The sequence below is a fragment of the Dermacentor variabilis genome, chromosome 1 (assembly GCF_050947875.1).
Source record: "Dermacentor variabilis isolate Ectoservices chromosome 1, ASM5094787v1, whole genome shotgun sequence".
NCBI lineage: Eukaryota > Metazoa > Arthropoda > Arachnida > Ixodida > Ixodidae > Dermacentor > Dermacentor variabilis.
In genome coordinates, this window is record NC_134568.1 from 230,892,547 (window position 1) to 230,964,635 (window position 72,089).

Below are 72,089 nucleotides of genomic sequence, written 5' to 3' on the forward strand. Positions count from 1 at the left end.
ATTGAATAGAGCAGGGGAAAGAACTGAGCCCTGGGGTGTCCCACATCCTACAAGGCGAATCGTACCGGATCGATGCGGTCCCATTGCTACGGTGGCTGTGCGATCTCGAAGAAATGCGCGGATATAGTTGTACATACGAATTCCACAGTGTGAAAGTGCAACATTGCTAAGGATGAGGTCATGTTCAACATTATCGAATGCCCCTTTTAGGTCTAAGGCGATGAGTGCTCTCGTTTGGGCGGACGACGGAGGTCCTATGACTTCCTCCCGCAATTGTAAAAGCACATCTTTGGCAGACAGATGAGCCCGATATCCGAATTGAGAGTTAGAAAAGAATGATTTTTCTTGGAGGAAGGGCTGCAGACGCCGCAAAAGTACATGCTCCATGAGCTTACCAATGCAGGATGTTAGGGAGATGGGTCGTAAGTTTTCAACCTTAACAGGCTTGCCCGGTTTGGGGATCAGTGTGATGTCGGCGTGTCGCCATGCTTGGGGAAGCATGCCCTTGCGCCAGCAATCATTGAAGATATGGGTGAGGTGGTTAATATCCGCATCACCGAGGTTACGAAGGGTGGCGAATCGGATGTGGTCGGCTCCCGGAGCCGTGTTGCGGCGTAGGTCTTGTACCACCCGCACCTCGTCAGATGTGATGTCTGCATCGAGCAATTCGTTCGCCTCGCCTACATAAGGACAGTCAGGGTACTGCGGCGGCGGGCCTGTGGGTATGAAATGCTTCTCTAGCTCTCTGAGGAGTGTCGAGACATCGTCCCTGTATTCGTGCATTAGGATGTGCAGCTGTTGAAATGTTTTTCTCTTTGTTGTGGTGGGATCTGTGAGTGAGCGACGAATCGACCACGTTTTTGCTGTGCTCAATGTGCCTGTGAGGCGATCGCAAAATCCTCGCCAGTTATTCCTCGTAAGGATCTCTGCATACTCCTGAGATTCCCGTGTAATTTGATCTATACGTTTCCTAAGTTTGCGGTTGAGGCGTTGTCGTTTCCATCGTCGTGTCAACCCTCTGCGGGCGTTCCAAAGATGAAGTAAATGCGGGTCTATGTCTGGTACTCGGTTGTGGTGCGCAGTGTGCTCGTGGTAGCCTCTAGATCTTGTGCGAGAGTGTCAAGCCAGCGTTCGTACCCTTGGCGCTCAGGTGGGTCCTGGCGAAGTTCCCTGAATTTCGCCCAATCCGTTATACGCGCGTTTCGCTCGGGCCTGCGCGCACCCCGTAATGACAAGGCGGTCGCCACAATGTAATGGTCACTACCAAGGTGCTCCTCTAAAGGCCCGTGCGCAACGACTGGGCCAGTATTGCGCACGAAGGTAAGGTCAGGGCAGGTGTCACGAGATACGCTGTTGCCCATCCGAGTGGGGTGCTCTGGGTCGGTAAGCAGTGTGTATCTCATGTTACAGATGGCATTCCATAAGCGGGTCCCTTTAGCCTGCGATTTAACGTAACCCCATGCAGTATGCGGAGCGTTAAAGTCGCCGGCCACCACACAAACCCGTCCAAACCTACCAAATTCTGTTAGTAGGTGCTGAAAACAGTGCGTTCGCGAACGGGGGGAACTGTATGCATTGAGTATAAACAGACTCTCGCTGCGTTTACCTTGCGTAATTATTTTCAATATTTGGTGAGGAATGTCAATGTTAGTGGTGCGTCCCGTGCAGTCCAAGGCCCCAGCGCGCCTCTTCTTTAGGGCCCGTGGAAGGAGGCTGCTGTCGGTCCTTCACCGCCGGCAGAGTCTAGGGATGCCTGAAGCCCTCGCAGCTGGTCCAGCTGGAGTCGCAAACCTGGCACAAGCAGCTGAGCGCCTCGTAGTACTCATACGAGCGCAGCTCGTCCCTTTCGTCGAGGTCCTCGGGGTCGCAGAAGCGCAGCTGCGCGCGCACCAGCTTGCCCGAGCCGTATGTGCAGACCGGGTGGAAGGACTTCTTGAACGGGAACCGCCAGTCAGCAATCTGCGAGGGTATAACTGCATTAGTCAGTGGACGAGTCTCGGCACAAGGTACATGAAAACGCGTCATCGGTTAACGCGTTATTAATTGTTTTTTTTTCTTCTTCAAGGTATTTATTTAAGGGCACCAATTCAATTACGCTTACTGGAATATAAACAAACGAGATAATGGCAGCCTCTTCAATTTGTTCAGAAACAAGAGCACGTAGTACAAGGAGCCTCACAAAGACAGAGAGAGAGAAACACACACACAGAAATGAATGAGAGGATAGGCAAGGAGGTCGATCGGACGAGCGTCCTTAAAGGGAAAATAAAGAGAAAGGAGGAATAGAAAGAGGAAAGGAGGGAGCTGAGAACTGCGCGGAGGACACAAACACGCACCCGCACGCACGCACACGCACGCACACACAGGAGGCGTCGTACTATGGACAAGTACACTTAAGTGCTCCAATAGTTTCCTCGCAAATAAAAACAGAAGTTGCACTCTGGTTTATGGGCCATCCCAATACTGTAAGAATAAGCGCTTGTAATCACTACTCCCAACCATAGGCAGTGCTTCCCGATGACAGATTCTATTCATCCTTGGAAGATTCTGTTCAGGCAACGGCCACGCTTCACAGAAAACACTAAATTGCTCGTAAGAATAAACGCCTTGCCATGCAGAATGCCACTCTGGACTAAGTTCAGTTGGATCATGCGCACGCTTTAGTTGGAGAATAATTTGACTGAATTTGCCTTGCTGAGGAAGCTATAGATTCGCCGTTTTGGTCCAACATGTGTGTTTTCCAAAAGCTATGCATTTCTGTAAGTGAGGACATGTAAAACAGTACATTGTCACACCTATAGTTGGCACCATATATCGCACGCAATGAAGGTTTAAGTCAGTCTTTTTGAATAACTCGTAGAAGCACATCTCAGGATAACCTGGAAGTTCCGCAACTTATTCAGCACTGGTAAAGGTTTCATTCACATCGCAGTCGAAAATTACTGGATCTCAAGCGGTGATGCAATATGTTAACAACGCAATATATCAATTCAATGCAGAACCTTCAACAACGCAATATGTCATTAAACACCTTCTCGATATCAAAAATATAAACTAGGTTATTAGGGGGGGGGGGTGCCCAGAGATTCAGGGTTGCACTTACTTCCTCCTACCAAAATCAGGAGGCTCGAATAAAATCTTTCTGTTAAATTTCAACTAGACCATAAAGCGCCTTCATCGGAACCAAGGTAAGAGCCCTTGAGCAGCCTGACAGTGAACCGTATTAAATATATTGTTTGCGGCCCAAATTGTCAGTAGTTGGTTAAATAAAGAGGGAGACTTCCGCGCATGTGTTATACAGAATCAAGACACAGAGGAAAACACTCTTAAGGACACCTAAGTAGTAAAAGGGGCGGAGCATGGAGCTTAGCAAATCTGGCGGGTGGCACATTTCAATATCTGAAGTTAATGATAACTATAGCGATGATTTCATTGTGTCACAAGTGAAATACAAGTCCCCCCTACCAAAGTAACACTAGGACTTCAAGTACAGTGCTCAACACACATTTTTAATCATGGAATATAAATGCAGAACAACGTTATAGACATTCATAAACATAAATCGCGCAATTTGAAAAGTGAGATTTTACTGCGGCTATTCGTGATAAATACTGTATCGTTAGACACCTTGTTTCGGCCTCAGAAAACGGTATATTTCTGGATCCTCTTCGAAAGTTCGAGTTATGGAAAAAAAGGACGTCGAATTAAGATTGTGACCGCATGCACGTGATTCGCAGCAGAGTCGCTGTTTTCATGCGATATAGACCGATTACGAGGAGGGCGTCTCAAAACTGGAGGTAGATAAGAGAGTGGCGCGCGGAGGCGCGCTGAGGTCTGCAGTCTCGTCTGATCCTCTGCCGTCCTAAACTTACTCCTTTTCGTTAGTATCCGTTTCAGTAAAGAGTCCCGTTATCTGTCGCACGCATTCCATCTCTTCTCCAAGTTTACTTCTTTCTGTTAATTTCATCTGAATAAACTTGCTCGGATTAGTTCTCTAATCCTTGCCTCTCAGATTTCCGGAATGCACACTGATAGAGATCGTGGACGCAACTCTCAGCGAAGACGTTTCTTAAGCTGTACCACGGTTACAATTTAGTTAACGCGCAACGACCAGGTGTGAGTGTCTGAAAAATGCCTACGGCAGTAAAAAATCACCGACGTTTACATACTCCCTAATGCGAAATTGGAGCGCAGCTGTATACGTGTTTTAATTTCGCGCTATATTGGCGGACAATCTGGCTCGTGCGGCAAGTTGCAAACGGAGCAAGGTGTGGCGCAAGCTCCAATCTGGAGATCGCGAGAGGCAGCGCGTGGGTGATGCGTGGATGCGATTGACAGCAGCCGCCGCAGAAAGGACTCTCAGACGACGCAGGCTACTCTGGCGCCATCGCGTAGCCATCGTAGCCACTCAGCGCTTTTCTTCTCTAGCTTTGGCCATACCCTCCTCCTCCGCTTTTCTGTTCACTTCTTTCATCCCCCGCTACGCTCGGTGTTCGCTCTTTCACCCTTCGCTATGTTCATTCGCTCGGTTACGCCGACGCTCACCGCAGGAACGGTCGGCTGCGCTCTAAAGAAAGTACACTTCGCGTGTGCGCGTTTGTGTATGTATGTGTGTCTACACAAGGATGGGACTCTACCTTTTCTCAATTATCGTATCAGGCACCTCCCTGTGGCCGTGCTTACCTTAACCTTCACCATATAGCACAAAATAAATATGCAGATCCCACACACTGTGAGGATCACGTTGACCTCCCTGTCATTCTCATATCACTTCTCTACATGTTACCCGAATCATTTTTCAGGTAGCTGGCAATTCATCATGGTTCGGAGTCGAAGACGGCGTCGGGCGCACCACAAACTGGACGTTGTTCTTGAGATTATGGCAGTGTTCACAGTCAGATGCCTGCTGCTGTCGCAGTAAATGAGTTCAGAGCTATGCAGGAATGGCTGAATTCTGTTAATTTTTTTAGGACTGCTTTAGAAGGTGTTCAATGAACGCATGGATCAATAAATTACTAGAGGAATTTGAAGGCTTCTAAAAGCTGTCGCATACCCGCCGTGGTTGCTCAGTGGCTATGGTGTTGGGCTGCTGAGCACAAGGTCGCGGGATCGAATCCCCGCCACGGCGGCCGCATTTCGATGGGGGCGAAATGCGAGAATACCCGTGTACTTAGATTTAGGTGCACGTTAAAGAACCCCAGGTGGTCGAAATTTCCGGAGTGCTCCACTACGGCGTGCCTCATAATAAGAAAGTGGTTTTGGCACGTAAAACCCTATAATTTTTTTTGAGCCGTCGCGTAGTCCGTGAAGAGAGGATCCAGCGATGTGCTCTCGAACGAGTGTCAGAAAGGTTAGCTAAACTTCGTGCAAATTCTCGAATGAGAGAATACGTTTCGACAGCAGGAACTTTTTAATACCGGTTTAAGTTTATCATGGCTGAAATATGCGGTTTCATGGCAAGAGCATCTCCGCGGTGGTATTCGTTGTTTGGAACACTTCTGTGAAGGAAAAAAAAAATGGTAACTACAAAATGTGGACAGCCACAAGAATGGCCAGCCCCTGCGTTTTCTTTTCTTCTTCACGCGCGACGAGTAACCACAAGGTCGACTTCATTGCTAACGACCACGCAACTATTTTCAAGAGCACCTGAGCTCCATTAGGGTGGCACGTCTGGTGGAGGGGCGAAATCACTTCCCCAGCACTCAACCAGCCGTTCACAAAGAGAACATGGAAGGAGGTGTATAGGGCCCGCAAGGTGCCCGAGGAAAGTGACACGCGTTTTTCTTTCTTTCGTTGACGTTTTCTTGAAGCCACTTTGCGAAATTACAGTCCTCTTCGAAGAAAACTTGAGCCCATTACCTTTTCTTCATTTTTCTTTTTTTCCCGGTTTTGAGCCTCCCCCGAGGATCCAGTCCTTGTTTGAGCACTGGCTAAGCTTTCGTATGTATATAGTTCTCGAAAAGCCGTGCTCTTTCAACGCAAAGCAGTTCAACGTCGCAATAATACGTGAAGCAATCGACGTGTTTAGAACATGTCTTGCAGTTGATTTTCTTTTGTATCTCCTGCCCTTCTATCCTCACACAGGAAACTCATAAACTTGTCCGCGTCACCCAAATGGCAGCCTCAAGTAATCGTCTGCTTCACTTCAGCCTTCGGCTTCCACATCTGTACATTTTCCCCACAAAAATTACTAGAGAGAACTGTGGCGCTGCGATCGTTCAGCTATCATGAGAATGGTGGGTTTGCCTATAGTCTTCGCGCTTGAGGCATGACGCGTGACGCGTTCTTGTGACTCTATTCATTACACTTTCTCTGTCCTTACTATCCAAAATGTTCATGCACTCATCTTTTTCTAAATGCGCGAAGGCAATGAACTCTACGCACGTGCATATTCGCTGCGAATTGGTCCATTTAAGAAGCCCATAACGCCATATTTAGTTGAATACGATTACGTGCTTAGTCACAAAGCCCTTTGAAGCTAGAAGGACAAAGTTTAGACAAATCCATGCATACTACACCCACCATTCGCACCCTGCGTGACTGACTCGCTGTGTTTCCAGTTCAGCTCCTCTGAACACTAGCGCCAGATTTCCCTCTAGTATGATCGTTGTAGGAAGCTGGATGCCCACGTCTTCTGCGTCGTCTCAGTCTCGTTCTGCTTCCGCTGCGCAGTACTGCGGACGCGACGCAATTCCAAGCTGCTGCAGCGTTCTCAGTCCCCAGGTACCGAGCGCTAACGTCACTGCGTATATACCGTACCCAACCAAAAACTGTGCAACGTCGCTGGGAAGCACTGGCTCAGGGGCTACGGCGTTCTGCTTCTGCCCACGAGGTCGCAGGCGTCAATTCCGGCCGAGGCGGCCGCTATTCGATAGAACGGAATGCCAAGACGCTAGTGTAATTACGTTCAGGTCCGCGTTAAAGAGTTCCAGGTGGTTGAAATATATCCGGAGCACACCCCCCTCCCATCTACGTGTCCCTCATTAACCACTAAATATAGATTCGGGATGTTAAAGCGCCATAGTTTGGATTTTAATTTGGCAAACACCTGTCTGGTGATGCCGGCGCCCTTGGAAGGCATTCGTGTACGTTAGCATTGCTGATCGAAGCGTTCAGTGATAAATGTACTCATCAATTCGCTGATAAAAGTACTGTCTAAGAAGTTCTCAATTTTGGTCCAGTAGCTGCAGTATTTCCCTGAGAATTGATCAATTTTAGAATCTGTGACTGGCGATCATGTCATGTCTTCGACTTGTTGCATGAAAATACCGAGGAGTGGAATCTTGCAGATTGGGGGAACTGCACAATAAAATATTTAGCGATAACATTTTATGCTTGCCTTCTGATAGTGCGTGGGGAGAGGGGGTAACTTAGTGACGTTCCCCCGTTATTATTATCGGCCTATCAAAGGTAAACTGCAGGACGAAGGCCTCTCTCACCAATCTCCAATTAACCCTGTCTTGCTCGCGAGCTCACCCCATGTTATGCCCGCAAATTTCCTAATTTGGGCACACCACCTAACTCCCTCCCTTCCTCAACTGCGCTTCCCGTGTCTAGAATAGACCAACATTTATCTATGGCACGTTGCCTTCTTCAACTCCATCTCTTCTACTAAATCCCAAATAAATAATCGGCTTCTACAGTTTGACCTGCAATCCACACTATATATTCCTGTCTCTTAGCGCTACGCCTGTGATTTCTCATTCCATTTCTTGTCGCGTGATCCTTAACTTCATCTCCAACTTTTGTTAACCTCGAAGTTTTTGCTTCAAATGTTAGTACCGTTTTTATTTATTTATTTATTTATTTATTTATTTATTTATTTATTTATTTCACGATAACCCTAAAGGCCCTCTAGGGAGGGTATTACATAGGGTAAAGGTTACATCGGTGAGGCAAAGAACAGTGCGTAAATGTAAATACAATACAAAAACAAAACTGGGACAAAATTAATTACAGTGCATCAACGTATGAACACAGAAAAAAACGAAAAATAAAAAATAAAAATAATTATTAGTTCAGCAACTTTAAATGATTTGCACAAGCTATGACAACGTCGCGGAGGCTTTGGTTATCGGCGCATGAAAAAAAGACAGTTTACAAGTCAGAGAGTGAAACGTTATGTATTATAGGTATGCATGGTACTGCGTAGAGCGTCTGTAAATTTCGAGGCGTTTGTTTCCGTGGCAATGTGCGATGGCAGATTATTCCACTCTATCGCGGTGCGAGGTATAAATGACTGACCAAATGTGAGGGAACGACAAATGATGTATTTGACTTTGCAAGAATGATCCCGACACGGAAAAATGGCTGAGGATTCCCACATGAACTCGTTATGAAGAGATACGTGATAGTAAAGCTTATGGAATAGTGTTAAACGAGATATATTACGACGAAGGGACAAGGCTTCAAGCTCGGCGCGATTCTTTAATGCTGTTACACTGGTTTCTCGTGAATAATATGAAAAGGTGAAGCGTACAGCACGGTTTTGCAGGGCTTCTAAGTCAGTTATTAGGCATGTCTGATGGGGATCCCATATGGCTGACGCGTACTCTATTTTAGGGCGTATTAGTGTTGTGTATGCCAATTAGCGTAAGTGCACGGGAGCATGTGTGAGGTTATGTTTAAGGAAACCAAGCGAACAATTTGCAGATGCGAGGATAAGGTTAATGTGATTATTCCAAGTCAAGTTAGGGGTTAGGTGTACGCCAAGATATTTGTAGCTGGAAACTTGTTCAACAAGGCTGTCGTTTAAGATGTAAGATGTTGAAGTTCGGGGTGCCTGATTAGTAAAAGACATGAATTTAGTTTTAGCAAGATTTAGAGGCATTAGCCAGGTTGAACACCATACGTTTATTGCGCTTAGGTCAGAATGAAGAATGTCATGATCACAGTTAGAGCGAATATTACGATATATATGACGCAGTCATCAGCAAATATTCTGATATTGGATTTGATACTGTCTGGTAGATCATTAATATAAATTAGAAAAAGTAGGAGCACCCACCAATGACTACACTTTTCCACAGTAACGTCCTGCTTTCTCCGGTATTGTCTGCTAACTCCTTCAGAAACAACCATGCCAGCGGATTCATCTTGAGAACAACGCACCAACAAACAAGAGACAAAGCGAAGCGAACATCGGCGTCTCTTGTCCGTTCGTGTGTTGTTCCCAAGATGAATGTTTGCGAAATTGTCCAGGTTTTGCTTTATCTACGTGCTAGCGGATGTGTGCACCATGGGAGTGCATAAATCACGCGCTTTTCTTCTGAACACGCATGACGTCATCGCATTATAACTGTACATCACAACACGTGACGCCACTGCTCAAGGCAATCCAAAGGTTTTCGATGGATGTGTAGGGATTTCTGAATGCTTTGGGCAGCGATGTTTCACCTTCCGCTGACAGTCGCCATAATAGCAAATGCATTATTTGTTCTTCATTCTTTGGCTTCGGATCAGTTTAGGCGCGCTTACGTTTTCGGTTCGCAAGTCACGTTTCATCACCCAATAATCGGTGGCCTCGTTAACGTGAAGGGGAGCTATACGACATCATGAAGTGCCTATGGCCTGTAAAATGCAGTATCAATCTCTCTTGTATATCCCAGCTAACATTAGCCAAGCCGATAAACAGAAAAAAAAAAATTTAAAAACACGCTGCAAGACACGATCTCAAGACACACGGCGTTCAGTCGTTGCAATTCTGACAAACTAACGCATATATTTTATAATTGTATGTTGTGCTTTTTTACATTTTGTTTCGTTGAGCAGCTTGGTCGACGTTAGCTGGGACACACGGCATATCTGACGAACGTTTTCGCTTCTTAGCCTCTGTTTCGTAGTTAGTCTGCTGAATACTTAGACTTGACATATAGACATGAGAATGGTGAGAACTCCGCATGCGTGATGTCTTTGGGGCTCGGAAGAGTGCGGGGTGCAATTTTCCTGCGGATTTTGTCTTTGTATATTCCAGTGACTACTATAGTGACTATCTCATTTACTCTGTTTAATTAACTCCGCTCCAAATTTTCTGAATTTGCGACGTTTCTTCTTATCTAACAAAATTATTTTAATTATTATTACTAGTATAAGAAATGGAGTTGCCGTCACCATTATAGGGTGACTAAAACTGTTTAGTTTCGTTTAATGACCGAGTATGAAAGACACTGAAATGTGAACAAAGGTATTGACGAATCTCAGTAATTAACTAAGCGATGTCACTCTATCAATCAATTTATCGACTTACATATTTATTTCAACCAGTGGGTGGAAGAAAATCTCTTATATATGTAGCTTCACGAGGCCCCGCCCCTTTTTAAGGCTGTTGTGCAGTGTGCAATACTGCATGGTACATTTCACAGCTGCCTGTGCAAGGTACCATACTAAAGAAGCAAAACATAGCTTCAAGACAATTCTCATGGTTGAGGGGCTACGGCATTCAGCTTATGAGCCTAAAGTCGTGGGTACAATTTGCGGCGGCAGCGTACGTGCTCTAATCGGCCGGGGCGGAATGTGTCAGAATGCAAACAATCACCTGCAACGAGTATTAGGTGCACGTTAAGAAACATTTCACCTAGTCAAAGTCAACCTTGAGTCCCCTACTATATAAGGTGCCTCTGTGTTGCTTTATAACGCTAACTAGTATTAGTCGGTCAGTTATATTGGGGGCATTTCATAAGCACTTCTTCATTGTCTGCACATGATCATCACATCGGGTTCTTCGTCTTCATCGCTTGTGGGGACTCATCTTGAGATTGATCTGTGCCTTGAGTGTGATCGGTCCCCCATGTCTTTGGGGCATATTAAAGGTCGTGCTAACTGCTACGCCACACGTGGTGGAGGTTGCTCCTCGGTCCCCCGTCCTCCGTTCGCCCGCTCTGCCTCGTGGAACTTCGCTCAGGTCGCCGTTTGGGCCAGCTGTCCGCTAGCATGCCGCAGGACGAGCCAAAGAGCACTTCTACAACTAGCCTGGCGCAGCCTATCCATCTTGGATCGTCAGAGGGCCCCAGCGCGATCCCCATCCGTTCGCTGGTCTTCGCTGTGAAGATGTGGAGGATTGGCTTGACAACTACGACCGGGTGAGTTCTGCTAACCATTGGGACGAGGCTCTGAAGGTGCGCCACGTATCCTTCTATCTCACGAACATAGCGAATGCTTGATTTTTCAACAACGAGATCGACTTCACCGACTGGAGTACTTTCAAACAGTAGCTCCGACAAGTTTTTGGCACTCCGGCGGTTCGTTCCACCCTCGCGAAGAAGACACTCGACACTCGCAAGCAAAAACTTGGCTAGTCCTCGTATATAGAGGATGTCCTCACTCTTTGTCGCCGCGCCAACGCTTCCATGACAGAATCAGAGTACGCCACGTACTCAAAGGCGTCGGGACTATCACCTTCTATGCGTTAGTCATCAAGGACCCGGCTTCCGTCGTTGATGTTGTAGCTACGTGCCAGCGCCTTGACGAACACGAATCTGTACGATTTCTGCCGGACAACCCTGAAAACAACCCTGCCGCCGATCCCTCGTTGCGCGCAGTGCTCTGCGCAATCATACGAGAAGAGCTGCAGTCTGTTGGCTTCTCGGCAGGTCGGATTCCTTCCCACGCCTCTAGTACCATTTTACGTGACGTCAAGGAGGAGTTGATGTCCATGGCTGGTGCTGCGTGTACAGAGCCTCTAGCCCGTAGGCCCCCACCAACATACGGGCACATAGCCGCGGTTACCCCCGCCATCGTTCCATTGATGCCTCCAAAACCGACACCTGCCCTGGCCACTTGGTTTCGATGTCTCCCAACGCACCTAACCAGCCTAACTATCCGCCATAGCACCCGGTTCGATCTATGTGGATATCGAGTCTGCATCGCACGTTGCTGTCACAAGCATCGGCAAGCCGAGCGTCGCGGATTTGACACTTACGAACCGGACGACTTTTCTGGGTGTTTTCCTCTGTGTGCCGGCCGCTCTCCATCGGCACCTGCAACGTCCGAGACGGCTCCTAGCTGCCGTCCTGCCAGACGCCGCTCGCCGTCACACCTTCGTCACTCTACGTCACCCCTTCGACCAGCCTCTAAATTCGCCGACCGTCACCTAGAAAACTAATTAGGCAGCTTTTGGAGGAAAAGCTGCATTGCACTACAGGACGCATTCCTCAAGCGCGACTGCATAACATGCTATCTGTTTTAGTAGAAGGAGTACACGTGGAAGCATGAATAGACACTGGTGCTAGTTTGTCAATTATTCATCGTGATCTGTGTTCGCGACTACGGAAAGTGATCACTCCCTATGAGGGACCTACACTACTCGCTGCTCAGGGGGACGCCATTCGACCTTCCGCCATGTGCACTGCTCATGTCTACATTGACGGACCTCTGAATTGTACATATGTACAATTCGCAGTGCTAAGTTCGTGTGCCTAGCAGCTGATATTAGGATAAAATTTTCTTTCTACAGAGTCCAGTTCCATCAGCTGCCGGCAACGTGTTCTCCCCATGACCGACACCGCCTGTTCGGTTCATGCACATCACGCACCACTTCAGTTGCTTGCTGCAGAAGACACCGAGCTACCTCCTTGCCATCAGCGCATTGTTGCAATCACCTCCGATGTCATTGACTGTGGTGACGTGCTCGTACAAGCATATGCACGCTGTCTCAAAAAGAGGGATAGCCTTTGCATCAGGGCTGGTCCGGTTTGACAATGGCTCCGGATTGGTCTGCACTACAAACCCGACATCCGAAAAAATTATCATTCCTGAGGACACTACATTGACTTTTGTCGCTAAATCAAAGCCTCTCTCTATTGTTTCCGTTGAAGCGGGTTTCTCTGAAGCTGCATTTAATGTAAAGTGCTATGATGCTTAGCGCTCGTTTTATTGTTTCTGCCTGCCCACCACTTTGCGCTAAGCGCTATAGTCAGAATGCAGTGCATGTCTCCGGTAATTCAGCATTTCGTGTATCTTAACATGTTTACGGACAAGCTAAAACTCGCTAATATTATGCCACGAATAATACATATCTAAATTGAAAGGGAAAAACTGAAATTGATGTGAGAGCAGCACAGAGCTACAAAGAAAACTCATCCGGGTTTCTCAGAAAGCTTCACAGCTGGTCCGGGTATCAAACCCTATACATTTCCGTGATGTCCCATCTCAGCTAACCAGTTGCCTAGGAGATCGCAGGGCGATGGTGAATTACTCGATAAACCGAAGAGCGCAGGGAAAGTGAATATAGCAGATCAGTTCTGCGGAAATCGGCAAAGTTGACGAAGTTTTATGAAACGGTTATTGCGAAGTTCCGGAGAACTTAATTTAAACACGTTTAAACTATAAACACATCGAGTTTCATATATAAAAAGAAAAGTTGTCCACAGAGGGGGGGAGAAATAGAGCAGTACGTCATACCAGAATGTTAAGGTAAAAGAATAAAGAAAGTTAGGATACATTGCTGAAAGTATGGATATTCAGAGATCAGTCATAAATTACTCATTGCTTTGGTGCGGTAGGAAACGAGTGATTAGATTGTGCATAACCGAACAGATATTATGCGCCTTTTATTGAGTGCCGCCTTCGTTTTCACTTTTACCAAATTAGATATGAGCGCGTTCACAACTTCGTCTGACGCATTAACATTGGAATGGATTGTCACAGTCGCGGCCTACGTCCCAATAGTTGTCGCCCCTAAGTGAAGAGAGGCTTGGATAGGCCTCGATACGCCGAGCTTAATGTCACGCGTTCAGGATGGCGCAGTTGATAGGGCCGATCTGTTTTTGAGCTGTATCGGTAGTTTTTCGTGTCACTCTACAATTTTCTCACTGACACTGTTAATCTAATTATATTATTTCAGAAGTTGATTAATTAATTAAGGCTAATTATCTAATTGGTTGCAATGAGAAAACATAATTTGATTATTTCCAAGCGACGGAAAACAACATTACCTTTGTTCTGTCCAGCTACGTGGTATTTGCATATTTTTAAACTTTGGCTAGAGTTAGCTGGGACACCCTGTAGAAGTTGTGAGTTTTACAATGCATAAACACAACCATTACGTAAAATTACGCGTTCTATATGATGAAAGTAAACGCAGTTGTGTGCGCATAGTTGTTATTTGTATGCAATTTATTTAACGAAATCACTAGAGCTTTGCTTCACTGCTCCAACATGCGTCTTTGAATCTGAATAATTCTTTCTTTCATTTTTTTATTTATCTTTATTTTATCTGCACGCTTTGCTCAGACTTTGCCAACTTAGATCACATGCTCTGGTGGTGCCCCACATCACGCGGCGACGAAGACGTTACGTCGTCCAAGTGGGAGGCTGCCCTACGCAGTCCCGATTTTGAAGCCCAACTATGGGCATGTACAAGGGGCCCGCGACGTGGCGGAGAGGCTAGGTCCTTCTGTCCCGACGTGGGAGCGGCCCGCTACGTGCTAGTGCGCGTCCCGATGGACCATAATAAAGTTTTTCCATCCATCCATTTCACTCTGATCATTTGGAATGACGCTAAACTTCCAGCTCTCATAAAAGCCCATTCTTTTTCTCTCACTCGCACCTTGGGCAACTTCAGTCTGGCGCAGCCCAAACATAAAGCCCAAGTAATTTTCTTCGCATCACGATTGTTGACACCTTTCAATTCGAATCTCTTTAGAGTGAAAAATTCAAAGCGAAGAGCAATATCGCGCTTGCTGTCACCGGTTTGAGGCTGTGCCCATCAACTGACAGTGGACGATGTTGCTATCGGTAAGCAAGCGACCAGTCACGCTTGCATAACGGTACTCAAGCCACGTTCCACTTTACGGCCGTTTACGTAAAGTACGCTGCTTCGCGGCCTGTTCCCGCTGTTTTCCCGTCGTGACGTCCACCTCGGACGCTGTTTGATCGTTCCCGCCTGCAACTGGAAACGGCAGCCAAGAATCGCAATCCCAGGAGGTTGCTTTCAACTAAAAAGAAACACATTCAGTTCAGATTGACAAATTCTTTCAATTTTCTTTAGTTTTAGTGGTAAGAGGTTGATTACTAGAAGAGAAAATTAGGGTCAGTCTTCCTTTTTTTTTTTTACTTCGTACCCAAACTCGGCGCCGGTACGCCGGTGCAATGTGAGAAATTTGAAAATATTTTTTTTCCTACTTGAGTCTCGTGGCGTCGTAAAGACCTCGCAACTTCCTACCTTTGGTCCTTGGCACCGTTAGGATACAATGTCGTTCATCTTTACTGATAAAAATATAACTATATGCCCAAGTAGACGCCATAAAAAAAACCATGACATCACGGCGCGCTAGGTGCGATAACCTCAAGGTGGTGTCACCACCTGCTTTCGGCACTGCGTCTTTTCTCTTACCAGGTCTACTCACAGTAAGCTCTTTCTGTTTTATTGCGTTCGCATTCTTATTGTACTTCACGCGCAGGTTATTTATCTGTGTTTGTATCTAACCATTTTCCCGCCTGATTAGCTAGTCCGTGGTCGAATGGGTAGCACGTCGCGCTGCTGTGCTGAGGGAACAGGGTTCGAAACCAACCGTTGGACTAACTTGGATCACTATGTTGTACATACGTGCCACTCTTCAACGAGGGTACCGTTGTTCGACGAAACTTTTTGACGCCGACTTGGAGCACTGGACAGGTGCCACTCGGCCTGCGCTGGTATTCAATGAGCCTCTTCGATGCCTACTTGGGTAACTGCCGGTAGGTGTGCGTCGCTGTTCAATGAACGTTTCTGACATAAACTTGGGTAATTATACAAGCCACTGGAATTCTGCTGCTCTACAATGACGAAAAACATCCCTTAAATTTTTTTCCGGTGCGTAACGGAATCGAACCCACGTCAGAAGTGTTCCTCAAGGAGAGCAACCCGACGCTTTAGCAGGCTGCACCGCAAGTGCGCTGGGTATGTGCGCCGCTTTTTAAAGTGAAAGCTTTACTGGCCGCGCACTTGCGATTTCGCCGTGGTGGTGCTCCGAGGAGGCACATGACGTCACAACGCGCGCCTCGCCGCGGATATTTCTCTCTCCCTAGTCACTACTGCGCATGCGCCACTAGTGGCACCGAGCCACAGGTGTTCCGACGCTGCGCAGCGCCGCGCCTCTCCGCCGTCGCCGTTTGGTATGACGTCACACCGCGTTCCGCGTCATTGCGCTCGATTCCGCTCGCTTCGCCAGTTGCGTCGCATGCCTGATAACATGTCGGAGGATTGAAAAGGAGAGCTTGCGTGCGCCGCAACCACAATTGAGGCGGCAGTATGGACGGCGACAATTCTGATAAGCAGGAGGAGACCTGGCATCGACATCGAAACGAGATGAAGAGGAAACGAATCGACCAGGAAACAGACGAACAGCGCGCCGAACGACTGGATAAACGTCGCGACATAGCTAGACAACCAGACTAACCTGGATTTGCAATCAAGATTAACCAAGGCTAACCATGCTATGCCTTAGCTTTCGCTACGTATATCCTGGCATAGCCGAGCTAAGCCACTGCCAATTTTTCAATGCACGCCTACCACGCCAACGCTTTAGCGAGTTGCGCCGTGAATGCACACTGGGTGTATGCGGCTATTTAATGAACCACATACCAACTTCGGTCACCGATTATGAGCCACTGAGTGTTGTTGCGCTTCAGGGGCGATCCCACCGTTAGCAACCAGTTTGTTGCGTTTGTAGGCGATCCCACCGCTAGCAACCTGTTTCTTGCGTACTCCAGGGTAGCGTACCGTACTGCTGCCGAGAAGTAGCGGCGCCTGCCTATCGAAGCTCGACCGACATTACTTATTGGGTAGCGTGGCGTTGTCGGCGGGCTGCAGGCATCCGGTAGACCATGGCGACCGAGCAAGGGCGAGACGATTTGCTAGTGCGAAACTTGCACGGTTATTCAAAGGTAGTTGAAAGAAAATAAGAAAAGCATGAAGTCTTAAGTATGAAGTATGAAGTCTCAAGTAAGAAGTATCTCAAAGTACATTTCGGAGCCCCTTAAATAGCTCTCTACAAGTGTAAGCGGGATCTTGCGTCCATCGATGACACGTGACAGGCACGGAGAGAGGGCCCCTCCTCCTGCAATACCAAACACGGGTAGGAGAGGTCGATCCTCTCAGCGAGGAATCCGGTCGGGTGAACGACCCCTCCGGTGCACGTGGGCTCCGGTGCAGGGAAGGTCGGGTGAATGACCCCTCCGGTGCACGTGGGCTCTTGTTCAGAGAAGGTCGGGTGAATGACTCCTCCGGTGCACGTGGGCTCTTGTTCAGGGAAGGTCGGGTGAATGACCTGTCGCCACGTGGTGTCAGACGCCAACCCTAACAGCATCTCCGGCGGGGAAGGAAGATCCCGACGTGTAGGGGCCAGCAGCCGCTGTACGAGGGATCGGCGTTTCGGTATCAGGATTCCCCGTGGAGGTCACGAACCCTTCGTTCGTCAAAAGGTAGATTCCGGGGAGTGGTCTTCCGTCCTTGGTGGCGCTCTTGACTTTTCTCCTTGGTCCGGTCCGGTGAAATTGGTCTTTGCCAGCAGGCCTCGCGACTTTTCGTCTCCTGCGAGGGCAAGCAATCACCCCAGAACAGTGCCGGACCCACAACCACAAAGCAGCGAGCACACGGCCACTCTCCCCCAAGACACACCCGGCTTTTAACAAAAAAAGAAAACCCGCTACATCTTTCCCATTTCCTACGCGCGTCCTTCCCCCCTTAACACTAAAAACAGCCATTCCTTGAAAGCGTTAAGACGTGGTTATTAAAATCAGCTAACAATCGGCTTCACTTCGGAAAACCATATGAATGCACGAAAAATATGCCACGGAAACCCGGATGAGCACGAGGCTTTCGATACACTAGGGGCAACGACTTAAACCGTCGGCATTGCCGTTAAGCTTACCCTTCTTGTAGCGAATATCGAAGGTGTACTGTTGCAGAGCCAAGCTCCAGCGCAGAAGACGACCGTTTTTCGTAGACATGGACTGCAGCCATGTGAGGGGACAGTGGTCAGTCTCTATTGTGAATCTTGAGCCAGCGATATAGCAAGCTGGCTCCGGTACCGCCCAAACTACGCAGGCGCATTGCTTTTCTGATGCACTGTATGCTTCCTCACGAACTGAAAGCTTTCTACTGGCGTACAGTACAGGGTGTTCGTTCTCGTCATCTTTCTTTTGACAGAGCACCACCCCCATACCCCTGTCACTGGCATCACACTGAAGAATAAATGGCTTAGAGTAGTCGGGCGCGTTCAACACTGGCTGACTCGTTAGTGCGTTCTTCAGCATACTAAAAGCCTTTTCTTTCGCGTCATCCCACTTTACAGTTTGTGGTTCTGTTTTTCTGAGAGCACCCGTTAAAGGACTCGCAATCTCGGAATACCGCGGAATATATCATTGGTAATAACCAGCCAAGCCAATGAATGATCTGATGTCTCGCTTGGTGCGTGGTTGCGGGAAGTTGTCTATCGCGGTCAGTTTAACCTCGGAAGGCCGACGATGGCCTTGCCCTATTACATGACCTAGATAAGCTACCTCCGCGCGCCCTAATTGGCATTTGGGAGCCTTAACAGTTAAGTTGGCCTCTCGTAGCCGACACAACACGGTTCGCAGGTGTTGCATATGGTCCGCTCATGATGAAGAAAAGATAGCTATGTCATCGAGATAGGGAAGTGCAAAGTCCTCCATTCCTCGTAGCACCTGGTCCATAAGGCTAGAGAAGCAATATGGCGCATTCTTTAATCCAAAACTCAGGACTTTCGGACGAAAGGTTCCCATCGGGGAAATAAACGCTGCAAGCCTGCTTGCCCTCTCGGTCAATGGAACCTGCCAATACCCTCTGACTAAATCGAGCGTAGAGATGAAATTAGCACTGCTCACTTTCTCAAGCCTTTCCTCGATATGCGGTATTGGATAAGTCTGGTCCTTCGTGATTAAATTGAGCCTGCGGTAGTCGATACATGGCCGCGGCTTTTTTCCTGGGACCTGAACCAAGATAAGAGGCGAGGTCTAATCACTCTCTCCTGGCTCGATTACACCTAGCTCTAACATCTTGTTTATTTCAGCGGTCATGACTTCACGTTGACGAGGCGAAACGCGATAAGCTTTCGAACGAACAGGGTCCGACTAGGTTAACTCGATATCGTGAACGATCGCGGTCGTCCTGCCCGGTGTGTCTGAAAATACGTCTTTAAATTGAAACACGAGTTCCCTCAGTTCGGCCCTCTGAATGGGATCCAACTCCGCCTGTTCCACTAACTTATCAATGGTCTCGTCAATGTCTTTTGTCTCCGTCACTGCTGGTAACTCTGGAAAGTCGACAGGCATTTCCTCAGATTGTTTATTCAAAGAGGGTTTCACGTTCATTCGCTTTTCCCCAACTTCAAAGCGTCGCGTGCGAGCCGTCCTGTCATAGTAATGGTCAGCATTGTTTTGTGCTTTACGCATTTCCTGCTCGGCAATCATTGTGGCAGGGCTTACGTTCAATAACTTGCTGCATTCTGCTTCTCGCGACATTTCAGGCTTCGCTGCTTTCCTGGTTTTTTCATTAGCTGGCGTACTTTCCGCCTCATCCCCTATAGGGCTATCCTGTTCAGTACTAGTTGACCAATCAGCTGTCAAACCGGTTTCTTTCACCACTGGACTTTCATCCACTGCTTTAGCGGCGAGCTCATTTGCCTTGGAACGAGTTAGAGCTTGCACTGTTCCCTCACTAAACCCGATTCCCTTGCGTCGTAGCAAATCCTCTGATTTGTTAGAAAACAAATACGGATACTGCGGCGGAACATGTGCCGAGACGGCGGCTTCAGTGTCCAGTACTCCGAAAGGGCCTTCAATACGAATTTTGGCCACCGGGAGACAAACACTGGAGGCCTCTACGGCTTGCCTTACGAAGCACATTCCCCCGTGAACTGGCCTGCCTCTACGTACGACGGATGCACTACGTCCATTGTGGCTGCCGAGTCGCGAAGCACTCTACACGGTTTGCCGTTTACCACGAGGTCTCGAATGTACGGTTCGAGCAAGTTCAGATTCTCTGCGTTACTACTTAGTGACATTAACACTAGTTTGGTATTTCTGCATCCCACGGAGATATGCCCCGTTTGCCGGCAGTTGTAGCAAACTACTGGTTTCTTGGCCTCGAAAGCCTTTTTCTTTTGCTTTTCTGCCCTCTGTTCGGGTGACTCCTTTTCTCCTTCGCTGTCCTCGTCACTACTTTTCCCTGAATCTGATCTTTCCTTTGTTTTATACCGACTCGACTTTGACCATCGTTTTGGCTTGTCAGGTCTGCATTTATTCATCTCCTCCTTAGGAGCTTCGCTGCCTTCGTCCGCACGGCGAGTTACGTACTCCTCAGCGAGATCGGCCGCTCTCGTAACAGTGTCTACGCCTGGCCTATCCTGAACCCAATACTTGATGTTTACTGGCAGCCGTCGGTAGAACTGTTCTAAGGCAACGCACTGCATTGTCCTTTCGGCGTCGCCGAGTGCACCCTCTTCTCTGAGCCATTCCTTCAGGTTTACCTCTAAGGTGTACGCAAAATTTGAATATGACTCACTCTTGGTCTTCTCGACTTCTCTGAACTTTCGCCTGAATGCTTCCGCTGATAATCTATACTTTTTAAGCACGTTCGCTTTGACTTCATCGAAGTCCTCTGCTTCTTCTTTCCCCATGCGGGCGATAATATCAGCTACCTCACGTGGCAGTAACGTAAGCAAGCGTTGCGGCCACGTGTTTCTCGCGAATTTTGCCTTCTCACACGTGCGCTCAAACTGTACCAGAAAAAGACCTATGTCCCCTCCTACTGCGTAGGGTGCCATCAAGTCTGTCATTCTGCGCTCGCTTTCACGTGCCTCTGTGCTAGGTCTTTCGCTATTTTGTGCTTTCAGAAGCTCAACCTCTAGGCGCTTCATTTCGAGGTCGCGCTCTTCTTTTGCCTCACGTGCAGCCCGCTCGCGCTCCTCTTTTTCCTCTAGGCGCTTACGCTCTTCTTTGGCCTCACGTGCTGCCCGTTCGCGCTCCTCTTTTTCCTCTAGGCGCTTACGCTCTCCTTCTTTTTCTTTAATGCTCTCGAGGCATTCCGTCAGTTCCTCGTCGTCTGCCCCGGTCGCTTCGATCGCCTCAATGATCTCCGGCTTTCTCTTTGATTCGGCAATTTGGAGGCCCAACTCTTTGGCCAAGCTCAACAATTCCGGCTTCTTTAGGGCCTTCAAGTTCATGGCTGCCCTTAGTGCTGCTGAACCTTCACGCTATACAACCTTGACGTACTCAAACTTCCGTCAACGGTTTAAAGAAAAATCACTGCAATGTACTTTCCAAAAAATACGTAAAAGCCAAGTGATATCTCAGTGAAGAAAAGCCGTGCACTCACCATATGCAGTCATGATCCGGACACCTTCTTTCCGAACGTTGTTGCCAGGACGAAGAAGCTACGATCTCGTAGTTGTCGTCCAAGTTGGGGCCTCCAGGATTTCGTATCCCAATCGCTGCCAGCCAGTTTGTTGCGCTTCAGGGGCGATCCCACCGTTAGCAACCAGTTTGCTACGTTTGTAGGCGATCCCACCGCTAGCAACCTGTTTCTTGCGTACTCCAGCGTAGCGTACCGTACTGCTGCCGAGAAGTAGCGACGCCTGCCTATCGAAGCTCGACCGACATTACTTATTGGGTAGCGTGGCGTTGTCGGCGGGCTGCAGGCATCCGGTAGACCATGGCGACCGAGCAAGGGCGAGACGATTTGCTAGTGCGAAACTTGCACGGTTTATTCAAAGGTAGTTGAAAGAAAATAAGAAAAGCATGAAGTCTTAAGTATGAAGTCTCAAGTAAGAAGTATCTCAAAGTACATTTCGGAGCCCCTTAAATAGCTCTCTACAAGTGTGGGCGGGATCTTGCGTCCATCGATGACACGTGACAGGCACGGAGAAAGGGCCCCTCCTCCTGCAATACCAAACACGGGTAGGAGAGGTCGATCCTCTCAGCGACGAATCCGGTCGGGTGAACGACCCCTCCGGTGCACGTGGGCTCCGGTGCAGGGAAGGTCGGGTGAATGACCCCTCCGGTGCACGTGGGCTCTTGTTCAGAGAAGGTCGGGTGAATGACTCCTCCGGTGCACGTGGGCTCTTTTTCAGGGAAGGTCGGGTGAATGGCCTGTCGCCACGTGGTGTCAGACGCCAACCCTAACAGTGTGCGGCAAGCGAGGGAACCATTCTCAGCGTTCGCAGGCACCGGCGCGCCACGCTTCTCGGCTTGAAGGCTACGCGCGGACCATAGAGTAACTTAGTATACGACAAGAGCGGACACTCCCAATAGGCGCCTGCGGCCGACTTTGGCTCTCAGCGCACCAAGCGGAATCGGCGAAATGCACCAGCTTCCAAGATAGTCGCGCACGCTGCCGAATCTCGGTGGCTCCAATTTCAGTTTCGTTTCTTGTTTTATTTGGGGGGGGGACCCATACCTTTGCTTAAATCGCGTGATTTCATGCAGGCGCTTGTGCCGCTGTTTATATGTTGTGACGACGAGCGCGCAAAGGTGTTTCACTCATGTTAGTTTCATTTAAATTCATATTTGCTGTTTCAAGCTGTAACTTAGCGCAACATTCATGCGAACTGTTGAGGAAGTAGAACTTTTTCGTTTATGATATTGTACGTCTAGTAACTGACGCCAAAAGGTGTATCCTAAATAAATGTGCCGTGTTCCTTAAATTTAAATGAACTTGCTGCACAGTCAAGAACACGAAAATAGCAGACAACTATTTATTGCAGCAAGATTGTAAGAGGCAGATACATGAAAACGGGAAGAAACAGCGAAATGCAAGTAATACGGGTGTCACACGGCGCACTTTTAAACGCGATCAAGCCCAATCCGATTTGAATTTCTCAGTCACGATTGGTTCTTTTGCGCAAGCTGCGCGATGGCGCCAATATTAGTAGCGAATTTCAATCCGGATCGGACTTGTTCGCGATCGAAAGTGGTCGTGTGACACCGGTAAATGGAGAATAGTCGGAAACGAATGGCGTGATGGCAATAACTTTGCACGAGCAAAACACATAGAAGACGTGTTGCAACTATCCAGATAATGAAAAAGAAAACTACAAATAGACGACAGCAATTAATTTGCTTAAAATGGGATTGTTTTAGAAGGGAAAAAAATATGACGTTTTTTTCTTGTACTTCTGCGAAGGAGGGTGAATTAGGACAGCAAAATTATGTAAATGGTAGCGTGCCGAAATAAAATGGCTGCAAAAATAATTGAGCACGCACCGACATCTTCATCTCGAATGTGTAAGCCAGTGTGCCGTCATTAAAGAGCTGCAATTAAGCATTTTGTGTTGGGGGTCTTCACCTGCTGTCTTTGAAGCCTTGCAATCGTCTTCTGATACTTGGAATTTTGCATTTGAGTATGCGTGATGTCCTTTGGCTGTGCAGTGTATTTTCAGCAAATGGTGGAGATTCCTGCAATACGCAGAATGACAGACAGAAGGTAAGCAATACTGGAGGCTTCAAAGCTATTGAATGTAGACGCTACGTTCCTTCGTATAAGCAATATTGGTGCCTGCAAAGCTTTATAATGGAGATGCTGCGTTCGTTTATGCAATGCGTATCTTATTTTATTTTTTTTTTTGGTTAAGGAAGCACTGGTTATAAAGGCTAGGAAGCAAAGAACTTTCTACGGTAACGACTCCATACACAATTAAGAAATGAAAACACGTATTCTCAGCCCCTATGCAGAACAGCTAACAACTCTCGAGCGCACATAGCCTTCTAAAGAGGTTGGGAGAGAGCGCATTATTGCCATACTGCAAATATTGCACGTGTACCGCTTTAGAAATAACTACATTTCTTTTGCAGAAGGAGAGCATACTTTTTCAGCAGTCGCCGCGCGTATCATAAAGCTCTCTGCCCCGAACGGCATGTGTTCATAGGCCACATTTCTTAACGAGCCATTTTATTTTATTTTCTAACTTCGTCATTGTATCGAACGTGCATCGCAGCTCGGACGCTGCCGCATCGTTGTTATCGCCAGCATCACCGCTCATTGCTGCGCATAAAAAAAAGAACACGAAATGAAAGTCAGCGTAGCAAATGGGTAGCAGCGTTTCATGGCTGCAAGGCCGCCGTCACTCGTTCGTGCGGCTAACAGTGACATAACGAAATGCGAAAAGAATAAGTCGTTAACAACGCGCAAAAGAACTTGCTGTGGCCTTACCATGAAGCGGCGACGAAGCAGACGCTGTCAGAAGAACCCAACAACGATGCTCAGGTGCATTTTACAGAAAGAGCCCGGCGGAGCGGTCTGACAAGGCTTCGCACATGTTGGGCCATGCCCAGTGGTCGTGCCGCCTGTCAAGCAGCTAGCCGCAGCCGCAGCCACAGCCGCATTTTTCTTGATGGGCTCTGCCACCTAGCGGAATCGGCGAAGCTCCATAGCTCGGCCGCGAAACGGCTCGAGTGTCCGCTCTTGTCGTATACTAAGTTACTCTATGCGCGGACTTCTCAGCGTAGCGTGGTTGCCACATTACGCGCTTCCCCGTGTTCGCACGCACGAGCACGCTATGTATTTCGGAGGCCACGAGTTTGCTTCGCGGCGGCTTCGCTAGATGGCGCTGAGTGTTCGTAGGGAAGCGCGAAAGAGGAGTCCCGCTGCAGTACAGGCATCATACATATCTTATTTCGACGGTGGCAATACGTTATGTTGCTATACTGAGTCAATGTTAAACGCGTTACCATCGACAGTCACCGTGACATGGGTTCTGCTAATTTTTTTTAATAACGGCAAGGTACAGATACACCTCGAATCATTTTCATTTTTAGTGTCTCCTTAAAACATAGGTAACAATAATAGGTGGCGAGGCCGAATGTTAGCTACACTGTCATGGAATTATGCCTTGGCAAAGACGGGCCTTTCAAGAAACGATGAAAGAAACGACTAAATAAAACGCCCACGCAAGACAAGCTGCTTTTGCATTCAGAAATTGACGCCTGCTATTTGCATACTGATCGTTAGGAGCATTTATTTTCATCAGCAAGCATGATAACTTTCAGCCGGTAGTAAGCGTCTACCAGGGACGTTTCCGGCCAGCTTTAGTTCTACTGCACAAAAATATTTGTTTATTAGTCGACCTTTCTTGCGCGAGCCGGCGCGCTGCTGCTTGAATGTATTGCTGTCGCCTGCTGCGTAACGATTTTGAGATCTTATAGCTCGTTCTGCGTTAAATTAATGCGATTTCAGTTCACACAAAGTCGTCGGGGAACCACTGCGTAGCCTTTCCGTGCAGCATTAACTACAATATACGGATTTTTTCTCTTGGGTGAGCAAACAAGCGACGCGCATCATAAGCCGCGGTGTGTGTACAAGTTGTGAACTATTTGGCTGTATAGGTTTTCACTCGACGAAGATAACCAGCGTCTGTGTATTGCCAGAGTGGAGTGGAACATGTCTCACTATCGCAGATCGCTTGGTATGGCATCATCATCATCATCATCATCAGCCTGGTTACGCCCACTACAGGGCAAAGGCCTCTCCCATACTTCTCCAACAACCCCGGTCATGTACTAATTGTGGCCATGCCGTCCCTGCAAACTTCTTAATCTCATCCGCCCACCTAACTTTCTGCCGCCCCATGCTACGCTTCCCTTCCCTTGGAATCCAGTCCGTAACCCTTAATGACCATCGGTTATCTTAGCTCCTCATTACATGTCCTGCCCATGCCCATTTCTTTTTCTTGATTTCAACTAAGATGTCATTAACTCGCGTTTGTTCCCTCACCCAATCTGCTCTTATCCCTTAACGTTACACCTATCATTCTTCTTTCCATAGCTCGTTGCGTCGTCCTCAATTTGAGTAGAACCCTTTTCGTAAGCCTCCAGGTTTCTGCCCCATATGTGAGTACTGGTAAGACACAGCTGGTTATACACTTTTCTTTTGAGGGATAATGGCAACCTGCTGTTCATGATCTGAGAATGCCTGCCAAACGCATCCCAGCCCATTCTTATCCTTCTGATTATTTCCGTCTCATGGTCCGGATCCGCAGTCACTACCTGTCCTAAGTAGATGTATTCCCTTACCACTTCCAGTGCCTCACTACCTATTGTAAACTGCTGTTCTCTCCCGAGACTGTTAAACATTACTTTAGTTTTCTGCAGATTAATTTTTAGACCTACCCTTCGGCGTTGCCTCTCCAGGTCAGTGAGCATGCATTGCAATTGGTCCCCTGAGTTACCAAGCAAGGCAATATCATCAGCGAATCGCAAGTTACTAAGGTATTCTCCATTAACTTTTATCCCCAATTCTTCCCAATCCAGGTCTCTGAATACCTCGTGTAAACAGGCTGTGAATAGCTTTGGAGAGATCGTATCTCGCTGCCTGACGCCTTTCTTTATTGGGATTTTGTTGCTTTCTTTATGGAGGACTACGGTGGCTGTGGAGCCGCTATATATATCTTTCAGTATTTTTACATACGGCTCGTCTACACCCTGATTCCGCAATGCCTCCATGACTGCTGAGGTTTCGACAGAATCAAACGCTTTCTCGTAATCAACGAAAGCTATATATAAGGGTTGGTTATATTCCACACATTTCTCTATCACCTGATTGATAGTGTGAATATGGTCTATGATTGAGTAGCCTTTACGGAATCCTGCCTGGTCATTTGCTTGACAGAAGTCTAAGGTGTTCCTGATTCTATTTGCGATTACCTTAGTAAATAGTTTGTAGGCCACGGACAGTAAGCTGATCGGTCTATAATTTTTCAAGTCTTTGGCGTCCCCTTTCTTATGGATTAGGATTATGTTAGCGTTCTTCCAAGATTCCGGTAGGCTCGAGGTCATGAGGCATTGCGTATACAGGGTGGCCAGTTTCTCTAGAACAATCTGCCCACCATCCTTCAACAAATCTGCTGTTACCTGATCCTCCCCAGCTGCCTTCCCCCTTTGCATATCTCCTAAGGATTTCTTTACTTCTTCCGGCGTTACCTGTGGGATTTCGAATTCCTCTAGACTACTCTCTCTTCCATTATCGCCGCGGGTGCCACTGGTACTGTATAAATCTCTATAGAACTCTTCAGACATTTGAACTATCTCATCCATATTAGTAATGATATTGCCGGCTTTGTCTCTTAACGCATACATCTGATTCTTGCCAATTCCTAGTTTCTTCTTCACTGTTTTTAGGCTTCCTCCGTTCCTGAGAGCATGTTCAATTCTATCCATATTATACTTCCTTATGTCAGCTGTCTTACGCTTGTTGATTAACTTCGAAAGTTCTGCCAGTTCTATTCTAGCTGTAGGGTTAGAGGCTTTCATATATTGGCGTTTCTTGATCAGATCTTTCGTCTCTTGCGATAGCTTACCGGTGTCCTGTCTAACGAAGTTCCCACCGACTTCTGTTGCACACTCCTTAATGATGCCCATAAGATTGTCGTTCATTGCTTCAACACCAAGGCCCTCCTCCTGAGTTAAAGCCGAATACCTGTTCTGTAGCTTGATCCGGAATTCCTCTAGTTTCCCTCTTACTGCTAACTCATTGACTGGCTTCTATGTACCTGTTTCTTCCGTTCCCTCCTCAAGTCTAGGCTAATTCGAGTTCTTACCATCCTATGGTCACTGCAGCGCACCTTGCCGAGCACGTCCACGTCTTGTATGATGCCAGGGTTAGCGCAGAGTATGAAGTCTATTTCATTTCTAGTCTCGCCATTTGGGATCCTCCGCGTCCACTTTCGGCTAACCCGCTTGCGGAAGAAGGTATTCATTATCCGCATATTATTCTGTTCTGCAAATTCTACTAATAACTCTCCCCTGCTATTCCTAGAGCCTATGCCATATGGCATAGGCTCTAGTCAGCGGGGGAATATATTCCCCGACTGACTTTTCTCCAGCCTGCTTCTTGTCTACCCTGGCATTGAAGTCGCCCATCAGTATAGCGTATTTTGTTTTGACTTTACCCATCGCTGATTCCACGTCTTCATAGAAGCTTTAGACTTCCTGGTCATCATGACTGGATGTAGGGGCGTAGACCTGTACGACGTTCAATTGGTACCTCTTATTAAGTTTCACAACAAGACCTGCCACCCTCTCGTTAATGCTATAGAATTCCTGTATGTTACGAGCTATATCCTTATGAATCAGGAATCCGACTCCTAGTTCTCGTCCATCCGCTAAGCCCCGGTAGCACAGGACGTGCCCGCTTTTTAGCACTGTATATGCTTCTTTTGTCCTCCTAACCTCACTGAGCCCTATTAAAAGGACACTGAAACGATTTTGACGATTTTCTACAAACGTACTGAGTCGTTAGAGTAGGTCCTTCTGATCATTAATTGACGTATCTAAGTGCTCCGCTTAAAGCGTGTTTAAATATGCACGTCGCTGCCGATCGCAGCACACTGCGCGGTGGAATTTTAAGCCGCCCCTACCCATATGATGTCAGTAGGGCGAGCTATCCGATTGGCTGACCAGGGCACATGATCGATCATTTTTCCAACTTTATGGTAAACAAATGATGTTCGTAATAGCTGGAATGTTAGTTAATTTGTTTTTATAAAACGAAAGTAACATAAAGGGAATGTACAAGAACAATTTTTTCAGTACACTTAAGCACTTCCGGCACACAGCAAGTGTCGTCTGCTTGTGTTACAACGTGCTCCGTCTTTGACGAGAGCTCCGCCGTCAGTGTCGGTCTGTCTTTTCGCGAGCGCTATGATTCGACTTTGCTGCGTTGTGCGTACTGCAAACGTAGCGACTGGCAATAGGTCAAGCTGCGATATTGTGTCCTTCTCCAAGCCATTAGAGGAGCGGACTGGCTGCAGCGCATTGGACAGCCGCTATCCGATGGGCACCAGGATTTGCGCGATTGCAGCCGTCACTTTACCCCGGAAGATTACTAACGCAATAGCGTTTCGCGAGCCCGGTATTAGTGTAAGCGCAAGGGGACAGGGCCTGGCCGTGTCCCATTGCGTGTCGTTTCAGGGGATGGACAGAAGCACAAATGTGAATGGTCTGCACAGTGCAGCCACTTGGTGGCATAGAGCTCAACCACACACAGTAGCCGTAACAAAATGTATTCTTCTTTGCTGCTGGCGTAAATTTTTCGCAGGAGTGTAATCGTTAACACATTGTTTTTGGTAATGTTTAAAATATTAACACTTGGTTAGAGCAATATTAGCTCTTTCTTTGGCTGGTTAAGCTCTGCGCCAACGGATGGCTGGACCATGGAGAACGATCAGGCAGCTCACGTGCGTCTACGCTAAAGTTCCTTCATCAGCTTGAGTTTATGCTTCCACCGTTCCGTCGAAACGCTCCGCTAGTGTGTGTTTACCGGAATGCCAGACACGTTCGGCGCTGCGACAGAATGCGCGCAACGCACGCTGCTTCGCTAGCTCTTGCTTGGGGTCGACGGCCAAGCGGCTAGCGGAGAGGTTTCGCGCGGGCGGGGGCGGGCTCCAAAACAACCGGAAGTGGACGATGTGACGTCGTATCGTGATGCAGAACCAGTGAAGGCGGAGCTTAGCCCCGCTGGCTTGGCGAGCGATTTGAGGAGGAAACGCATGGCTAGGGAGGAGGGTAACTTGTAATCGCTTGTAGCTCCATTAATACTGTTACGTTTCGCCTCCGACGTGCGGTATAGCCGGCGCGGATGCAACGGACGCCGGGGCTTCGTTCACAGCGGCGGACATTTTGGCCAGTTCAGCGCTGTCCCAACGCCTCCTGCTGAGCGCGTCCAGGCATGTTTCAATGCCACGTGTCTTCGTGTGTGTGTGTGCGTGTGTGCATGTTGGTACCCACGCTTGTCAAAGCGCGGCAGCCGGGGAGAGGAGCTTCCCAACTGTGAAGCGAGGAGGTCTGACCGGCGCCGGCCCTTCGGATACGTCACTTCTTGTCACAACGTGTCCGTGCGCCGCCGTCACGTACGCCTCTTGCGAGCCGTTCCTTCTTGCCCTCGCCTACGAGGGCAAGAAGAGAGAGGAGGCAGAGGATTTCGACCAAGTGAAATCGAGTCTGCTAATAAAGTACAGGCTGTCAGCGGAGGCGTTCCGTCGGAAATTTCGGGAAAATGAGAAAGGCAGAAGTGAGTCATATACAGAGTTTGCCTACAAGCTTATGTCAAACATGTAGGAGTGGCTCAAAGAAGAGAAAGCCTTTGGTGACCACGAGAAAGTTCTGCAATGTTTCGGGCTGGAACAGTTTTATAGTCGGTTACCTGAGAACGTGCGGTACTGGGTCTTGGATAGGCCAGACGTTAGTACGGTGGCTAAAGCCGCCGAGCTAGCCGAGGAGTTTGTGACGCGTCGGGCTCGCGGAGCTAAGGACGGTCAAAAGGGTCAATTTGGCTCCAAGTTTGAGAGGCCGAAGTTCACGCCCATCAGAGCAAGGGGGGACACACGTAGTGCGGATGCGAGTAAAAGCAGTCCGACCGAACGTAAGGAGACGGCGGCAGCCGAAGCCGAACGCAGAAAGCGGTTTGAGACGAGGCAAGCGCGCGTGTGTTATACGTGCCAGAAGCCGGGTCACTTTTCGGCGCAGTGTCCAGAAACAAAAACAAACGTCGGGTTTTTGTCATTATGCAGCACTGACGAGAACATGAATTAAGCTTCTCGAGCCTTACATTCGAGACCTCCACGTGAACGGGAAAGAGTGCCGAGTGCTTCGTGATTCCGCAGCTACAATGGATGTAGTTCACTCCTCTTACGTAGAACCCGATGTGTTCACGGGCGAGTGCGCATGGATCAAGCAAGCCGTGGAAGCTCATAGCGTGTGTCTGCCCGTAGCAAAAGTGCTTATTGAAGGACCTTTCGGAGCACTTGAGACGGAGGCCGCAGTGTCATCTATGCTGCCCCCCACCAGTACCCGTACCTATTTTCGAACACGTCCGATCACCTCCTGCGCGAGAAGGGGTTTTTGTTTGGTGAGGCTAGCGTTCAGGCCTTAACCAGATCGAGAGTTCGGGAGCTCGCTGCAAAGGTGGTAGTTGCGGGGCCGACGTTATCGAACAATGAGAAAGGGTCGAAGGCGCAGCAAGCTCATATTCAGAACACGTCCGAACTGAATAAAATTGAGCCTGTAGCGTTGAAGGCACCAGATACTGGAGAGGAAATGCCCGACACGGGAAAGTTAGAAGAGCTATCTGCAGATTTGCTCACCGCGCTTACGTCAGATGGACTTAATAGCTTGCTAAAAGTCAGCCGGTCGGCTTTGATAGCCGAGCAAAAAAAGGATGGCAGCCTAGAAAACATGCGCTGCAATGTCAAGGAAGGTATCGCCAAGAAAAATGCTCGTTTTGTGGAAAGAAGTGGGGTCCTGTACCGGAAGTATCTAGACCGCAGAGGAGTGGAGTTCGATCAGCTGATCGTGCCTCAGTGCTACCGTCAGGATCTGTTGCGCTTGTCGCACGGGGGTTCGTGGTCCGGACACCTAGGAGTTAAGAAAACTAAGGACCGTCTCTTGCAAGAGTACTATTGGCCAGGGTGTTTTCGTGACGCAGAACACTTTGTGAGGACATGTGACACCTGTCAGCGGGTGGGCAAACCAGGGGACAAATCGAGGGCGCCGTTGAAGTTGGTACCTATCATTACGGAGCCTTTTAGACGGCTCGTTATTGATACAGTGGGACCTCTGCCGGTAACAACCACGGGGTACAGACACATTTTGACTGTGATCTGCCCAGCGACAAAGTTCCCTGAAGCAGTGCCGCTTAAAGAACTGAGCTCAGTTGAGATAGTCAATGCACTACTGTCCATATTTGCGCGAGTTGGTTTTCCTGCGGAAATCCAGTCAGATCAGGGCACAGTGTTTACTAGCGCTTTGACGACAGCCTTTCTCGAAAGGTGCGGGGTAAAGCTGTTACACAGCTCAGTGTACCACCCACAGTCGAATTCCGTTGAGAAGCTCCACTCCGTCATGAAGCGCGTGTTGAGGGCATTGTGTTTTGAACAACAAACTGACTGGGAGCTGTGTCTGCCTGGGGTGATGTTTGCATTAAGGACCGCGCCGCATGCGGCTACGGGGTTTTCGCCAGCTGAGCTGGTGTGCGGTCGCTCGCTGCGGTCTCCACTTCGCATGCTTCGAGACTCGTGGGAAGGCAGGGGCGACGACCCAGTCGTGGTGGAGTACGTGCTTAGGCTCCTCGAACGCTTAAGAAGGGCACAGGAGTTGTCAGGTTAAGCAATGGCAAAGGCCCAGCAGAGGGCCAAGGTTTATTATGATCGGACAGCCAGGGCCCGTCGTTTTGAGGTGGGCGATGAGGTAATGATATTGCGCACATCGCTAAAAAACAAACTTGACGTGCAGTGGGAGGGCCCAGCACGGGTTGTTCAAAAACTGTCGGACGTTAACTACGTGGTGAGTCTGCCAGGAAAACGGAAAGCACAGCAAGTTTACCACTGTAATCTGCTCAAACCCTATAGACAACGGGAAGCAGTGGTGTGTATGATGGTAAACGTTCCCGAAGAGCTTCCGGTCGAGCTTCCGGGACTAGGCTCAGTGACGAACAGGGAAGACACCGATCAAGTCATTAGTGACTTAATCGGTAAAGCACCGCTGTCGCCTGAGCAGAAAACCGAACTACACCAGCTCTTACAAGAGTTTCAAGGTCAGTTCTCTGAGAGGCCTGGTAGGACTTCCGTCCTTACTCATGAAATAGAACTTACCTCCCCAGAACCAGTACGATCCAAGGCGTACCGGGTGTCACCCCGCCAGCGCGATATTATGGAGGCTGAGGTAAAGAAAATGCTACAGCTCGGTGTTATTGAGGCAGGTGAGAGTGATTATACCTCCCCTTTGATTTTAGTTGAGGTACCGGGCAAGGAACCTCGTCCTTGCGTCGACTACCGCAGGCTTAATTCCATCACTAAGGATCAAATTTATCCGATCCCTAACATCGAGGAGCGCCTTGAGAAAATTAGTAGCGCTCAGTTTATTTCCACCCTAGATCTTGTCAGGGGTTATTGGCAGGTTCCACTTACAGAAGAGGCTAGTAGGTATGCGGCGTTCATTTCACCAATGGGAACATTCCGTCCTAAAGTTTTGAGTTTTGGTTTGAAGAACGCGCCATACTGCTTTTCAAGCTTCATGGACAAAGTGTTGCGGGGACAGGAAGAATTCGCTTTACCGTATTTAGACGGCGTAGCGATATTCTCCGCATCCTGGTCTGAGCATATGGCACACTTGCGGGCAGTGCTAACCCGCCTGCGCGAAGCGGGCTTGACAGTCAAGGCTCCCAAGTGCCAGTTAGCACAGGCCGAGGTTGTCTACCTCGGTCACGTGATTGGACGGGGTCGTCGCCGCCCCTCTGAAATAAAGGTGGCCGCTGTGCGAGACTTCCCGCAACCGCGCACGAAGACCGATATTCGGTCGTTCTTAGGTGTCGCCGGCTACTATCAGAGGTACATCCCCAGGTACTCTGATATCGCGGCTCCCCTGACGGATGCTCTAAGAAAAACAGAGCCCCAAACAGTCGTCTGGGACGAGACAAGGGAAAGAGCTTTTAGCGCCCTAAAGAGCACCCTAACCAGCCAGCCTGTGCTACGATCGCCAGACTACACAAAAGGGTTCGTTCTTCAGTGCGATGCTAGTGAGCGAGGCATGGGCGTTGTACTGTGCCAACGGGAAAATGGAGAAGTGGAACACCCCGTCCTGTATGCTAGTCGTAAGCTGACCAGTCGTGAGCAGGCGTACAGCGCCACCGAGAAAGAGTGTGCGTGTCTCGTGTGGGCCGTTCAGAAATTGTCATGCTACCTAGTCGGCTCGAGGTTTATCATTGAGACGGATCACTGCCCTCTCCAATGGCTGCAGACCATCTCTTCCAAAAATGGCCGCCTCCTGCACTGGAGCCTCGCTTTGCAACAATATTCCTTTGAGGTGCGTTACAAAAAGGGGAGTCTCAACGGTAACGCCGATGGCTTAAGTCGAGGCCCCTAACGTAGGAATCAGCCTCAAAGTTGTTTGTTACTGATGTTTTTCTTCCTGAGGCAGGTTTTTTAACATGTTGCTTTTGTTTAGTGTTTCAATGTCATGACGTGCTTTCTAGTCCAATTTTCCAATTTGTGGACGCGTTCTGAGTGCTGCTAGAGTACTGTAAGGAACTAGGCAGTAGTATAAAAGGGGAAAGAGCCTGGCATGGCTTAGTGAGGGTTGTGTCGTGCTTGCTGACTGAGCGGTTGAGTTTCGGCGTAGTTCTAACGCTTGCTGGGAACGAGAAAAAAAAATGGCAACTCTCCCGAAGTCACTTTGCAGTGTCATGTGTGAACCTGAACGTGAGAACGAGGCCTTCTCTGTGCGCTGCGCTCAAGAAACGCCGAGGGACGACCGACTTCGGTTATGAGCATCATCGAGCGACATCCCTCCGGACAGCGGATGCAGTCCCCTGACCATCGGGATCTCCTTCTCCCGGCGGGGCGGTCTGTTACGTTTCGCCTCCGACGTGCGGTATAGCCGCCGCGGATGCAACGGACGCCGGGGCTTCGTTCACAGCGGCGGACATTTTGGCCAGTTAATACTTCGGAATATCTTTTAAGAAAAGCAGGAGGAATGTTATCTGGCCCTGTGGCTTTCTTTGCGTCTAACCGTAGAAGGAGCTCAGTCACACCCTCAATAGTTACACTGATCACGTCTGGGCTGTCAATTATCTGCCTCTCGGCAACACTAGTGCTCGAAGTGGAATAAACACTTTGGAAAAACGCATTAAATGCTTCAGCTATTTTCTTTGCAACTGTAATTGTTACTTCACCATCGCATATTTCCCACGAAAGTTGGGAATCTTTGTTAGATAGGAAGTGCCAAAAATACAGACTAAAAATTAACCTGCAGAAAACTAAAGTAATGTTTAATAGTCTCGGAAGAGAACAGCAGTTTACGATAGGTAGCGAGGCACTGAAAGTGGTAAGGGAATACATCTACCTAGGGCAGGTAGCGACCGCGGATCCGGATCATGAGACTGAAATAATCAGAAGAATAAGAATGGGCTGGGATGCGTTTGGCAGGCATTCTCAGATCATGAATAGCAGGTTACCATCATCCCTCAAGAAGAAAGTGTATAACGGCTGTGTCTTACCAGTACTCACCTACAGGGCAGAAACCTGGAGGCTTACGAAAAGGGTTCTACTTAAATTGAGGACAACGCAACGAGCTATGGAAAGAAGAATGATGGGTGTAGTGTTAAGGGATAAGAAGAGAACAGATTGGGCGAGGGAAAAAACGCGAGTTAATGACATCTTAGTTGAAATCAAGAAAAAGAAATGGGTATGGGCAGGGCATGTAATGAGGAGGGAAGATAACCGGTGGTCATTAAGGGTTACGGAATGGATTCCAAGAGAATGGAAGCGTAGCATGGGGCGGCAGAAAGTTAGGTGGACGGATGAGATTAAGAAATTTGCAGGGACAACATGGCCACAATTAGCACATGACCGGGGTAGTTGGAGGAGTATGGGACAGGCCTTTGCCCTGCAGTGGGCATAGCCAGGCTGCTGCTTCTGCTTCTGCTGCTGCTGCTGCTGATGATGATGATGTGGCGGGAAAGAAAAAGCGCAAAGTGCGCGGGGTAAGAAAAGTGCGAGTTTGTAGTTGGCGCCACAGTATTTCTCTCTGGCGCGTTGTAGGCACAGAGAGAGGTGGATACATTAGGCATTGGTGTCTGTAATGGGTGCAAATTTCATGGAATATGACGAGGGTGTCTTTATTAGTGTGTTGTTGGGAGTCATTGGGAGTCATTGGGTTCTAGAGTTAGGCCCAAATTTGCGGCTACTCGGTCCGTGAATCCTCGAGCAGCGGCATGAGCCATTTTGTTGCCTTGGGGTCCTTGATGTGCTGGAGTCCAGACGAGAGCGATGTCGTTTTCTGATATGCGAGCGACAAGTAGAGAGTGCGAGAGGTTGTTAATGTAGCCGTTACTGAAGTTCCGGATAACAGTCTTAGAGTCACTAATGATGACGTCGCAATCGGGTAGCCTCGATGCGAGTGCATGCAATGGCGGCCTCTTCCGCGTCGCCCGCCGAGGTGATCTTGACTGATGCTGAACATACAGTGTTGCCCTGGTTGTCTACGACCACTAGAGCATAACGATGTCTAGTGATGTAGGCTGCAGCGTCCATACAGTGGACTTCTTCAGCCTGTCCATAGCTGCGTTGTAGCGCCTTGACTCGAAGTTTGCGGCGTTTGACGTGAAATTCGGAGTGCATGTTTCTGGGTAGGGGCTGGATGTGGTATTGGCCGTGTATGTTCGGAGGAAGTTGATGTCGCTTGCTCTCGTTGAAGGGTGGAGCATGATGAAGTTCTCTCAGGATCTCACGCCCAGCTTCAGTGCTGGTGAGTCTGTGGTATTTTATTTATTTATCACAATACCCACAGCGCCCGTAGGCATTACAGCGGGGGGGAAAAGGAAACAAAGAACCAATAAATAAAGCAGGCAAAACATAACATATACCCGGAATGCTGTCATACTCGCACATACACACAAAAACACTATCTTACTTCAGTGGGCGTATACAGTTTGAAAATACATCATTTGATAGAATCATTGCGACATCAGATGGTAGCTTGTTCCATTGGCTTATGGTTCTGGGGAAAAATGACATTTTAAACGCTTCAGTTTTGCAGGCTATTTCTTTAACCTTATTTTCATGGTCCAGCCGTTGAGAAACGTAATCAGGCTTGGAAAAATATTTCCCGGGATTTATACCTGTTCGAGAGTGGAATATGTTATGAAAGAGTTTCAGCCTGAGATATTTCCTGCGTTGCTGAAGTGGCTCCCAACTGAGGCTTTCTTTTGCTCTTGAAACACTGAAATTCCTAGCGTAGTTTGAATATACAAAACGAAACGGCTATACTTTGAATTCTTTCTAAACTGTTGACGTCACGTGCCGTCCACGGATCCCACACAGCACACGCATAATCCAGAACAGATCGGACATTTGATTTGTACAATGACACCTTTGTCTCCAGTGGCAACTTTTTTGCATTTCTGCGCAGGAAACCTAGAATGCGGCATGCTTTACTTGTGATATGATCAATGTGACGGCTCCAAGAAAGAACAGGTGTGAAATAAACGCCGAGATGTTTGTGCTCCTGAACCGATATTATCATGGTTGAATTTAAAGAGTAACAGAAGACATGAGGGATTCTTTTCCTCGAGAAACGCATATGAACGGTTTTTTTCATGTTAATGTGCATATGCCACTTGTTGCACCACTCATTTATCTTGTACAGGTCATTTTGTAAAACATTGCAGTCATGGGTAGTATGAACAGTCCTGTACAAAACACAATCATCGGCAAATAGCCTGATTTGCGATGAAATACCGGAGCAAATATCATTTATATAAATAAGAAATAAAAGTGGTCCTGTGACTGATCCTTGGGGCACTCCAGAGGACACATCAACTTCACGGGATGTTTTGCCATTAAGAACCACTTTTTGTTTTCTTAAATTTAAGTATTCTTTTATCCAGTTAACAACCGTACTGTTTATATTATATATTTCTAATTTTTCTATAAGTAAAGAGTGAGGGACAACATCGAATGCCTTCTTAAAATCTAGCTGTGGCCATCACCCTTTCTGTGGATGATCTAATTGGAACACCAAGAGCGACTCTGTGTATCTTGCGGATCAAGCAATTCACAGTATCCTCTTCCTGCCTAGTGAGTGAGAGATGTGGTAGTGCGAAGGTGATTTTGCTTAAAACAAAAGCCTTGATTAGCTGAATTAGCTCATCCTCTCGAAGCCCTCCGTGTTTGTTGAAGATCCTCCCTATCAGGCGGAGCGTATTATCTACCGTTGTTTGTAGTGCTTGCAAGGTATGCTGATTTGCTCGGTTGCGTTGGAGGTGTAATCCTAGGACCCTTATCCTGTCCACGTGGGGTATTGGGTGCCCTTCAGTCGTGAGTTGGATATTCGGAGGTGAAGTCCTTAAGCGTCTCGTGGGAGGCAGAAGGAGAAGCTGTGATTTGGTGGGGCGGCACCTGACATTCAAGTCGTGAACTACTATCTCGACCTGACCAATTGCTGCTTGGAGGGTGTCTTGGATGTGCCCGTCAGAACCTCCGGACATCCACAGCGTAATATCGTCCGCGTACAGTGTGAATCGGAGGTCAGGAATCTTCTTGAGAGTGAAAGCTAGAAGTCGCATAGCCAAATTGAAGAGGAGGGGAGAAAGTACTGCCCCTTGGGGAGTGCCAGTGCTTCCTAAACTTATTTGAACAGATTGTTCGCTGCCTAAATGGAGCATCGAAGTGCGCTTCGTGAGGAAGCTGCGTATATAGAGGTAAATTCGCTCCCCGCAGTTTATACTGCTAAGTTTGCGTAGTATGGCCAAGTGGGACACGTTATTGAAGGTGCCCTTGAGGTCGAGGCCGACCAACGCTTTTGTGTCACGTGCGTCGCTAGGTTCGATAATGTCTTCTTTGAGCCTTAGCATGACATCGTGACAAGAAAGAGATTTGCGAAAGCCAGTCATTTCCGAAGGGAACAAGTGATTATGTTCGATGTATTTGTAGAGGTGTAGGTGGATTACGTGCTCCAAGATATTCCCTATGCATGAAGTGAGAGAGATTGGACGTAAGTTATCAATGCGAATTGGCTTATTCGGCTTTGGAATGAAGATCACCTTGGCTGCTTTCCATTGTTGGGGTATCTCCCCCTCTTCGAGACAGTGGTTGTAATACTCGGTGAGTTTACGTATGGATTGCTCATTGAGGTTGCGAAGCGTTTTATTGGTCACAGAGTCTGGGCCTGGTGCCGTCGTGGTTCGCACTTGGTTGAGGGCATGTTGAACCTCCGCTTCTGTGATGGGATTGCAAAGCTCCTCATTGGGTTCACCAGCATAGTCGGGCACAAAGATTAAACAGAAGAGGCCCAAGGATACTGCCCGAGGGAAAACCTGCCGTAACACAAAAAAATTTTGAACGATTTGTTGTTAATGAACACATATTGGCATCTGTGCTGCAAGTACGACTGAGATAATTTTAAGGCGACACCGCGGATACCGTAGTAGGTAAGTTCGTTTAAATAGTTCATGACTGATGGAGTCGAATGCCTTACTAAAGTCAATAAATACCCCTAAAGTAAGCTGGCGGTCCTCAAAATTTTGTCAAATATTGACGCCTGTATTCTATGCAGACGACGACGCCTTGCCACCTTGACGTGTTTGACTGCCGTGGAAGCTGGTCCTGTTCTCTGCGGGGAATTGGTCAAGTATCGGGCGGTTTAATTTTCTTTAGTTTTGTTTTGTTCTTTCCTCTTATTGTGTCGTCAATCTGATTGTGAGTTCCTAATGTCTCTTTCTTCTCCCGGCCAGAGATCTTTCCTCTGGACGGCTTCGCTTCCCACTAATGACATGCCTATAGAGGCTTTCTTGCGCAGTGGCATTCACAGCGTTCCAGTGGCCCTAGTGCCGACCAATGGGGGATTCATCCGCGTGAAGAATCCCAAGGTGATTCAAGAAGAGCTGCGGAAAGCAACCCCGCATTTCCAAAGCATAACCGATGTTCGACAATTTGGCAGAGGGGGCATTCTATGCTGTTCGCCAGACCAGACCTGTGTCTCCGACCTTCTGAAGTGCGAAATGTTCTCGAATCACCCGGTGAGACCTTTCATTCCTGCTCATCTAGCTTGAGTTAAGGGTCTAGTTCGTTGACTCGACGCGAGTGTGTGTGCTTCCGAGGTCCTGCAGATGTTCTCCCGGCAGGTGCCGTCTCCGTCTACCGATGTTCACGCGTTTGTGAGAATCAAAGAGCCCCCACAGAGTCGGTTATTGTCACCTTTGTAGGCACAAATAGGCCGTCAGAGATCAAGGTGTGGCCATTAATATACAGGGTGGAAGCAATTTCTCCCCGCCCAGTGCAATGCGTTCAGTGTTGGCGATATGGCCACAGTATTAAGGGATGTCGATCAGAGCTTCGGTGCCACATTTGCGGAGAAGGCCACGATAGAAAAACGTGTTCCTCTCAGAGCGAACGATGCCGTTTGTGTGAAGGTTCCCACCCTGCGGACTATGCGCAATGCCCTGCGAGAGACCAAGAGCTCGAAATTCTACAAATTATAGAACGGAAACGGTGTTCGCGTCGTGAAGCTCGTGCACTCTCATTAGAGAAATCATGTGGCTATGCTGAAGCTGCTGCTCGTCACTCCAAAGCAATAGATGCATCTCTTGGTGAAGTTGTAGCTGCTGCCGTAGAGAAAGCTATGGCAAAAGCTCTTGACAGTTCATTTACGAACCTTTCAGAGACCGTTGGAAAAGTTCTCACCTCTCAGTTGTCGCAACTTTTGAATGTTACTGCGCGTCCAAGTGTTACTTCTGAAATCACATTCTCTGATGAGAACATAGAGAAACACGTATCGGCAGAGGCCTCGCCTCGCAGTACTGATGCCTCCGAAGCTCCCGCAACTCATGTAGAACATGAGGGCTTTCACAGTCATGAATCCGGTTCAGATACCATGGAGAACATGGATTTGGACGCAAGAATTTGTAAACGTCGTGCTTCTCCATACTCCCCGAGAGCTACTACCCTCCACGAACTAAAAGCCAAAAAGAGTGAAAATAAGAGCTTATCAAAGGATGATTTCCTAAAGGATAACACTCTACAGACGGCAGCTAATACTGCCGGAATATTGTCAACATAGGAAGCTCGAAAGTGCTGCAGTGGAACTGTCGTTCCATTTTTGCTGCAGCCACTGATCTCTTATATCTCTGTGAAGATCTTTCTCCTGATTTGATTATTCTGCAAGAAACTTGGTTATCCACAGAAAAGAGTTATCATTTAAAGAATTATCGCAGTTTTCGACTAGATCGTCCTTCTCGTAGAGGGGGATTAGCATTTTTCATCTCAACAAAAATTTGTCAGAGAGCTAAAATTAGTCACCAGTCATTCTCCACTGAAAGTGAGATTCTAGCATTGGATGTAACGCTTCCTGGATGCGCCCCATTTTCGATAATCATTTCCCTACACGAGTCCGCAATACAGGCTCTCTTGATGCCGCGGTTGCAGCATGCAGAAAGGATATAATCATAGCTGGTGATTTTAATTGTCACCACGTATCATGGGGTTATCGGTCCGACTCTTGTGGTAAACTATTGTTAGATTGTGTTTCGTCAAATAACCTTAATTGTGTAAATTCGAGAACCCCAACTTATGTATCCGGCAAAGCGCGTTCGGTGTTAGACATAACTTTTTCCAGTTCGGGCTGTGTAATTTCCTCCTGGTCTGCTATTACCTCGGCCACAAATAGCGACCATCTTCCAATAACTTTTGAAATAACGCGCCCAATTAATTTGGTTGAAAAGCATGTCCGCACCTATGTTAACTATAGTAAATTTCAAGTTTCACTGCGATCAGCTTTAGAAAAACAGGTTGGCCTAAATGATGAAGGCAATTAATTTGTGTCAAGTGCTAAGTGACAGTTATAAATATTGCAAGTTCTGTATGCAGTCAACTAAAGGTGGTACTTATTCACCATGGTGGAATCCGGACTGTGCACGCGAATATAGAAGAAGAAAGGCAGCTTGGAGAAAGTTACTGTGTAATCAATGTCCACGTAATTGGAATGACTATAAGTTTGTTACAGCCACATTCAGGCAAACAGTTGACAAAGCGAAAGAAAATTATAACACCAAACATTACAGTTACCTATCATAGTCTAATAATAAAAAAGCCGTATTTCAGTTTCCTCGGTCTAAAAAGATTATTTCAGCCCCAATAAATGTAGAGTCTGTTAGCTTAACTTCCACTGAATTAGTGCAGTCTCTGGAGGATATTGCAAAAGGCTTAGAGCGTCGATTCACATCACTTTGCCCCTATCATATACCGGCACCTGAACCAGCCAATGAGTACATAACAGTCACATTAGAAGAATTAATGAGAGAGGTAAAGATGCTGCCAGCTTCAGCCCCAGGTCCTGATGGCATAACTACAGCAATGATAAAATATAATTGCATGGATTCAAAATTTTCTAAGCGGACGAACATTTTATTGCTATCAAAACGGTGTTTTTTTCTAATGAATTTAAACAGACAAGGGGCGTTCCTCAAGGTGCAGTACTTTCCCCAGTATTATTCAATATTTTACTAAATCACACCCCGACACATCATGACGTACAGGTATACGTATACGCTGATGATATCGCATTTTTCACGGTATCGAATGATATACATAGCTTATATAAAACTTTGCATTCGTATTTGAATCAGATTGAAATTTGGCTAAAAGGAATACAAATGTCGCTAAATGTCCACAAAAGTGCGATCATTGTGTTTCCCTTAACTTTTTCTATCCGAATAACACTGTCGTATGGCCAGGAGATTATTCCGCAGGTACATTCTTTAAAATATCTGGGAATGATTTACACCGAAAAGCTTAATTGGCAGACACACATAGAATACATCGCATCTAAAGGAGCACGCGCTGTTGGTTTATTACGAAGAGTCTGCAGCAGTCGTTTTGGAATGCGCAGGGAGACCTTGCTGATGATTTATTGTATGTATATCCGCCCCATTCTAGAGTTTGGATGCGTGTTATTTTCAGGAGGCCCTACGTATAAGTTACGTCCTCTGGTTCTTTTAGAACGTGAACCACTACGTCTGTGTCTCGACCTTCCAAAATTTGTAGCCAATAATATCTTATATCATGAGACTCACCTGCCTTCTCTTCAAACTCGATTTCGTATACTGACAGTCCAAACATTTCTAAACATCTATGCTTCTACCAAGAGACGCTCCTACTATATTTTTATTCGAGAACCAACCGCATTCTTTGAGAATCAATGGTCCAGACTGCATTGTCCCCAGGTAGTTTTTGTGCAGAAGCTATTAGAGCCATTACAAATATCAATCCGTGATGCGGCTTTTCAAAATTTACCTACTTCGACAGTAAGTGTTGAATTTGGCGATATATTTCCCAATAACGCTAAGCTCCTACCTATTTGATACGTAAAAGGTTTATTAGACGACCACCTTGAAAACCTCCAAATAAATGCAGTAATAGCCACAGATGTTTCTGTCAGTGAAGAGAAGGCCGGAGTGGGCATTTTTTCGACATCTATAAATTGGTCTTTCTCTCTTCGACTACCCGACTTTACGCCAATATTTCAAGCAGAGTTATTGGCGATCATCCTAGCTCTACGGAAACTTCCCACGTCTATTTCTTTAGCCGTAATCTTAACTGACTCCTTGTCTGTTTGCTCCGCTTTATCTGTGCCCATTTCAAGTATCATTCTCCGAGAATTTCATTCATTCATTCCCCAACATTTACTCCTCATCCACCTGGTATGGGTGCCAGGGCACGTGGCGCTCACTTTAAATGAGTCAGCAGACGCACTATCAGCGGGATCTCTTAAAGGCCCGGTACTGAGGATCCTAAAACCTTCGGCATACGTCACTTCTGCAAGGTTTAAAAAAGTTTCCATTCAAGAAGAACATGCCAAATCATGTGTATTAGGTAACGCCTATATTCAGCATCTTAGATTTCCTTGGCACAGCGGATGGTGTGCAACAAGAAAATTTGAAGTTTCATTTACGCGTATGCGTTGCCGATTACCACGGCTTAATTTCTATCCCCATAGGTCTGGTTTGGCACCTTCTCCTAAATGTTTTTACTGCAATGAACCCGAAACTATGGATCATTTCTTTATAGAGTGTCGTAGGTTCAACGTGCATAGAAAACGACTTCTTGAAGGTCCCTTCCGCCAACTTGGATTAGCCATATACGCTACCTATCATTCTGTCTCTGGGGGCGTCGGCATTAGGACACTGTAATAGGAACGTATGTGATGCCATATATAATTATGTAATGGAAACAAGGAGACTTCCATGCTAATTTTACTGTTTTATTTTTCACAACAAGAAACCAAATATATTAACTTCTAATTTTAAGAAACTATAGCATGAAAATTATTATTAATGATTAGAATTCATTTAATATCATTTTTAGTAAAAAAATCCTATTTAGGTATTTATTCTTTTTCGACCCACTGCCGCCCGATTCATGGCCAATCCCCCGTAGTGGGTCGTGCTATAACTACAGGCACCAAACCAAACCAAATCAAATCCGCCTAGTGGGTCAGAGTGAGATTGGATGATGACGAAGAAGACGTGTCTCTGCTCTGTTTGTTTGTAAACAGATTGTCCTGTTGTTCGTGAAGAACGTCTCCCTGTGTTCTGTCCGCGTTGTACCGCGACACTGGTGGAGGTGTGGGGTACTGACCGCGTCTGATGCATTGGAGTCCTTCTGGGAGTCGTTCATCTAGCCCGGACGCACTGTCACCAGTTACGACACCCGTGCATCGCTTTAGTCGTCGACTGCTAGGCCTTGCCCCGGAGTTCTCCGCTCTTCAACCACCTCTCTCCAGGAGCTGCACACATCTCGCAATGGCCGAAACCAGTCCACCACAAGCACCCTAAAGCAGTCGGTTTCCTAGTCCACAACAGGTAACCGTTCTGCATCCGCTGGTTCCCGATCGCTATCGCGGTGCAGTCTTCGAAGAAATTAAGACTGGCTGGACAAGTATTAACGCGTCGCACAAATTAACTTAAAAAGCGGATATTGGCAAATCGAAGTAGACCCGAGAGACCGTGAAAAAACTGCGTTCGTGACGCCAGATGGCCTATATGAATTTCAAGTCTTGCCTTTCGGCTTGTGTTCTGCCCCTGCTACGTTCCAACGACTCATGGATACTGAACTTTCGGGTCTGAAGTGGAAAACCTGCTTAGTGTATCCCGACGACGTCATCGTGTTCTTCGCAACGTTTGAAGAACACCTCGAACGGCTTGAAGCGGTTCTGCAGTCCATACGGTCCACCGGCCTCACCTTGAAGCCGCAGAAGTGCGACTTTGGCTTCGCGGAACTGCAGTTTCTCGGTCACGTCGTCAGCCACGCAGGTTTCCGGCCGGATCCTGAAAAAATTGCAGCCGTAGCATAGTTTCCCGTACCATCTGATAAAAAGGCTGTCAGGCGCTTCCTCGGCCTCAGTGCCTATTACCGGCGGTTTACTGCAGACTTCGCGCGCATTGGGTCGCCGTTAACTCGCCTGGCTAGAGACGACGTTGCTTTTGTATGGGGCGACGAAGAGCAAGGTGCATTCAACGACTTGCGGCAACGTCTCCAGACACCTCCAGTGCTTGCTTGCTTCGATGAGACCGCTCCTACATTGCTCCACACTGATGCCAGCGATGTTGGCTTGGGAGTTGTTCGTGTGCAGCGGCAAGAGGACACAGAAAGAGTGCTTGCCTATGCAAGTAGAGCACTCTCACGTACAGAGGCTAATTACTCCACAACTGAGAAAGAATGCCTCGCCGTGGTATGGGAGGTTGTGAAATTTCGCCCAGATTTGTATGGCCGCCACTTCACAGTTATCAGCGACCACCATTCACTATGTTGGTTGACAAATCTTAAAGAAGCTTCTGGACGACTGGCGCGTTGGAGCCTAAGGCTGCAAGAGTTTGACATGACTGTCACGTACAAGTCGGGGAAACGACATACGGATGCTGACTGCTTGTCTCGATCGCCGATAGAGTCACCTGCCCCGCCCGAAGAAGAAGACTCGGCATTTCTTTCTGTTATGGACACATCCGCCATCGCGCAACAACAACGGGGCGACCCTGAGTTGCTTGAACTAAGCAATTACTTAGAGGGCAGATCTGCGAAACCACCTAGAGTTTTCGCAAAAGGACTGTTGTCGTTTTGCTTGCGGGCGAAAGTACTTTACAAACGAAACTTTTCTTCGACCGGGTCCCCCTATTTGCTTGTCATTCCTGCAGCTCCTCGTACGGAAGCACTTCAAGCTTGCCACAACGAGGTGACTTCTGGTCACTTAGGCTACACGCGAACATTAGCCAGAGTGCAGCAAAGGTACTCCTGGCCGAGACTTACCACCGCCGTGAAACATCACGTTCGCACTTGTCTCGACTGCCAGAGGCGCAAGTCGACTCCGACTAAACCAGCCGGCCTCCTGCAACCCGTCCGGGTCCCTCGAAGACAATTTGATCAAATCGGAATGGATATTTTGGGCCCACTTCCTACTTCTACTGCAGGGAATCGCTTTGTTATTGTCGCAACCGACTATCTCACACGTTACGCTGAAACAAAGGCACTCCAGAGTAGCACAGCAGCCGAGGTAGCGCGCTTTTTCATTGAGCATGTGGTGTTGCAACACGGCGCGCCAACCGTCGTAATAACAGACCGAGGAACCGCATTTACGGCTGCACTTTTAGATCACGTCTTGCTACTAAGTGGAACAGCCCATCGAAAGTCAACCGCCTACCATCCACAAACCAATGGGTTAACAGAGCGCCTAAACAAAACCATTGAAGACATGCTGCCAATGTACGTGGATGTCGAACATAAAAATTGGGACGACATCCTACCTTATATCACCTTTGCATATAACACGGCGAAACAAGAGACAACGCGCATGACTACGTTCATCCTTGCTCACGGACGGGATGTACGAACGATGTTGGATGCAATGCTTCCACACGACTTTGACGACATTGATACGGACGCCGATGTGTTTACGCAACGCGCAGAAGAGGCTCGGCAGCTCGCGCGTTTTCGCATCTGCCAGCAGCAAGACTACGACGCAGGCAGCTACGATCTTCACCGTAGAATAGTTACCTATGAAGTCGGCGACAGAGTATGGGTTTGGACACCCATACGGAAACGAGGCCTCTCCGAGAAACTGTTAGGGCGATACTTCGGACCATATCGGGTATTGCGGCGACTGAGTGATGTAACCTACGAGGTCGTTCCCGATAATCCCAACTGTACGTGGCGCCGCACACGTACAGTTGGGACTGTCTATAAAAAGTCTATAGACTTTCTATAGACAGTCTAAAGTAATTTTTGTAAGGGTTGGACCTTCTGGTTATTAGGACTAGTCAAGTTGCCTTTTTGTAGCAACTTTTTTCTTAATGACTTGGCACTTTGTACCACTTGTTTTCATAAAGGGTGTGCAGATCAACGAACTCACAAGCGGAAGGCCCGATGAACAGATGCTCGGACGCCAATCGCATCTGCACGACTTTTGCTGTTTGACCACTGGCACTATAAGACACCAAGAGGACTATCGCAATCATATATGTGCAACAGCAAGCATAAAAAATACGTATACTGACGTTTCGGGGCATGCCTGCAGCACTGACCTCTCTGGAGCCGCATCCTCCCCAGCAGGACATGACGGTGACATCGTCCCAACAGCGGCTCCCATTGGCGTTGGTACGTGCTGCCCGGAACCAGTATTCGCGCCGGTGGCAATTGAGCGTGGTCAGCGTGTCCACAGCGTCTCCGCCAGCAACGCGGACCGCCGAGGACGGCAGCTTGTCTGCGTTTTCATGGCGCTTCATAGAGGATGCCGAGGCAGCGCCCGCCACGAGCAGCCAGTACACGAGCAAGACCACGGCTGGCACAGGAAGCGACCCGCGGACGTTTCGCATAGTGGCTCGTGTCACGTCCGTTCCGTAATTGACGGAACTGCTGCGGTGACAAAGGATTGGGGTCAGGGAGGAGCGAAACAATTTTAGAACTACAGAAAGTTAAGCAACTTGCTAGGGATATCACCATTATCATCATAAGTGATTCTCTATGAAAGGTCCCTTGCGGCGTATTACGTAAGGGCGGAACATGTACAGGTGCCCCCAGAATAATTCGGAACGCCGGACACGCAGCTGCTCGTCGGCGGGGCGCGCCGGCGGATAAATACAGGCAAGGTCTGCGCATGCGCAGTCTCCCTAGTGAGCAAGTTTCACTCCCTAGTGTTTCTAGATTGGCGTTGTCTTGCTCCAAAAAGGTAGCGCTAGGTGCCCTTTAGCATTGTGCAGGGGGGGCTGGGCGAATGAATGTCTGTAGCGCAGCATGCACCATAATCTATAAATAAAGGCTTGTGGACGCCGTGCAGCGTATTCTCGCCATGGTCTGCATCCCGTGTGGGAGATAATAGCAATGGTTTGCGTGATTACGTGCTAGTGAGGCGGCTTGGCTACAACGACCTCGCTGCCCTATTTTTTCAACCGTGTTAGCCTGTCCTGCGAGGTATTAGTTCTTATTAAATTATCTCCCACTCCGTGGTACTAATGGCTTCGTAAAACGAGGACAATTTCCACTTATACATCACCCCTCTTAAAGGGTGTGTCTGCGATAGTGGCAATAAAAGAGTTTACAAAATGAAATAACGCGGCACGTTCCTCAAGGCCAGTTTCATGCACATGAGGCCACCTCATTCCTTTTCCTCGTGGGAGGCCGCTCTTCAGGCCACTTGCTCGCATGACCAGCTCTGGCTGGTGGACTGTGCTTGCCTAGAGATGTCCGCCAGGGGGCTCCCGGACGTCTAGGGGCCCAACCACATTTAAATAGATCCAGTAAAGTTTTATCCATCCATCCATCCATTCGAAGGGCACTTTAATGAACTCTTCACGACTCCAGTCATTTATTGGCGCACCACATTACGTGGTTCGCATATATTGTGCGCCAATCAATCACGGAAACTGGATCATTGGAAGCGAGTATTCTTACGTATTGATCGCGTGTCGGCGTTTGTTGGTGTAGATATTCATTTTCATACTCATTTTCTTTTGCTCAGAGGAGATATACAATGATAATCAAGGGTAGGCTGTGTGAGCTGAATGAAAAAATATAGTAAGGAGAACATAGTAAATATAAATAACAGAAAGAACACTGGGTTCATTTTTTCCACAGAAAACAAAAAGAATCGAAACGTAACTTTGTTTCGTCTAAAGCGGTTGGCATGTTCTGCTATCAACATCTCGCGATGTCCACGCGAAGCGCAGCTTGTAGGCAGCGTGGAATTGACTCGCAGAGCGCATCTACGAAGTCCCTCCTCTCACCAAAGCCCTTCCACTCGCGCGTTATGGCGAGCCAGAGCTCGTCGGCACTTGCCCCTCCAACATTCAGCTTGGATAAACTTTCCTTCATCGTGCCCCACACGTTCATAACAATGAAGTCTGCACCTTTCGGAGGCAAGTAAAGAACGCGAACACCACATTTTAAAGAAGTTTTTCCACAGCTCTGGCCATGTGCACCGGCTCAGGTCTTGTTGGAACAAGTAGCAGCCATCTTTAAATGGCCCGTCAAGAGCGTATGGCAATAGGTGGAAGTCCTGAATTTCGCTGTAAACTTCAGCTGTGAACAATGGGGACAGCCGGATTATCGGACCGAGGCCCTCTTTGCTAATTGCTCCCCAAACGTTGAGGGCAGAGTGGCCGCTGTGGTAGATCTCGGAAACATACTCAGGCTCATATCTACACGAAAAGGAGGCAATGGATAATGGTCTTTTCAGATGAAAGACCTCATGCGCGTCCGAAGAATTTGTGCTTAAAAGGTCAGAATGAAAAGGAAAATACGTGCAGTTGTATGGTCTCCATACCCGGCGCTCTTAATCCCATCTAGATGAAAATGTCGATTCATCTGAGAATATGACTTCCTTCCGTTCTTCACAGTCGTCAGCGCTCATATGCCCTCCCAAACTCAAGGCGCCGGCGTTTTTGGCACTCCGTAATGTGTGGCTTTTGTGCCGCGAGAAATCCACGAAGACCAGCCTCTCGCATGCGCCTTCTAATTGTTTCCTCACTGGCTTGCAGATTGAGGGCTGTCTTGATCTGGCGGGTGCTCTAAAAAGGAAAGGCAACGGCTGCAGCAACAATCAGAAGGTCGGACTCTTGCAACATGCATCGGTGTTGTACCGATCGTGCTGCATCTTTGAGTCGGCCATCTTCATCCCTGTATGCTTGGTATATTCGGTTGACCGCACGTATAGACTTTCCTGTGAGGCGGCATATCTCACGTTGAGGTATATCTTGTGAACTGAGCTTAATTATATTTCTCCGCACATTCATCGGCACTTTTTTCGGCATGTTGCCTCGATTGTAATAGGGCGGAATTCGCGTAACTGTCATTGTTTAAATATGTTCGTATCTCTTTATCAATCGAGCCGCCGATATCATCATGGTTGCATCAGACGCAAACGCCGCCCTTTGCCAGCGCTAGTCACGGTCACCTACCATAAATATTTTGAGCAAATGATAAATACGGCCCACATGAAAAATGAAAAACAAAGGCGCCCAAGCACCCGACCATGCAGACACGAGCGCTTATGCTCCAACGCGAGTGCATGCGCAGACACAGCTTGTCACGGACACCATCGGCCCAGCCCCCTTGACAAAACGTTAAGGGGCACCTAGGGCTACCGTTTTGGAGCAACGCAACCCAAACTAGATGCACTAGGGAGCCAACCCTGCTCGCTAGGGAGACCGCGCACGCGCAGACCATGGTACTACTTTTTCCACGGGCGCGCTCCGTCGGCGAGCGGCCGCGTGTGTTGCGTTCCGAATTATTCTGAGAGCGCCTGTACATAAGTGATCACAGTAGTGATGAAAGCAGCAACAAGAAAGGATATAACAAACATGTCAGGAGAGAAAATTATATAGGCGTTAAAGGCGTAGTGAACGTATACGTAAGGCATGGCAGAGGTGTCAGTAAATTAACATTAGTTCTAAAAATGGACTGTCAGCAACTGCTTAAATTTTTGTGGATCCCACTCATTAACTACTGATTCTTTGCACTGTATATGGAAATGCACGAGCGGCATTCTCTCTTCGTGAATACTTGCGCGAGCTTTCACGTGCTACGAGACGCCTGCAGTTAGAAGGACGTTGAGTTGAGTTGAGTTGAGTTGTTGTAGGCTACGGGTGGGATTAGCCTTGCAGTTGCTGCCGGCAATTGCTCCACCGTAGCGACACTTAAAATAAATAAATCACATAATCAGACACAGACCTCCCAATTACAAATGGTCACTCCTCAGTTCACCATGTGGAAGCCAAATCCGTGTCCTGTAGGTAATTTAACAGAAGGCGAGAGACCTCCTTCCTACACAATCGGTTCCCGCGCGGGAAAACAATGTCCTGAAGAGAGCTGTGAGGAAGTCCTGTGTTCTTGAGGGACCCGAATAACACCCTCCTTTCCGCGGTATACACAATACAGCACATTAGGTAATGTTCTATGTCACCACACACACCACACGTTGAACATAATGGTGATAACGCCAGGCCAGTCTTATACTTCCACGCAGGGGTACGAGCAGAGCCCGTGCGAATGCGGAGCAGTAAGGTGGCTTGGTTTCTTTTGAGACCCTTGATCACACATGGCTTGTGAGGTGAGCTCCACAAAGAACTGAAGTGGCACGACACCGCTTCTCTGAAGAGTCTCTTGTCTTCTTGAGGCACTTTTCTCAAAGGATTCCCAGACAGCGCTCTATGGGCGAGGCTGTCCGCCATCTCGTTGCCTATGATACCTATGTGTGATGGCACCCATTGGAATCGTATGGAGAAGCCTTTGACACGGAGATTTTGCACCGAACGTAGGGAGCTTAGAGATAAGGCATCAGTAGGGAACCCGTGCTCTAACCTTTGAAGGGCGGATTTCGAATCTGTAAGAATGACAACAGGTTGAGGCGTACAAAACCGTAGCTTTTTGAGAGCTGCCTCAATGGCAACGCTTTCTGCCGTTGTGGAGGACACGACTGCAGTGAAGCGAACGGACCAATCATACTTCAAAGAGGGAATGTGAAAAGCAGCTGCACTAGATCCTCTGACCTTGTCCACAGAGCCACCAGTAAAAATTTGAAGATGACGTGCATATTGAGTTTCAAGATGTTCCAGTACAAGCGAACGCGTTGCCGCCAAAGGAGAACTCCGCTTAGCACGAACGTGAGGAACTGCCAACGAACAATCGAGGCTCGCAAAAGACCAAGGTGGTTTCAACCTCTTAGTTCGACTTCTAGCGTCAAGACCCAGGTAACTAAGAGTAATAAGGGCCAAGTACGCTCGGGACTCGGATCTCTTTCGAAGGCGCCGTAGAAGGGTCGGCCGGCTGCCGTCTGTTTGAGGCGGCCAATTTGCATCAATAACCTTTGTGAAGCGACTAAGGTAAGAGGTCTCGATAGAGATTCATAAAGTACTGCATTGTTAGGAGCACTCTGCGGAACGCCAAGAGCCCTTCTTAGGCCCTTTCTGTGCAGAACCTCAAGTCGTTCCAGCTGTGATATCGATGGGGGAATTAAAGGGAGCTGATACATTATTCGACTCGTCACTAGTGCATCGTGCAACCTGATCATTGAAGAAGGGTGATTTCCCCATTGCTCACTTGCAACTCTACGGATCACATTGAGACGCGAAGATATCGATGTCACAACCGAGTCCACAGCTCGTCGCCACTGTAGGCGGTAGTCAATAATGACGCCCAAAAAGCGCTCCGCTCCTGGACGCTCCGACAAAGCCTTTCTCGGGGCTAATCTTGTACGCGCACACACCTAACAAAGTGTACGCGAGGAAGGCGACATCGCAACCGTAATACGAAAGATATGAGTTCTGCCCCCGCCAAGTTGTATTTTCGTCCATTTTCATTGACCTTATTGATGCGAAAGCGCCAAATTGCCCATTGAGCGAAAAAGCTGGCGTCTGTAGTCTGTAGCAGTGAAACAGCACCTAAAGTCCCATTGGCTGCGACCTCACGTCCCAAACGCGCCTCGACGCAGCAGAACGGGAACACCTGCCGCCGCGTTAGCGCGCCAGGTGTTGCGTGAGAGGAGAAGGCAGCGCCGCAGGCTGCTGCTGCTTGCGGGCTCGGGCAGTGCGCGCCACCTGCCGGCCTTGGTGGCCGCTGTTACTTCCTGGGTCTCTCGTCGCGCAGGGTAGCGGTGGCATGCGGCTCGGGCAGCACGTACCGCTATACACGCAGCGCAGAACTCGAAGGACTACTCATCAAAACTCATCAGAACTGCGTGGGTGTCCTCGCATTTTTCATTTCTACATTTCTATTAAACGTAGCAATTAATTTCCCCTACACTTTCTCTGACTTTACTGTCATTTATTTGTTATTGCCTCTCTCTTTCCAAATCATTTTTATCCAGAAAGTTTTTTTCCGAGCAGTACTATAGACCTAAAGAAGTCGCAATTTCACCCAAAAGGCGAAGCATCGATTGCAACAGCAAATTATTAGTAGCTGTGCGAAGTAAGGATAGCAGTTTCATTGGCCGTATAAACTTGTAAACATTCGCTTACTGAATAAATTATCAAGCATAGTGTTACGCGTGCACAAGCAAACGTGAAAACTTCTCTCTCTACGACCGTGGGCACTCGCTGTCAAAACGCTGACGTGCGGAAGCTCGGCAGCAGTAGCGAGGGAATCGACCTTCGCGCTGCCTCTCACTTCAACACGAACTAAGCGGCGAAAACACAGCGCGTATACAGCTATCAGCACCTGGGGCGCTCTGTCTCCATCGCAGATCGCTATCAAGCTAAAGCCCGCTCGGCCACGCCATACACAGCCGCTGACGAAGCAGCACCCCCCCCTCGGCACCTTACTTGCGATGGAAGACGTCGCGCTTCCTCCCCGCCTTCCTCCCTTGCGCGCGCAAGATCCAGCCGTCATCAACGGCTCACCCTCGCGCACTTTCACTCGCTCATAGAGCATGCGGCGCATGACCATCGTACGTGGACTTTATACTGAACATCACGGCGACACAGACAATGACGACGGAAATGCGCCTGGAGTGTCCATGTATCAATAAAAAACGTATGAGCTAAGCAGTTATTCCCGCAACAAGAGTTGCTACTAACTCCTTTTGCTTCTCTCGTGTATAAATATGCTTCAGAATTTGGAAAGTGGAGATATCGCACCCTGAAAACATAACCTGCATTCTTGGAAAAACGCGTTTTGTGTGCCTGTCTTCGATACAGTGTTCAGGGGTGATTGCTTGGGACTACGCTAACTCGCATTGATGACAGACAATTGAACGAACAAATCATTTGGAATATCAACCTCGCAAGCCGTTGCAGGAGAGCGCTACGAATGCATTGTAGCAATTCTTACTGACGGCAAACCTGCACAATTGACGTTAGCACTGACAACTGGCAAGTATTATCTTGTGCTGCGAATGGCGCTGACTGTGTGCCAGTATTGCCATTCTTTTCCACATTTCGCTAAACTGCGACATAAGAATTCGCTAAACTTCAGCGAATATTGCCTCAAAGTCGCTAAAATTGTTGTTAAAGCTGTTGAGTGAATTTTGAAATAACGTGGGCCTTTTGGCCTATAACACTACAACATAAATAATATGGCGTAAATCAGCTACCGAAGCGTCTTATCTTTGTTTAGTGCCTGTGCAGGTGAAAAATAAACATCAAATTTGCCGGCAGGGTGTGTAGGGCTTTTAATTCACTAAGATCTACACAACAATTGACGGATGAAGCAAGCTGAAATATTGCGTTTACTTTCAGATTGTAAGGTTAGAAAGCTAAGTAGATTAAAAAAGCACAGGTAACGTGATTTTCTTAGTGTGAAAGTTAGCACGAATAAACTTGAACTTCATTCTTGTGCATACCATACAGCAGAGGCATGCTCCAGACTGGCCGTGGTAGTGCAAACACTACGCTGCTGCCCCTCGATCCATGTGAAAGCTTCATGCAGCATTGATTCGTTCGGAAGCCGTGAGAAACGGAAGCGTGTGTTCATCCTCTTGTGAACGAGCCCAGTCGCTCGCACAGGTACGCGTTTCTCGATCAATTTATTATGCATCTGCTGCGTTCAAAATATCACTATGCACTTTATTGCACTTACTTTTGTTAAATAATTTACTGCTACGGTTGCGAACGTTGGCTAATTCAAAATTTTGTCGAAACTGCGAAACCTGCACTGTTAAGACCCATTCAAATCGGCTTTGTAAAAAAAAAATTAGAAAGAAAACCCATTTTGTGAGTCCAATGTGAGGCCTCTTAAGACCACCGTGCTTCACTGGAAAGCATGCACAAGCTCGGCGTGAAGACGGCCATTGCTTCATCGTGGTCACAGAGCCCACGCACCGAAGAGGCAATTTAGGGTCGTTACTTGTAGTTTCTAAGTAATAATGTGCGTCCTAAAAGTCATTTTCGAAGTAAGTTTCATAAATTCGGAGTCGCTAAAACGTCCCCAATTGTTATTTTATGTCGCTAAGAAAAAGTCGCCGGCCACTAAATAGAAAAGTCTGTCGCTAAACAGACGAGAAAGTCGCTTCTTAGTCAGAGAAGGAAATAAAAAATACTTATCCTGTGTAACTGCATAATGAACGATATTGTATTAGTAGGCAAGGGTATCTACATTGATGAAGAAATGATGCAAGTTACCCGCATAACAAGCACTCCATTATTTCGTCGACCGCGCACGAATGGAACCGTCTTCCTTCTCACATTGCAAATAATGGAACTGGCGATTTATTTTCCACCCTTGTGCCACACTGCTTCCAAGGATAGCATCTGATTTTGTTTTAGTTGATTGAAGTGGTAATGTTACTTTCATTTATAGATGGGCTACAATGTTATTGTCGTATTGCACTGTATTGCCCTTTTGTATTTTGTATAGTGTTAATGCATTGAAGCAATAATGCTTTATTTTGTTGTATTAATGCCTCAACGTGATATTGTATATATGTAGTGATATGCTGATTTGTTATTTCTGTTGACCACTCCTATATATAGGTCTAATATTGGACTGATAGTATCTTCAAAGAAAAATAAAATAAATGTCGCGAAAAAATCGCTAAAATGGCAACACTGCCGTGTGCATTTGCCCCTGTGCGTGTCTCTTTCTTTTTCTTAACTTTATACCTCCCCCCTTCCCCCTCCCCCGCAGTGTAGGGTAACCAACCGGATTTTTTGTCATGTTAGCGCCTTGAATCTCTCTCATCCTCCAAACTTATTTCTAAAGCGTTGTTTTATCTCCCATAAAAACTGGGCGGCAAAACCGGAACGCTTGTGCCCATTTCTACCGGTGCGTGACAGGCGGTAATGGGAGATCATACGATCTTCAGCTGAGGCAGGAGGTTCCCCACATCTACATCCTTCCCAGACCAAAAGACACCGCAGAGTCCCAATCGCTTTTCAAGTCGGTCGTTAACAACTGGCATGTTAAAAACGCAAGAAAAAAGAAAAGACGCCATGGTTAGATGCGCTTAGAACGTAAACCTCGAAGCCAGCATCTCCGCTTACGTGGAGAAAGTAACCGTCTCCTCATGTTCCTTGCACAGTAAAAACGTTGCGCCCTCACGGCTGCTGGTTCGTCCAAAGAATAATATCCTTAGCCTTAAGAGGAAACTTTAGCTCGATGCCAATTCCGATTTCCTTATAGAAATACATGTAAAACTCAGCAATTACTTTGTGAAACGACCGGTTTAACAACCCTTATCGATTGTTATCAACCTTATCGGACTCGATCCGAGCCTTATCAACCCCTATTGGTCGGTATCAACTTTATCGCAAACGATCCTATCCTTATCAACCATTATCTGCCCTTATCAGCCTTATCGGACATGGTCCGACCCTTATCAACCTTATCAGAATTGCTGCTACCATCATAAGCCATTATTGCTCTTTGGAACCTTATCCATCCACGTCCAACCATTATCAACCGTGATGAGACCCACATAACCCCTCGTCACTCCTTATCAACTCATTGACTGCTTATTCGTCTGTGTTGCGCACCGTAAAGCGCAACACTCCTAAGAGATCAGTGAATACACGGAACACCACGTGGCCTTTTCTGATGTCAAATTTCGTGAACACTAACCCGAGGACTATGTGGTAATGCAGACACACCTGCTTAATTAGAATTTCATTTCATTTCATTTTATTACTTTAAACAATTCAAGAGAGTCTGCAGTCTGTAGTCCTAAAAAATTCAAAAGAGTCTGTAGTAATTCTGAGACCCTCATACGGTGTTAAACATTAAACTCATATCAATAATTTAGTCACTCACGCAATTAATTAACCAACCGCGAATAATTTAATGTATGTATTCGTCAATCAATTAATCAACGTGTTTGTCTGACAACTTATCAAACATTTATTCAGAAAGTTTCCTCGTGGAACAGGTGGCTGGAAAATTAATATTCTACAACTTCCTTTTCTCGAAACGCGTGAACATCTCTTCAAGTCCTCCCCCCCCCCCCCCCCCCACGCCGTGGCATGTGTTAAAAACACTATGGAAACAAAGACGCCGCACTGTTTCGAAACGAAGTGCCATCCAATACCGAGCGAGAGCGAAAGAAGTAATAAAAATGCCCGACTAATTGTCCCCGTGCGCTCTTTCTCTTGCGCGCGCGCAAGGAGAACTTACGGGAAAAGGATACAAACGCGTGGGCGGCCACACGCGTATTCCATTTTGTGCGTATGAGGACCCCATGGAATCGAAATGACGAGCATCTGGCATCCCTGGCGGCTTCTGTTCTGCAGTGAAGGTCAGGTAGCACGACGCAGCGGAGGCACAGAGTGTCAACAACAGATTGCGTTACAGCGCAAGACACTCGCCTCCCATATATGTAAGCGTGCGCTCTTAAACATTGCGCCTTGCTCTGCCAATGCGCAAGAAAACGTAACAAAAAAGCACAGGCCTATGTTATTGCAGACGACGTCTTGTTTTCGACGGGCCATCCTAATTGAACACAATGCGATCGTCTACGACACAATGAAACTCTCCTACACAAAATAAACGGCGCTATATGACGCACGCATTCACGTGGTTTACTCGAGCAAATCGGAATTCCAATTTTAAACACTGCGTAGCCTGATATTTCAAAGCTTGCCTCGCATAAATTATAAGGAGGCCAAACAGGTCAAGAGGTAAGGAACCCGCATTCAGGTAATTGGATATTTTTTTTTTTTTTAAGCTGGAAAGAGCCCGATTCCGCGTCGCGCAACAGCCCACGCGCACCCTCTGCACGTGGGCGGTTTCTCATTGAAGTTCCGCGCGAGCGAAACGTTTGCAGGACATCTTGCGAAGGGGCATACTTAAAGTCGCGGTACAGCAGCGCAGCACGGCAAATGGTTGGTTATTTTATTCTCCTTGCACTGATTACACCTGAACTCTATCTGAACGTCATGTATGAACATTAGAAGCATCGCTCTTACACGCGCTGTCGAATTAAACCGAGCATGTGCTGGTGGGCGAGTCGAATTAAATCTGCGCAGATACGTCGCAGTCCGCCATGTGATACGTTGCGCTTCGTGCAAATTGCCTCGTCTGCACAATCTTAAAACGAACATTTCAATAAGAGGCATATTGGTTGTTTGGTATGCGTTACTTGTATACAGTTCCATATGCTTTCCTTCATGTTACAGAAAGAAAAGCTATGTTTTCTTTTTTTTTACTTTATGAGGCCGCGGGTTTAATTGTTTGTTATAAAACGGCTCTCACAAGCAAACTGGTGAGTTTGCTGCAAGGCTTGGGCGAACGCCGGACGCTTTGCTTCACGTAACAGGAACAACGCAACCGGATGGCGCCACTGCGTGCGCGAGTATTTGAACGCACTCCTTTTAAATTGAATCGAGCGCTGACCGGACGAAACCTGTGCCTTTATCGTTTCAGCAAAACAGGTTTTGTACGGCCTGCAGTATGGATTAAATTACAGCCGTTCGGCAATGCGTTCGCAATATCATCACCAAGGTTTGCGCGACATCAAGAATTGCCCGACAAGCGAGACAAATAGCTCGAACACACAAGCGCACGAAGCCAATAGATAATGAGTTAGGAAAAGCATAGGGAAAACTGATTTTTTTAATTGAAATGAGGAACTAATAAAGGAAATTAAAATGGACAAGAACACACACTGCCGCCGATGCGAGCCGAACTCACGCCTTGCGGATTACCCGTGCGACGTTCTGTTGTTGAGCTATCACGGCTGTCGTCCTTCCATCTATTTTCTTGTGTATTTGTGCACATGTACTACATCTGTAGCAGGGGCGTAGCCAGGGGGGGGGGGGGGGCTTATGGGGATTCAGCCCCTCCCCCGAAATTTTTTCGTGCTGTCCATGCACCGCCCACCCAAGCAATCCCCGGTGCCGGAAATCATTCTGAATTTTTTCTAGATTGTCTTTTTTCACGCTGGAAAAGACATTTCAGTGCGAACCTTGCGAACCTTGCGAACTAGGGCTGGATTTCGCGGCAGCGCCCATGCACCGGGAGTCAGATAACGCCAAGCAGCCCCATCCGAGCACAAAGTTTCAACGGCGTTTTGATGGCGAACGGGCTCGCCATGGCATCTTCCGGAGGCCGCGGAATCTACGCAGCGCATGGATATCAATACCGAAATTTATGGGCATAAAGTTCTCAAACTTTTGATGTGAAAGGTGCATTGACATTTCCAAAGTTGTGCTTTAGATTTTAAATTGCGGAACTTTGTGGGTTTGATGTTACTATAAATATTGGACGCCAAAGGTGCATTGACTTTTCTAAAGTCTTACATCGGACCATACAACGAGACAAGTCAAATCAACACGCTATAAGACAAGTTGACAAAGCCAGCAGCGAGGTCGGATGAGATGAAGTGTTGTGGTGGTTCATTTGTGCCGTCATGACACATAAAAAAATATCAACATTTTTTTTCACCTATGCCAAAGCATCCATGTCAAGACACTAAAGTCAGCCAACGTTCTTATTTATTTTTTCTACTTCGACTTTTGTCCGCGAGGACACATTGAGCCTCCTCATTTCTTTTGTCCTCGCTACCCTACCCGCGGGCTGCCAGAGGTATCCAGAGCGAATACGTTTTTTTTTTTTTCCTCGTCTCGCTCCGACCACTGCGCGGCGCACTTCGGTGCGCGTTCGCTATTCTCTGGCCGAGTGGATTTTCGCCTGGCAGAGTTTTGGGCACTTTCTGGCTAGCAGACGAGAAAAATAAACTATCGTCGCTCGCCGCCATCCCTGTGGGGACTCGACGAATTGCACTGCGTTCGCTTGAGCGCAACCTCTCCGGAAAGTCTTGTCTCGCCAGTGTAGGATACCGAGCGGTATGCGTATGGTTCTCGGGGGACCAAGCGTCTCACGTTTTCTTCGATATTCTTTCGGTAGCTACATTAGGTGCCCAAAGTAGGCATTCGATTGTGGCCAACATACTCTGCGCTTTTTTCATTTTGGTACCCCAGCCCCACAAAAGAAAAAAAAAAGACATTGTTGTGGCGCGGCGAATTGTCGTATGGTGAAAGTTCGATTTTGTTACTTCTTCTTTTGGGGACGGTAATGGGCCACGGGACGCTTCAGTTGCCGGATAGTCTTATTATATAGTATTGCGATAAAAATTATATGGACACTCCATGCGCATTCCTGCCGTCGCCGTCGCCCTCATGTATCGTATAAAGTCCAAGGGCGATACCATCGTAACCGCGCGCCGCAGGCTGTATGTGCGAGTGAAAACGCAGGAAGGGGCATGGGGGGCTGGAATGGGTGATACGACGATGGTGGCTCAGTCTTGTGTGCGCAAAAGAGAAAAGCGGGGAGCGAGCGCGCCGCCTTCCGTCGCGCGCGATACATCGGGGGGAGTGGATGGGATGGGGGTGCGATCTAAGATTCTGGGAATCTCTGATTGCGCAATATGTTTATTTGCCTTGTTTGACGCATTGTATACAGTGACTTTTTTAGATACGTAGATTTATTGGAGACTTATACGTATATTTAAATATCTTGTTGCGGGGTTTTGTGTATACGTGCAGTGAACTTTGTTTGCAGTGACACTTTTTTGCCTTTTATCAAGCTCTATCTTCGCATTTGTATATTCCATTGTATCTTCGCATTTCTAATGCGCGAAGGTGAGTAAAATGAAAGTGAGCCAACCCACCCCGAGCAATAATTGTTCTGTCCATTATCTGCGAGGCATGCACCTGACACAGAGGCATCTCTCTATCACAAAAGTGACACGCAGGTGTGAGTATCAAGGTTGTTTAATGCTCTCATACACTGGGTTGAACATGGTTGCGCGACATAATGGACGCCCTAGAAGTTGAGCAACGTGGTGCCCTGAGGTTTTCGACAGTTGAAGGTATTTCCCAAAAAGGAATTAGTCGCCTTATGGCTGCCGTGTACGTTGAACATTGCATTTCATTGGCCACTGTGAAGCGTTCGAGCAAACCGTTCAAAGAAGGACGTGAAAGTTGCAAAGACGATCCAAGGCCCGGCCAAAGCCATCGTGCAATCACCCCTAACAGAATTGCAAAGGTTGATGAGCTGATGAGACAAGAAAGGAGGATAAGCATCGATGAAGTGGCAGAGCGTGTGACCATCAGTCATGGTTCGGTTCACGTCATAATTAATGAACATTCGGTTATCCGCTCTTGTATGCGCAATGGTTGCCCGAGATTTTGAACTATCGTCAGAAGACGGAGAAGTTCAGCGCTGCCTTGACTCATCTGATCCGGTATCACAATAAGGGTGACGACTTCTTGTCTCCAATTGTGATTGGGAACGAACCATGGTGCCACTTCTACAAGCCTGAAACATGACAGCAAAGCGTACAGTGGAAACTTCGAATTCACCACCCCCAAGAAAGGAAACGCCGTCATTTCCGCCGGAAAGGTGTTGTTGACTATTTTTTCGATCGACAGGGGCCATTAGTGATAGAATTTGCCAAATCTTGAGAGACTATCAATTTGTTTCGTTATTGTAAAACCAGATCGCAGCCAGATCGGCTGCGTGTCCCAATCAAGAATAAACTACGTGGAAAATTGACGAATGGGGTCATCTTGTTCCACGACAATGCCGTCCCCATGTCGCTGATGTGGTTAAATACAAAACTGGCAATGTTCAAGTGGGAAACGCTGCAACATCCGCCATACAGCCCAAACCTGTCACCTTGCGACTTCCACTTTTTTGGAGCATTTGAAAAAACAGCTCAAACGAACCAGATTCGTGTCGGACGATGACGTGAAAGAGTCACTTGCAGACTTTTTGAAGCAGCAACCCAAGGAATTTAATGAGACGGGAATCACGCGACTCGTTAGACAACGGCACAAATGTCTAAATGATCATGGAGACTACTTTTAAATAAGGTACCCCGTTTGTCATATATTCGCATTGGCTGACTTTCATTTGACTCGCCCTCGTTTATTTTGCAGAACTTTTATACATGCTCTCTTTTGCGGCTATAATTTCGGTGCAATTATTCACGATAACCGGTGACAGCTGCTCCTGCGTAATACATTGGAACAAATGACAGCGTCATTGAGATTTTTAACTGGCCGTTGCATATGTACAATAATCTAAACAAGGTTCTTGAATGACAAAGTTTCATTACAATATTTGTCCTCAGCTTGTTAATCTCATGGCCTTCACATTTTTCATATCAGCGGCATGCTTTGCCTTGCTGGTTTTGAACTGATATAGTTCTAAAGTTCGTGTGATATTTTATTTACTTACTGAATGGAGAAAAAACATGGAAGCATGGATATCGGTTATTCTGGGCACAATTTTTGGCACATACAAGTATATTCTTTTATGAAAAAATACATATTTTACTTGTTTTGACAGTGCGTAGCGTTTAGGAATTCGTTTGCAGCATTTTTAGCAATGACAATAGAGTTATTATTAATGTATTTGATCCCCAGACAACTCGTTTAAGAGGAAGCTATAGCTCGCGCCCAACTTCGACGCGGCCTATTCAAACACACGTAAAACGCAGAAACGCTTTTCTGTGATAACCCCCGGATCACTTTAATGAAATTTGTTGCATTTGAGAGAGAAATATATATTCTAGTGTCTGCTGGAAGCGGGATTAGGTTTAGGGCCTGAACATTATTTAAATATTTTGAAAAATTAGAAAGTTAAAAAAAAAGAAGCATGACGTTTACAAACTAATAGCTCTGCATCAAGCCCACATGTCGCTGTTCAGTAAACGGCATCTATTATAACAGTCAAAGGGGACAAATCTGGCTTGTCAATTCGTATCTTACGTGAATTGGTTACGTTGTGTACAAGGATTCTGCGAAAGCCGTATTTCCATAATGCTAAATTTCTTGAGATTCACGCGTAACATAGAAATTTTGTCCGCTGTAAACGTACTATTAGGTGAAATTGACAGAATTGTGATATCATTTTTAGTTGTTGAGTTACATAGTTTTAAGCTTGATAGTTTAGATTGCGGAAAATTTGCGATTTTAGTGAATTTTTAATAAAGAATTGACAACCTAAATGAAAAATTTGAAACAAGCAGTCACTGGAATTGAAGTTTTTTCTTTTAGATGCATCAAACCATGTCAAATTTGGTGCATTGGTTGCCGAGAAAAACGAATTCTTCTTCTACATGTATTTAGATACGAGCACCCGAGCTAAAGCTTCCTCTTAAGGAGGAGACCGAGCTGCAATTTGAGCCCCCCCCCCCCCCGAACGAAATTTCTGGCTACGCCACTGATCTGTAGTGCTTGGAGGGATGACCAGCGCCACTCACCGTAGTCTCTCTTGTAGAATAGAGAGGCACGTGACAGTCTTGGATGCATGTAGAGGGTGTTTGGAAGGAGTCCAGCGGTATGAGACGTTCATTGTACGATGTGGGCGGAAAACACGCGTCCCCGTCGAGACCATTGCCGCGGACGTGTTAACGGATCATTTTAACCGCAGGCCTCTCGTACTGATCACGAGCTCTCATACACTGCCTCGTGGCGTCAAGGTTGCCAAAGTCGAGACCAATACACATATACATATATGCATATAGACCCATATGTATTGTAACGCGGTTTATTGAGCACTCAGAATTGCGACCGTCTCAGTCGAGCGTCAGACATCCAGAGCGCGAGCCCCTCTTCGTCGGCGGGCCGATGATGATAGTGCGTCCATAGGGCCCGCCAGTCTTCTTCGCTACAACTGCCCCCTGGAGAAGAAGGAGACATTCTGGCGACTCAAGGAGAAGCGAGGACAAGGGCGTCGTAATAGGGTTTAAGCCTCTGGACGTGCACTGTCCCGCGTCCGCGACGCCTCAAGTCAGTAGATGGCGTTAGCGGCTCAACGACGTTGACTGGCGTCGTCTGTTGTACGACCGTGGTATTGAGCGAGGAGCTTAGAGGATAGACCAGGGGTACTTGAAGGTATCCACAGCGAGACTAGTGAGTCCGGCTGGTTGGTGCAGGGAGGTCGGTCATCATCGCGACGGAAGTTTTGGAGACTCTGGTCTTCCGCCGTGAACGAACGGGCCAGCTGACGGCATTCCTCAGCATACTTGGAGGCTTCAGACAGAGGCGTGCCCTCTGATGGGTCAGGCCGGTAGGGGAGAATGGTGTCGAGCGTAGAGGTATACGCTTACGGCCATATACGAGAAAGAATGGCGAAAATCCCTTTGTGGCCTGTGAAGCGGTGTTATAGGCGTACGTAACATATGGCAAAATGAGGTCCCTGGCCAGTTGGTATGATCCGATGTAATGTACATGGATAGCATGTCGCCCAAATTACGATTGAACCTTTCTGTTATGCCGTTCATTTGCGGATGATAAGTAGTAGTGGTGCGATGGACGGTATGGCATGCGGTCAGAAGGGCGTTAAGAACTTCGGAAAGAAACGCACGCCCTCTGTCACTCAGAAGTTCCCGCGGTGCCCCATGACGCAGTATGAAGTGATGCAGGAGGAAGGACGCAATGTCGCGGGCTGTCGCTGTTTGAAGTGCCGCAGTTTCTGCATAGTTGATAGTGCGTCCATAGGGCGCGCCAGTCTTCTTCGCTACAGTATATACATATGCAATGCGCGAGGAAGATAAGAGAAATCGAGGGGTTCGGATTTCATGTTCGTCAATATACGGAAGATGTCGGCTCGGTTCCCACATGCGGCGTGCCGTTTTGTCGTCCACTTTCTTTCTATAGCGACGCTGCATGTTTACCTCTTGCCCCCGAATGCATTCTTGCCCCGCATGCGTTCCCATGCGACTATTCCCTGGCCGGCTTACGTGCGTATCACGGCACGTGGAAAAGTAGACATGTAGTAATATATATATATATATATATATATATATATATATATATATATATATATATATATATATATATATATATATATGTGTGTGTGTGTGTGTGTGTGTGTGTGTGTGTGTGTGTGTGTGTATGTGTGTGTGTGTGTGTGTGTGTGTGTGTGTGTGTGTGTGTGTGTGTGTGTGTGTGTGTGTGATTTCATACATTATGCAGCCCATATGCAGCGTAATTAGCTTTCGTGATAATCCGTCCCCATATGAATGTTGCGTCCCCACGACTTCGTTTTTTTTTCTTCTTTTTGATGCGGAAACGTCAAATGGCTCATTGAGTGAAAAAGCCGGCGTCCGGCGTCTGTAGCAGCGAAACGGCACCTAAATGCCCATTGTCTGCGACGCAACGTCACGAGCGCGCCTCGACGGGACTTCTACTGACTGTGATGCCACGGCACGAGTGCACCCCGATGGAGCAGAGCGGGCGAAATGAATAATTAAGCGCTTTGAGCTAGCTGCTCTATTTTTACTGTGGTGGAAAACTGTTTTGCTTTACCAAGAACCTTACGTTCAGTGCCTTCATTTCAGTTTCTTAGGCAAAACGTCAAGTTGGCGTCACGTAACGAAAGCAAAATGGGGCCATCAGCGCCATTTTATTCGCGTCGCGTCTACGTCATGAATCGAAGAAAATGGCGGAATGTCCAGAAAAGCGCCCCAGAGCTGATAAGCTGGCTCACCTTTCACATCCAGCTACACGTTCGCAGACGTTGAGCGGCATTTGCATCGAGCGAGTGCGAATCGATGCATCTCACTTGCGGTTCGCGCGTTTGTTCGTTTCACGTCATTCGTGAGGAGCCAACCAACGCGCATGTATCGAGCGGCTTCCTTCGAAGTACGTTATTTACGGAAGGCTGTAAATCTCAGCTGTCACGCATTTCTGACTCCTTTTCAAGTAATGTGCGTGTCCTACTTATAGTGCAGAACTGCCCAACCCCCCCATTTCGTAAAATCTATATTAAAACGAAGCTTTCTTTGGCACAATCCTCCGGCACTTTGCATGGCCCTTGCTTGTCGCCTGGTCGCGACAGTGTAATCAAAGCAAGCGACTTGGTGGGCCGATCCTAATACCAGTGCACAATAGGTGGTGTCCAACTCCACGTCCCAGCGAAGGTTTCCTATGAGTAACAGAAACAGGTCTAGAAGGCTGTGCTTCCGGCGCATGAAGTGGGTCATGTGGGGCGCCGTACACTGTAAACGGAAATAACTCCGAGGTGGGAGTATACTGCTTGTCCTATAGCGACCCCCCGGTTCGGAGTTTTTTTTGCTCCGTATGATCGGAGTAGAATTTTTACTCCGTACGAGCGGACTTTTCGCGTGGAATTATGGGAGTTTTTTTTCTGTCTTTTCTTTATTTTTTGCTTTGCTATTGACGGAGTTCTTTCGAGGTGCAATGGGAGTATAAAAAGAGCCATCGCGTGAGTTTGCGCGAACATGTTTACATGCAGAGGCTGCTGGTCAAATTTCGAAATATGCACAGGAGACCGCGTCGAATTCGACGGAACAAGTCAATGAAAGCACATATATCATGACATACATAAACATTTCAGAAACACCCAATGCAGAAATTTGAAAGACATCACACGTACACGCGATACTCAAGAAGCAACGGTGCCAGTATATATAGCCACGATATTGTGTGCCTCGAAACCGCCTAGGGAGCAGCTGTGCTGTTTTGAGAATTACGACTCACATGCTCGTTCATACGAGATCTCTCTCTCTGAAATTAACAGAATACCTTAAGCAACACAAAACTGTTAATTCAAAATAGTGAGAGAGAAAAAGTTAATGGCGTAATTTTTCAAAATTATCATGCCATTCTGTGAGTGCTGAAGCGACTTCGCACACTGCCGGCGTTCGCAGCCAAAAAGTAGTGCGTTAGTTACAGTAAGCAAGAAAAATGTAAGTGCATGTGTTGCATAGCAAAATTAAATTTTTGCGATATAGTGGTAGCGTAGCAAGAAATTATTACGTTTGAGCATGACCCGCAGCAGCCGACATAAATAACACCGAGAAATGCGCAGTCATACATTTTATACACCGCACTACTTGCTCTGCGTCCGAGCAATCTGTCTCGGTTGCGAAAAGGAGCTACATCGCTGATCTGTCGAGTGAATCCCTAAACTCGGAGCCAGCAGGCATGCGTCTAAATCAATGTCTCGGATAGAGCGTAATGTTAATGCAATATAGGAAGCAACGACGTGACCAAAACATATATGCGCGATAACAATTCGATTCACATCGCTCAATAAGAAGCTTTATTTTCAGTACGCATACTTATGTCCTACCGTTTTTCTTCGGGCGAGGATATCCGTTCACAGGTACATAAAAACAGTTGCTTGCACTCCGGTCTTTCTCACTGGCAACACAGCACCGCAACGAACTTGGGTTACGCCATTCATGCGCGACTAGCACGGATGTCGTCGCTCGAACACTGGCTACTGTTGCCATTGCTACGCGGTCCTTTCAAACACTACACTGGACGTTGTCAGCATGTACTAAAAGGTCATAGAAGTCGCATTTCACGTACTGAAGAACACAAGACAGGGTGACGCAGCACGAGAACACAGCCAGAACGTGAGCCGACATCACGAGCCAGTGAGCAGCTTCGAGGTATACCTAAGCCTTTTTCCGCACTTGAAAACGTGGTTCTTGCAATCATCGTTGTCAGCAAAGCGATCACAGCTAATGTACTTGATGCTGAGATACAGTGAGCTTCAGGCATGCCAATAACACTTTCTGGAAGGAAATACGGGAAACAAATTGACGAAACGCTGTCGCGGAACGACACTTCACAGACGTAAACAAATCGTCAGCCATGAGCACTGCCCGCTCCGCCGAACGCGCCCGGTCGCTGGCGAGGCGCACAGCCTCATGGGAAGCGCCACGTGACCAACCTGTATCGGCGGATGGGAGTTTTTTTAAAACTCCCTGTCGGAGTTTCACGGGAGAACAAGATTTTTAAGCGGAGTAAAATCGCGTCATGTCGCCTTAATACTCCCGCAGCTAGCCAGCGGAGTGAAACGAGGGGATGACGCTGTTTTGCTCCCATACATCGGAGTAAATATTTGAGAGGGGAGGTTTTAGGGCACATCACCTCTTAAAAACTCCCAGGTGGGTTTATTTTCGTTTACAGTGTAGTAAATTGCTCCGGATCACTTTTGACCACCCGAGACTTTTTCACGTGCACCTAAACCTACGTGGGCACTATTTCATTCCGCCATGTGTCTAAGCACGGCCGCCATGGCCACAAATCAAACTCAGACTCGTGCCCAGCAGCAGAACACGATAACTATAGTGACTCACCGCGGCTGGTCTTTCAAGCGTTTTAGTGCTGCTTAACATCACAGTAGCATGGTAACGTCACAGTAGTATGGTGACGTCATAGCACGCACACGAAACATAGCATTAACCAATACAGCTAACCGACAAGTGTTCCGAGCAGCCTAGGTGTATAACAGTCATCAAATGGTGAGGCAGCTCCAGATTTCTGGCGAGACATGTTACGTTTGTTCAGCAAGCTATTGCCTACTCCTCGCCTATCACGCATATAGCCTTTGTTTGGGAAGTTTTGAAAGTCTGAGAAACTGACAATCGTATTTAGAAGACTAGATATTCGGTTTTAAATATGCTGCCTTCCACAGGCAGTTCTAATCTTTCAAATTTTTGTACCCTGTGAGCGGAGCCACTATAGAACAACTTGGAGAGAATTGTGTCTAGACTGCAATTTAACATTTTAAATGTACAGAAGCAGCTTGATATAATAGCCTGATTTCATGGCAATGTGGAAAGTTTCAATAACTAATTTCGGACGCACGCTGAGGTGTTGTGTGTGACCGCGGTACCCGTCAAATATTCCCAGTGTACTTTCTTTTTCTGTAATCTGATAAATGCTGCGTTAATTTCCGTTGTCGTTGTGCCCCGAATCAACACACAGTAGCATATATTTCTGGAACGAAGTAATATTCTTAGAAATCATTGATTACATCTGCTATCACGTGATATTAGCTGCCTGTTTAATTCTACCTTGTGGTCCTTTCTGGACGTGAATTAATGTTCCTTTCTGTAGCTTGACTTCCTGTTTTGTCTTTAGTGTATCTACCTATGTGAGCTGATTAAATGATTGATTAATTAATTTATTTATTATTGCAATAGCAATTATATGGACACTCCAGGCTCACTTTTGTCGTTGGCGTCGCCATTGCCGTGATGTTCCGTATGAAGTCCAAGGGCGATAACACCGTCGCTGCACGCCGTGTATTGTATGTGCGAGTGAAAGCGCACGAAGCGAGCCGACGATCGCTGCTCAATCTAGCGCGCGCAAGGGAGGAAAGCTGGGAGGGAACGCGCCGTCTTCCGTCGCGCGAAAGGCCGTGTGGGGGGATGGGAGCGAGAACGGGGGCGGCATTTTTCTCCGGCATCAACTGCGTATTTTGCGACCGGGCGCAAGGGAAACCGACGATCGCTGCTCAATCTAGCGCGCGCAAGGAAGGAAAGCGGGGAGGCAGCAAGTCCGGCAGCAAGTGCAGACTTCGCGCAGCCGAGTGGGGTCGCGCGCTTTATCTTGAAAGCGATCTGCAGACGTTTGTGCGTGCTGTGTTTTCGCCGCTCAGTTTGCTTTGAAGCAATAGATAGCACGGTCACTTCGCTCGCTGCTGCTTCCGCGCTTCCTCACGCCAGCGTTTTGACAGCGGGTGTCCGCGGTCATCGAGTGTGACGTGGTCATGTTTGCCTGTGCGCGCTGATACCATGCTTGTTAATTTAGTTAGTACGCGAGTGTTTCCAAGTGTATACGGCCGATAAAACTGTTATACTTAATTCCTATAGTTGTCTACTAATTTGCTATCGTAATCGATGCTTCGCCTTTCGGGCGAAAGTGCGTCTTCGTTATTTATTTATTTATTTATTTATTTATTTATTTATTTATTTATTTATTGAGTGATTGATTGGCGTGGTTCAACGTCCCAAAGCAATACTGCAGGGACATGCGAGACGCCATTACATGTAGTGGAGGGCTCCCGATTAATTTCGACCACCTGGAGTTCCTTGGCGTGCACTTACATTGAGGCACACAGGCGTTCTTGTATTTCGATCCATCGAAATGCGGTCGCCGGAATCGAACCCGATACCTGCGGTGCTCAACGGCAGAACGCCTCAGCCGCTGATGCGGGGGACATGCGCGCTGATTTTGGCGTTTCAGCGTGTCTCCCGTGCCCTCGTGTTCTGAGCCGTTCCTTAGTGCACCCATGTCGCCTGTCTTCATGTTTGACTTTTTCATTGTTTTGCCTTTCTTCTGTCAAGTGCCCGCTTGTTATATAATTTTTATGTGTCCGTTTTATACGTGAAAATTATTAGCCGACGCCGCTTAAAGGCGCGACCACGTTCCTTATATATTTATAAAAAAAGAAAGTCGCTAGATAAAATGTTATAGTACAACGGGTATTTTTTATTGTTGCCGAAAGTGTGTTGATAATGGGCTTGATTTATTTTTGAATCCCATGCATCTACTTAATTGTACCGCCAACTTATCTACGCGTTCGCTCCAAGAGATGTCTTCTTGTAACGCCACTGCAAGCAATTTTTAATCCTAACTCGCTTCAACATGTGGTCCTCAAAGGAAATGCGGAAGTTGAAATTCCGCGGCTTATTCACAGGAACAAAAATCGCGTGTATCTTGCTCGTGCTAGGTGCTAATTTGTTAATCTGAATTCAGGAAGAAAAGTGATTTAAATGTGCATTTTACACTCCATTCAAGACCACAGATAGAAGCGGGCCGGTGAAAAAATTGGTGCTAGTGTCGTCTGCGTACATAATTTTGGAAAATACGGAATGTCACCAAGGTCATTTGCGTAAGTTATAAATAGGAGTGACCCACGTTAGCAGTGACTGGCATTCCGTGAGGTCATGGAATGTTGGTGCAGGAACTACAGGTTGGGGCGACCAGTTGTCACTCCATGATGTCTTTCCGTCTTTGGTCTGTGGCTTATCAATCCCGGACAACTGACCAGCAGAACCCACCCGGAGTTCCGCCTTAAAATGAAGGACAAGAACTCCAGAGCACGTTCATTAATACTATCTTCAGTTACGGAGTGCACATTTATGCACATTTTATGCACATTTATGCACACATTTGTCTTTGCCACTTCTGTCCGATATACGGGGTGTGTTTTTTAAAACATATTTTTTTTAATCGCCTGGGGAAGATAGCGTAATCCTTGAGCTGGATTACTCGAAGCGGCGGGCATTGCTGCACAAGAAATCTAAATGCATAATCGAATAATTCACAAAAAATGTACAAACAACTTTTTCAGTAATTACGGCGCATATTGCAATTTACGAATGTTAGTGAGCTTGCAAGACATTCACTTGGAACGACTTCTAAAGGCCGCACGGGTTTCGAGACATGCACCGTGGAACTTGAGATCAGGATGCACTATTGCTCCACTTACTTTCTCAACATACCGCCGTTTTATACACTGAAGCTCAAAAGTAACTGGAACGCCCATGTAGTTAGCCGCATATTTTGACAGCGTATATCACGAAACTGGTGTCATCCTGAAAAATTTGTTCCGAGTGAATTCGCCTTGTGAACTCACCGTCTACAATTCGTAAATTACAACGTGTGTAGTAATTAAAATTAAATAATCTACCCCTATTCGCTCCTGTGAAGGTGGTTGGTCAGCGAAGCTGTAGAAATGTTGCCCCTATAGTGTTGGGCAACTGGTCATACACCGATCTCATGATGTGCGCCCATTACGCACATTGTTCTTCAAGGTCATGTATGGCCCAAACACACGTTTCACTGCAGTTTACAAAACCTTTGTTTCATTTTCTTACTTTGAAATTACTGCTATAACTACTTTGTGGTAGCTATGATACACACAAATGTTTCCGGTTCTTATTTGAGAAAGGTTGTTGGCCAAAGTTAAAATCTAAAAAAATCTGCTGATCTAAAATTTGACTCCATTAACGCCACTATGAATAACATCGTGATCACTCATGAAGGAATCGAATCAGCTATTGACGTCTCAAACATAACTCATCACCTGGCCCAAACGGTGTATGCCCTAAATTACTTATAATTACTAAGCCGGTTATGCTACGCGTTTTCGCAGCCAGAACAACAATCTATTTACACAGGATATGTGCCTGAAACCTGGAAAATTGCTCGTGTGTCTCCGGTATTGAAATCAGGCGAATCCTCCATGCCATCAAATTACAGGTCCATTTCCATAACCAGTATCCCTTGCAAATTACTAGAACACATCATATCACCCGCAAAATTGAATTATTTAACCGAGCACAGTGATTTTCTTTCTAACCAGCATGGTCTCCAGCACGGTCGTTCATGTGAAACACATCACTGAAGTTAGTTA

The 72,089-nt window shown here is 47.3% G+C and overlaps 1 protein-coding gene across 1 annotated transcript; it reads right to left on the reverse strand.

Annotated features, from left to right (window-relative positions):
• Positions 1 to 1,636: 1,636 nt before the first annotated feature.
• LOC142558618 (thyrostimulin beta-5 subunit-like) lies at positions 1,637 to 47,378 on the reverse strand. The gene is made up of 2 exons (XM_075670793.1): positions 47,054 to 47,378; positions 1,637 to 1,959 (listed from the first exon to the last, which is right to left on the reverse strand). Exons 1-2 carry the CDS (start codon positions 47,342 to 47,344, stop codon positions 1,744 to 1,746), a joined length of 507 nt encoding a protein of 168 aa, XP_075526908.1. The 5' UTR covers positions 47,345 to 47,378; the 3' UTR covers positions 1,637 to 1,743.
• Positions 47,379 to 72,089: the final 24,711 nt, after the last annotated feature.

Excerpts from the sequence above, each read along its gene's own strand:
- LOC142558618 (XM_075670793.1), bottom strand. The coding sequence starts at position 47,344 with ATGCGAAACGTCCGCGGGTCGCTTCCTGTGCCAGCCGTGGTCTTGCTC. Across the intron at positions 1,960-47,053 it reads GAGGATGCGGCTCCAGAGAG|ATTGCTGACTGGCGGTTCCC; the intron begins GTCAGTGCTGCA and ends ATACCCTCGCAG.